The 72,089-nt window shown below is 39.3% G+C and overlaps 1 protein-coding gene, 1 long non-coding RNA gene and 1 other non-coding gene across 3 annotated transcripts; all 3 read left to right on the top strand.

Moving 5' to 3' along the window:
- The first annotated feature begins 676 nt into the window (after positions 1–676).
- On the top strand, positions 677–1,806 carry LOC123258211. Its single transcript, XR_006507996.1, has 2 exons — positions 677–1,444; positions 1,522–1,806. It is a non-coding gene; the product is annotated as an uncharacterized LOC123258211 (long non-coding RNA).
- Positions 1,807–30,122: 28,316 nt separating this feature from the next.
- LOC123258210 lies at positions 30,123–33,685 on the top strand. The gene is made up of 3 exons (XM_044718083.1): positions 30,123–32,433; positions 32,506–32,884; positions 33,304–33,685. Exons 1-3 carry the CDS (start codon positions 30,123–30,125, stop codon positions 33,683–33,685), a joined length of 3,072 nt encoding a protein of 1,023 aa, XP_044574018.1.
- A 15,663-nt stretch (positions 33,686–49,348) lies between these two features.
- Trnak-cuu lies at positions 49,349–49,428 on the top strand. Its single transcript has one exon. It is a non-coding gene; the product is annotated as a tRNA-Lys (tRNA).
- Positions 49,429–72,089: the final 22,661 nt, after the last annotated feature.

Raw genomic sequence — 72,089 nt, 5'->3', positions numbered from 1 at the left:
AAGGCATCATTATAGCCAGCACTATAACTGATTCAAGCAACACATTTGTCCGAATATTAAATACGACCGATAAAAATTAAATTATAAACATTTCCAAAATAAAGTACGAACCATTGGAAAATTATCAAATTGTAGTATGCATGGGTCATTATAGGAAGCATCCACTGTAGCAATACAATATTGTGCTACTGTGTTGTTATATAATCATAATGCCCCGGCCAAATAGCCAGCTATATACATATGCCTTAAAGCCTCACTCCTGGGAAGTGCATTGGTCAGCAAATTCCCATGAGTTGATAACGCATACAAATAAGCCATGCATACTTACACCCTTACGCTCGGGCCGCTACCAGCCTTATATACGAGCATAGAAATATATCTAATATATAAAATTCTCGTGTCACAGTTTTCGTTACCATACTCCTCCGAAACGGCTTGACCGATTTTGATGAAATTTTTTGTGCTTATCCGGTATCTATGAGAATCGGCCAACATCTATTTTTCATCCCGAATAATTGCCGGGAAAATCCTCAAACCGCATTTTTCTATTTCCCATACAAACGTTTTCTAAATAAAATGGAGGCTACAATAATAGTAGGCGCCGGTACGTGATTCATTGTTTGACAGCTTCTCATTATTCTCTGCTCAGTTAATTTTATGTGACAAACCGATATTGTGTTCACTGAAAAATTGTGAAAAATATTGGAAAAATTTTAATTTAAAACCATCAAATCAATCACGTGTATTGTGGAAATTATTTTTCAAATTCATTTGTCTTAAACCAGCAACAAGTGTTTTGTGATAGTGACACTTTATGAGCGGGAAATTTTCTCACTTTGATTAATTACAATTTACGATGCCGAGGAGAAGACGGCATGACTTAGGTCGTCGTAGTCAACTAAATGTGCGAAGAGCTACCTCACGTGCTAACCGCACTGATGACCAGAGACAGGCAGATCAAGAAAATAGTCGTATTGCTATGTCAGAATTGCGTTCTGTAGTGAGTGATAATGTAGGAGATAGGCTTAGAATGCAATGAGTTCGGGCACATCAAACACATCAACAGCAAGCTAGACATAATGAAATTGAGCGAATCCGCAGACGTAGTGCTCCTGTGATTCTTGAACGAGCTGCATTCCACTATGATCCGGCAATTGATTATTTTGCCGACAAATCTGTAAAAATTGGGGAAATGAAAACAATTTGTAAATATTGTAAGGCGTTAAAGAACACTGTTGAATCTACTGGATTATGTTGCGCTGAAGGCAAAGTAAAATTGCCACAATTGGTCCCACCCCCAGATCCTTTACGCTCTTTAGTTTCTGGGATTGGAAATGATTCTAAGCACTTCTTGACCAACATTCAGAAATATAACAACTGTTTCCAGATGACATCATTTGGTGCTACACATATTATACAAGACAATTTCATGCCCACTTTTAAGGTATTATATTAAACATATTCAAGTTTGTATTAAAATATATATATAGGAAATAATGGCCAAATTTTGAAAAATCACAGATACAAGGACAATTTTATTACTTACTGGGAACTCTGTTAGCACTACCTGATGCAGATCATCAATTTTTACAAATTTATTTTATGGGCAATTCAGATGAGGAAATTAATAATCGTTGTGCTCACAATCCAACAGTGAAGAGAACCATTGTCCAACAATTACAAATGTTTCTTCATCAGAATAACAATTTAGTAAACATGATCAAAATAGCATTGGATCGGATGCCATCTGATAGCCATAATACTGGAAGACTGGCTGTGAAAAGACTGATGAATAACGTCATTGAGGCGACAATCATAAAAGGAAAATACAAAGGAGAGGATGTCTTGATCCCGCGGATACCGATGATTCCGACGGATATACCATTCGATTTTAAACGCTTACAATTTTTAAATTTTTAAATACAAAAATTTTAAATTTTGTCACAAAAGAAGATTCTGAACGCAACAAAAAAAAAACAACAGCTGGCAGAACGAAGTCTGCCGGGTCAGCTAGTATATATATGAATATAGCCGCGACTGATCGCTGCCGAGCTTTTGTAGGCAGCGCAGCCGCGAGCAACAGAATATCAAATCACTCTAGATTTGACTTTTAAAGAATAAAGTCTAAATTAACAAAACACTAAGAAAACTCAATAAAGATTACAAAACAAAATAAACTACATGGTTTAAATCAAACAACATGGCGACCGTGACAGGACAATCGAACTCGATATCTCACGAGAGTATCGATATCACTGGAGGCCACCTCTAGAAACACAACATTTTCTGCGCCTCCCGACATCGACAGCCTCATCCGCAGCTAGCTACACTTTTGTTATTTTCATTAGTTCTAAGCAAATATATAGTGTATAAACGAACATTAAATTGGTGACCCAGACAAACAACGACAAACAACGACTCCACACAAGACGACGCCGACGTCTTTCACGATACCGTTAAAATTCCGCCCTTTTGGACCGAGCACCCAGAATTATGGCTGTCGCAAATCGAAGCCCAATTCGGTCTGGCAGGAATAACTGCAGACGACACGAAATTCAACACGATCCTGGCGACAATCGAAGCACCGGTACTGGCCCGAATTGCCGACGCCATCGTCAACCAACCAGTACGAAAACTTAAAGTCGTGCATTTTGGAACGCTTCTGCGAAAGCGAGCAGAAGAAAATCCAGAAGTTGATTTCGGAGACTGACCTTGGTGACAAGCGCCCCACACAACTGTTCAACGAGTTAAACGCACTCGCCACAAACAAAGTTGTCGAAACTTTCTTAAAAGCACTGTGGCTGCAGCGCCTACCAACACAAGTGCAAGCGATCTTGCAAGCATCGGACGCCTGCCTAGCAGATTTAGCTAAGTTGGCAGACAAAGTCATGGAAGTCGGCGATTTTCATCATATACGCACCGTTGACGCCAAATCGGCGCCACCCAGCAGCACCGTTTTCGACGAACGTCTAGACCGCATCGAGCAACAAATCAACGCACTGTTCAAAAACCTTTACCGCAAGAACAGTTCATCCACATCAACGGATCGCAACAGCGTCCCGACCTCAGGCTTGTGTTTGGCAACGCCGCCAAGAAATGTCGCCAACCGTGCTCGTTTTCATCCGAACCAAACAACTAAAACAGTCTTCGGATTCGGCGGACAAATTCGAAGAAGACCACAACACAATTGCCCGCTTCGCCATCAACGACAATTACTCCAAAACTCAATTTCTCATCGACACCGACGCCGACATTTCAGTGACAATTGCACAGTGCCGACATTTCCACCCTGCAGAATCGCAAAAACGCATAATATTTTCGCTGGATTGGGACAAAACTTTGTTTGGACCTTCGTATTAGACTTCTGCATGAATGCATCCAAAAGGACAAATGAATCACTTATTCTAAAAGTGGGTACACTATTTTTTGTGCACAGTATATTTGGGTGTGAGTGAATAGGGTAGTATTGTCTGTTTTGATTGACAGTAGTATCACTCATTCCATAGTTGTACAGCCTCAATGAGTACAGCAAAATTGGTGTGCAGTAGTCAACGCACTGTACAATGTTTTGGTGTGCAGTTGACTTACTGTACAGTGAGTGAAACTTCATGACTGGTATATACATACACACATATATGTATAGTTCTCATGTGTATGTATTTCCAATTAAAAAATTGATTTGTTTTTTCGTTTTAAATGTATTTATTATAAAATAAAAAATTTATAAATTATTTATATTTAAATTTAAACTAATTATAATAATTATTTTATGTTATAACATTATCTACATTTAAGTTATCAATATTAGAATGAAGGAACATTATTTTGTTTACCATGTCTTCAGTGGTGGCAATTTTGGACCGTTTTTCGCAAATCAAATTTTTGGCAACGGAAAATGCCTTTTCCGATGCTGCACTGCTTGCGGGAGCTGCTAGTATCTTTTAGCTAATTTGATAAAGCAGAGGAAAACGGTCTTTATTTATTGACCACCACTGCAGAACATCAAAATCTTGACTGTACGCTTTATTTACATTTTTATATGTTTGTAGTTCATCCTGAATGTTTGAGAAAATGTTGTGAGTTCATTGCACGAGCGTCGATCTCCTTAGAATCCATGTTTGTCCACTTATTAAAAATTACTGCACTCACCTGTACAGTTGTACACAGTTGACATACAAGATGTACAGTGTTAAAAATAAGCACAAATGTAGTAATCACTATCGAAAAGTACAATCAAATACTGTTCACAATCGAAGTGAGTACACTGAAAATGTTGTGCTTTCTTATTGTGACCTATAGAGTATACTGTACAATAAAGAATGAGAGCAGTGTTTTTGAATACACTACACTACTGTACAGATCTGTTCTGCCACAAATGAGTGCATTCATGCAGAAGTCTACTTCGTATTAGCTGACGTCAACTGCGCTATCATTGGAGCCGATTTTCTTCAACATTTCGACTTACTCGTCGATATGAAACGACGCAAACTCATCGATCGAGCTACGCTGCACGAATCAACATGTCACGCGCCTCAACGTAAAATCAACGCGATTTTATCCTACGACACGAGCAACCAATACGCTAGGATGCTTCACGAATACCGCGATCTCGCAACGATCAACTCGAACCGGCTGCCAGCAGAGTCCGAAGTAACGCACTTCATCTCGACCAACGGCCCGCCTACTCACGCCCGCGCCCGACGACTAGCGCCCGACAAACTCAAAGCCGCAAAAACTGACTTCTCCTACCTCATCGAAAAAGGAGTATGTCGCCCATCAAAAAGCCACTGGTCCAGTCCATTACACCTGGTAAAGAAAGCAAACGGAGAGTGGCGACCATGCGGCGACTACCGAGCACTAAAGAACGTAACAGTGCCGGATCGATACCCTATTCCGTACATACTGGATGTAACAAGCATCCTACATGGTAAAAAGATATTTTCAAAAATCGACCTGCAAAAAGCGTATCACCAGATCCCTGTCGAACCGCAAGATATTCCCAAAGCAATTATTACGCTTTTTGGGCTATTCAAATTCTTGTTCATGGCACTCGTCTTACGCAATGCAGCGCAAACTTTTCAGCGTCACATAAACAACGTAATGCAGGATCTCGGCTTTGTTTTCGCATACATCGACGACATTCTGATCGCTTCAGAATCCGAGGAGCAGCACGAGACGCACCTCCGTACGACCCTTGACCGCCTTCGAAAGGCACATCTCACCGTGAACTTCGAGAAGTGCCAATTCGGTAAATAACAACTCAAGTTCCTGGGACATGACATCAGCCAGCACGGTTTGAAACCATCCGAAGCCAAAGTGGAAGCCATCCGCCACTTTAAAAAACCGCTTATAACTAAAGATTTAAAAAAGTTTCTGGGTATGATCAACTTCTATTATCCTTCGTGCTGCTGATAACCAACACATACTCCAGACGCTAATCCAGGGCAATAAAAAGAACGACAAAACCCCGATACTCTGGTCTTCAGAAGCCCACCACGCCTTCTGAACGCCTGCAAGAACGAGCTTGCAAACGCTACATTGCTGAACTACATGGCACCTAACTCGCAATTAACACTAACCACCGATGCCTCCGATGACGCCATGGGTGCCGTGTTACATCAGATTGTCAACGAGCAGACTCAACCACTGGGTTTCTTCTCCAAGAAATTCAAGCTGACGCAAAAGAAGTGCAGTACCTACGATAGAGAACTGACTGCCATCTGTCAGGCCATTTTGCACTTCAAGTTCGCATTGGAGGGCAGAAACTTTATCATTTTCACCGACCACAAGCCGCTGATGTAAGCTTTCAATCAAAACAGCCAGAAAGCATCTCCGCGACGCGCGCACCAACTCGATTTCATCAGCCAATTCAGTACCGATATCCGACACATCACAGGAGAGGAAAACAACGTGGCTGATCTTCTCCCACGCATCGAAGCCATTAAACACATCGACTTCGACGAGATGGCACTGGAACAGGAAAACGACGACGAACTACAATCGCTACTCAATTCTGATCCAGAAAATACCATCTCACTAACCAAATTATCCCTTTCAGGGTCAAACAAGCAATTGTACTGTCACGTCGCCAATAACCAGATACGCCCGTTCGTGCCCAAGCCCTGCATTCGATGAGCCATCCAGGAGTTAAGGCGACGAATAAATTGGTCGGCAAACACTATGTTTGGCCCCACATGGCGAAGGATGTGGCCAAAATAGTACGCTCTTGCATCCCGTGTCAAAAAGCTAAATTCCAACGACACACAAAATCGCCCGTTTCGAACCCGTGTTATCATCGAACGGATATCGATACTGCCTCACGTGTATCGATCGCTTCTCAAGATGGCCCGCAGCAATCCCCTAAGTCGACATCACAGTACAATCTGTGGCCAACGCACTGATTTCGGGATGGTTCGCTCTGTACGGAATCCCTCTCCACATCACAACGGATTTAGGCCGACAACTTGAGTCCACACTATTCCAAGAGCTCGCCAAAATTTGCGCACGACGGCGTACCACCCACAAGCCAAAAGGATGTTCGAACGCTGGCACAGAACATCAAAAGCTGCCTTAAAATGCGCCGATCCTATTAACTGGAACAGTTCCCTGCACTTAATCCTCCTAGGCCTACGTACAACAGTTAAAAGCGACATCGGGCTGAGCACAGCTGAAATGGTTTATGGCACCGCTCTACGTGTCCCTGGCGGATTTTTTACACCAAACACACAAAAACATACCGAGTCTGAGCTTGCCGAGGCTCTTCAAAAAACCATATTTCAGCTACCAACCACTAAGCCAGGGCACCATCATACACCGCAGGAATTTGTGCCCCCGGATTTAAACCATTGTACCCACGTCTTCGTCAGAGTGGATCGAGTCAAAACCCCTCTGGGAGCAAACTACGAGGGTCCGTTCGAAGTGCTAGCAAAGCACGACCAGTACTTTACGCTCGAAGGACATACAAAAGACAACAAGGTGTCTATCGACAGACTTAAACCGGCAGATATCTTCCAAAACGAATCTCCTCCGACTCAAGAGAAAACGACAGCGCCAACTGCCCAGGCAACCGAGCAGTTATCAAGATCAGGACGACGAGTCAGATTCCCAGCAAAGTATCTTTCCTAACTGGAACTCTGGAAGGGGGGTACTGTGGCAAAGTGCTTACCATAGCACAATCGAACTCGATATCTCACGAGAGTATTGATATCGCTGGAGGTCATCCCTAGAAACACAACATTTTCGGCGCCTCACGACATCGACAGCCTCATCCGCTACGCTTTTGTTATTTTTCATTAGTTCTAAGCAAATATAAAGTGAATAAACGAACATTAAAAGGACATTGGGAAGGGCGATCTGGTCCTGGTCGCAGAGGATCACCAGCCGTCCCAACAATGGATCACCGCCAGCCGCGGACAGAAGAGTCAGGGTCGTCAGCAATTTTAGTAAAGCTTTACAGATTTTGAAGATGCTCCTATTTAATTGAAGAATATATTGTTTAAATAACTATAACAAATTCAATCAAATTATTTTGAGCTTCTCCTTAAATCCAAAATTAAAATATTTTATGATCTACTGTTTTGAATAAGAAAAAAGTGTTCCATAGGGAAAAGTTTTGGGGAAAAATCATAGATGCAGTAAAACAAATGTAGAAAATCGGAGATTTCAACTTTGGATAAGTATTCCAAAGATATGGTAGCTGCTAGATGCCATTTATTAATTTTAGATTGTGTTAAGCTTTTAATATTTTTTAAAGGTGGCCAAATAAATATACGTTTTTACGGTTCAATTTCAATGTTTTTAGTTGAGGGTTCAATCTAACCAACAAACTGGCAGCCGCTCAAATCAGTGCCAAAATACAAGTAAAGTAAAGCTTAGCAATAGAAACTCAAAACATGCATTTGTTTATATTTTCGTTGGCAAGAGGCGAGGCGGGGGAACGCACATAAATGTAAGATAAGCTAGTGTGCAGAAACTCTAGAAAAAGCTCCCAAAAAAGCATGCGCGACAAATACCAGTAAAGCGCATGCGAACGGGAGAGAAATAAACAAAAACAAAACTGCTGATAAACCCGCCGCTGTTCCTCCGTTTTACAATTTATAAATTATTTCAAATAGCTTCGCCTTTGGCTTCTTTGCTCACCAGTACACATATATTTTAAAAATGATATGTGCTAAAAACAATGATGGTCAACGCAATTAAATGAGCTACAACATTTAATATATGGTAAAATCAATACGAGGAAACTGTACGTGATGGAACCTATGTTTTTTCTGGACTTTGGTTCGGGGAAGCTTAATGTGGATGTTGGTTCAGATTCCATGTTTAGGGAAAAAGAATGAATTTTCGATTGAAAATATAACATCGATGAGAGATTGGGGGGAAAGCATTGTATTTTTATTCCAAAAAATTTACCATTTAATTTCCACGATTGAATCCTTATCATTTCACTAAATTCATATTATATGAAGAGGGGCCCGTGAACACCCACGTACCGGGGTCCGGTTCGGTTCTTGACGGTCCTGATCAGGATCACCGCCTGAGTCCATATAAGCATGTCCGTCTGTCTTTTTCCAAACAAAAAAGTCTTTCAGTCTTAAAGCTATCAACCTTAAACTTTGCACACATCTTTTGTTTGCAGGCAGTAAATAAGTAGGAACGCCCGGGATCGGTCGACTATATAATAGAACTGATTTATCGGAAATGCCATAGCTTTGGTGTTTTTTGTATAATTAATTATCAAAATACAGATAAGAAATACAATTAAAAGTAAATAAAACAAGAAAGGAAAACTAACTTCGGACAGAGTCGAAGTTGATATATCCTTGCAGTTAGGTAGCAGCTTATAATGTATAATATGTATATAGTTGATCTACCCTTGTGAGAATTTCAACATGGAATTAAGTTTCTTAAAAAATGTTGGAAACAGTTTCAATGTTGCGCCATTTCCGATCGCTTAGTTATATGGCAGCTATATGACATAGTCGGCCAATCCTTATGAAATGTGTCATATCCAATTATATTGGCAAAATATTAAAAAAAAAATTTTTCATAAATTTATCGAATTATAGCATGTGAAGTTACGTAAATTGATTGTTAAGTTACGCGTTATTAAGTTTAAAACTTTTTAAAATATCTATTATATCCAGACTTAACGTCAAAAATGGTAATAAAAAACTGAAAAAAAAGTTTTTTTAAGAAAAGAAGTTTTTCCAAAAATTGGCCCTAACAATCCTATTTATATTGCCGAAGAAAAAAAATTTTCTGTATGCATCCGATCTGAAAGAAATGTATAATTTTCGTATAAACATTTTCGAAAAGTCGTTTGGTTTGGAAGAAATTATGGTGAATATAAAAAAAATTTTTAATCACTAAGTTGAGGCTGATGTAGACATTTTAGTCCCAAGATAGAATATTTTTCTTTATTTGCACTCTACTCCTAAAGATTAGTACCTCAACCGACCCCATTCGACATTTCGTTATTCAAGAAAGTTAGTTATTCAAGAAATTCGATTTTTTCAGCTCTTTCCAAATGAAAGCAGTTTGTCCCTCTGTTTGTCTGGTTGGGTGTTTACACTATTTTTTTCTTGGCATTTCTGAAAAAAATTGGAGATGATACCTACTTAGCATACGCTTTGGAATGGCTGACAATTTAGAAATGCCTAATTAGGAGCGTCGAATTTTTTCCCTTTCTTATGCAGCGGAATAATGTAAGATTCCTTCCTAGGAAAGATATGACTCCTATAACATTCTGCGCTATGCACGGTGAAACAGGCGGCATAAAGAATTTCTAACGTTAATTTGCCCGAGTGACATGTCGAAAATACCCTCAGGGAAGTCTTGGTGCGAGTTAGGCTGTAAAGACGGTGAATTATCAACATTAGACCACATGAGTTCTAGGATATTAAAGTCACGCAGAGCTGGTCACCATCAGACAATCAGAAATTCAACTTAATCCTTGAGATTTTACCTCTTCAGAAGCGAATTTTGAGTCTACAAAAATGAACACTCCTCCTCCCCTTCGCAGAGTTCTATCGACTCTAAAAGTGGTGTACCTAAGGAATCTGTACCAAGTCTTATCTTTCTAACTTAAAAAGCACCAAAGTTATGCCAATTACGATCGTTCTATGGCAGCTATATGATATAGTCGGCCGATCCTTCTGAAATAAGATATTTTGACCAAAAATACTATGTGTGGAAAGTTCCAACCCTCTAACTTAAAAAACGCCACAGCTAAGACATTTCAGTTAACTTCAATCAGTTCAATCAATCAGTTCCGACTTATACCCTGCCTGAAAAAAAAGGATGTGTGAAAAGTTTCAACTCGATAGCTTTAAAACTGAGACCTTGTTTGCGTAGAAAAAGACAGACGGACAGATGGACATGCTTATATCAACTCAGGGGGTGATCCTGATCAAGAATATACATTCTTTATAGGGTCGCAGATGTCAAAACTATACTTCCCTCTGCAAGCGTATAAATATAGCAATGTTGTGCCACAGTCGGACGGTCCTTATAAAATTTTGTAGGTAAGATATTTTGACCAAATACAACATGTGGGGAATGTCCCAACCCTTTAACTTAAAAAATTAAAGTTATGGCATATATGATCAATCAGTTATATGGCAGCAATAGGATGTAGTTGACCGATACGGCCGTTCCCACTTATATACTGTAATCAAAAGAAGAATGAGTGCAAAGTTGTAACTCGATAGCTTTAAAACTGAGAGACTAGTTTCCGTAGAAACAGACGACGGACAGACTCAAGAGGTGATCCTAATCAAGAATATACCTAATAGGGTCGGAGATGTCTCCTTCACTTCGTTTTCACTAAAATTATAATACCCTCTGCAACGGTATAAAAAATACACTGTAAAGACATTTTTTTTTCAGAAAATATTTTTTTTTTTGTATTTGTTTTTTGTTTTGAAGATAGCCTTTGAGATGACGAAAGTTTTAATGTATCGCTTGTATCTGGCAAAATTCATTATTTCAAGATATAGTCCTACAAGGGGAGCTTCCAATTTTGTGCAGCCACCTGTGAAGCTCGGTTTTACGCACACACTCATATTTCTATAAATGGAAGTGTATATTTGATGGGGAATTTTTTGTTTGAGCTTGAGCATGTAAGTAGTGTATCTGGAAATACACTTAATGTATCCGCAAATACCCTCGATAACGAAACCTTCATAAAACCAGTATACCCTGTCATACCTATCAAATCATATATAAACAACATTCCAGAGCCTAATGTGGGACTAATTAGACTTCACACAAACCCTTTTCCATGGCGTTATCATTGGCATCCAGACATACAGTAGACGCAAACATCAAACCCCTTTTGCTCCAAATTCATAAAAAAGTGCCCATCCTGGGAACCTACATGTCAGCATAAAACTCTGACCAATCCAAACTATTCAACCAAAGTCCATCTATGCTGCCAGCGTCGCTAACACCGATAAAAGCTATAGTTATAAGAAACTTAAATTTGTAAAATCAGTTTATAATCAATAATCCAATAGGATACCTTTATTCTTGATATTTAAAATTAAAATTTATAAAAATAAAAATTTTAATTTTAAAATTCTCAAAAATCTTAAAAATCTTAATCTTAATTATAATGAATAAAAATATTAATTTTCATTTTTTTTATTTTAAATCGGGACCTTAAACATATAATTGGCGCAGCCGGTACGATATAATTATCCTCGCGTGTTAAAAGTATCGAACTAAATACACATCTTGATTGTCCTTGCCACAGTTAATTGACGGTCTTATGTTTATACGAGAGCTTATATACGAGAGATAACGAGAGATAAATTTGATTATTTTGTAATTCGGCATGTTGAAATAGATGAAGAAGGACAACTGATTGGTCAGACGATAGATCATCCAAAGGTTCGGCTCGAATGATGCTTCGTGGAATTTTTCTAGTGATCGCAAAGTCAATTAGGTCTGGCTTCTTCCGTGGGTCCGCTGGCCAGTATGCAGGCCTTCCCGGTGATAGAAAGTGTAGTTTATTTCCTGGCTGTATCAAAGCGTTGTACAGTTGTCTACCCTTTGGGTTGGTTAGGCGAGAACCCCAGTGTGGGTGCTTGACATTGTAGTCGCGGCCTGCTATAAAGCAATCGCCTAGTGAATCAAAGAATTGCATAAACTTCATATCAGATATGCAGAAACGTGGTGGGCAGTATAGTGCAGTTAGATTTAGATGACCTCCCACAGTCTGAATTCGTATTGAAGTTGACTGCAGGGAATTTGTAGCAACTCGTTGGAGGGAATGGTGTTTTATGCGCTGCTTTATGAGGATCCCAGTTCCTCCATGAGCCTTCCCATCTGGATGATTTGTTGCATGAAACATATAGCCCGTCAGATAGAAGTTGTTTTTGTTCGTTAGATGAGTTTCGGAGAGGAGCATAATATCGATATTATTATCATCAAGAAATGTTCATTTTTGCGCTTTGAAATGCCGTTAGCATTCCATAGACAGATTCTCAAATAAGCCATCTAATTGGATTTTTGTTTGACTAAAAGCTCCATTAATCGACTTTGGTTTCGCATGAGCTCTTGCATATTATTTTGCATTGTAACCATTAAACTTATAAGTGTGGATAACATTCCTTCGATACCCTTTACCCAGCGTTAGCATTTTTTTTCGGCTGGGGACTGAGCTTTCGTTTTACTTGGATATATCGGTCAATGCCCGTTTGGATTGTTGCTCGGGGGGGCTGAGAGACAGCTACCGATGTTGCTGTTGTGGTTGTACACGATATGGTAATCGATGTAATAGTGCTCGTTGTAGGCAAATATAACGGAGTTGATAGACCAGAGGGTGATAGTGCTGAGGAGGTGCACTGCGCACTCCAGGTTAATGCACTGCTTGTGCCTGGGAGAGCGGGAGAGCATGATATTGCACGCTCTTCGTTTGCGACGAATGAGAAATAGGCATTAGAAGACCGTCTACGCTCTGTTTCTGGGACAGAGAGCTTACTTTCGTTCATGTTGTTGGTTTATGTTTATGTTAGGTACTGCAGGCAGAGGGGCCGCTCTTATTTCTTTAAATGAATGTGTACAAGCTGTTGGTTTTATTTGTCGTGATAGCATTTCAATTTTTTAATTTAATAAATTTTGATTTTGTGTTAGTTATTGGACACTATAAGCTCGAGACTTATTTGTGTCCAAAACAACACCACTTCTTTACTTTTTCACTGAGTTTTCTGGTATTTGCTTAGCTGCTGGCGGAGCAGCACAGAAACAGTCCACTCTCTCTGACGATTGTGGAATAACCATGTTGAAAGATGAAGAACACATTTACGCATTTGAAACGGAATTAAAATCTAGTTATATTAGAGATCATCTGAACAGAGTAGAAAAATCAGCACTTCATTGACTAATGTCCACATATTTTGATATTCAGTATCATGAAGGTAACAGTTTGGCCTTCATAAATGAAATTAAACATAAAATAAAAACTAAACATGAAGATCCCATTTATAGAAGACCATATACTTATCCCTATATTTATGATAATGAAGTAGAAAACCACAAAGCAGATATAATTAAACCGAAAAGTCCTATAGTAATAGTACCCAAGAAATTGGATGGTTCGGGCATTCCAAAATTTCGTATGGCTATTGATAACAGAGGACTTAAAGAGATAACTATTGACTTTAAATTTCCCATCCCTAATATGGATGATATATTAGATAAGTTAGGGAAATGTCAATATTTTACAACTTTAGATCAGGCAAAGGGATTCCATCAAATTGAAATGGACCCAAGATCAATACAAAAAAACAGCATTTTCCACCAAGAAAGGAAATTAAGAATACACTAGAATGCCTTTCAGTCTAAAAAATACTCCTGCTACATTCCAGCGATGTATGAATAATATTCTTTATGATAGAATAGGAACTCATTGCATAGCATATTTAGATGATATTATTATATGTTCAACCTCCTTACAAGAACATATTCATCCCTTCAAAAAGTCTTCATCCGATTAAGAAAATCATATCTTAAACTTCAATTAGACAAATGCGAATTCAAGAAAAGAGAAACAAAATTTATAGGCCATATACTGAATGAATGAAAACAAACCCAAATAAAATTCAAGCTAATCACGATTTTAAAATTCCAAGTACTCCTAAACAAATTAAATCATTTATAGGTCCTTGCTGATTTTACCGAAAGTTTGTTAGATAATTTGCAAAAATTGCAAAAATTTGAAAAATTAAAAACACTAATAACTAATGATCCAAACATTTAAAATTAATTGCTGATGCTAGTAATTATGCTTAAGGATATTTCTTAGCTCAAGAAGGCACTTTGCTATGCAATTAAATGATCATGACGTGAATTATTCAACTATTGAAAAAGAGTATTAGCCGTACTAAGTATTTCCAACCCTATTTTTTGGAAGAAAATTTAAAATTACATCCGATCATAAGCCAAATATTAAAGAACCTAATATGCAATTGCAAAAATGGAAAATATATATTAGTCAATATGATTGTTGTATGAATTACATAAGAGGAAAGGACCTTATCTAGGCTACCTAAAAAAGAATCAAATAATCAACAACTTGAAGAAACATTTCAAAACGAAAATGATTTACAAAGTACAGGAGCTACTATACATAGCACCCAAGAAGACAATGGCATCTGTATTCAGATTACAATTAATATTTGAAAAGGGAAATGACGATAGTAATAAGAAGAAGATAGATCAGGATCCCGGATTAGTATGCAAATCATTACAAAATTGGTTAGAAAAAGAAAATATTTATATCGAAATTACTAGTAGCAAGAATGGTATAGCTGATATAGAAAGAGATCACAAAACAATTAATGAAAAATTACGAATCATAAATACATTTAATGATGCTGAAGACAAGCTTATGAATATCGAAAAACCTACAAGTTAACTGAAGTTAACCGCGCAACGACAATGTCCGATTACTTAAGAGCTCACTCTGGCCAAACTGCTGACACAGCGTCTGGCCGGATGCTCGTGCATGGCCGCTATGAAATACATTTTTGTTAGCTTTAAGTTTCAGTTTGTACTTGAGTCCCACACAATAAAGAGCTCCTATACCAAAACTCCGGCACAAGACATAAAATTCAATTCACTTGTAAAATTGGATACTCAGCCTCAAGGGCGGTAACAACGGAGTTAGTAACTCCCAACATAACTTCCAGCGAGAAGGAAGAACCCTAGGCAGGGATACCGCCAGGATATCATATCACCCTCTATTGAAGACATCCTCTCCAGCAACGGACATACGGACATATACCTACCCCTTAATTTAATTAATTGGCGCCCATCGTAAAATCATGTAAGTGAGAACTTTCACCCATAATTCCTTCACGTCGGCATTGGTTTTATGTTAAATAAAAAATAAAAAAAGTAGTGAAATTGTGTTACTATTGACAGTGTTACACTGACAGCTAAAAAACTGCAGCCCCTTTAACATTTTTTTACATTAATTAATTTCCATTAATTGGCTGACGGTTTAGCATTGTATTTTTATACAAATTTTTTTATAAACAATACAAATTTAATACAAATTTTTTATATGAACCATTTTTGGGATATTTACTTCCCAATATTGTAATAAATAAATAAACATTTTTATACACGCAAAAGTTGCAGAATAGAAAATTCTTAACCAAGACAAAAAAGTGACTAACTCAATTTATTGAATTTGATTGAAAACATCAATTTGATTGATCAATTTGATTGAAAACAAAAATAATTCATATAATTGTGTGCATTTAATTCAGCTTTTATATGTCTCTTTTGTTACACAACAATTCTTGGTATTAGCTGCACAGTCTTGGTTATTTATTCTCTCTTTCCGTTTTGTTTACCCACTCCATTTTTGGGAATACGAATACGGCCGCGCATGCAGTGTGTGGCACTTTGTTATTTTTATTTTTATGTTTGTGTCATAGCGGAGTCTCAGTCTCCGCATACCCCTCACCTTGCCTATACTTAGCAAAGCAATAGTGCAGTTCGACGAGCCGGCACACATAACTAAAACGACGGCTCAGCCCTCGCGAGCCCCCTCACTCTACCGATCACCTCTGTGGCCATGCAATTCGAGCATGAGTTTGTTTTTTTTTTCTCGGGTTTTATACATAACTACAGCTCCACATGAGCAATCTCTTCCGACGATACAAATTTTAGCGTAAGACAATTCTCCAGTGATTCTGAGTCCGAGTCCGAAAGACCGGCCAGATCTTCCACCCCAAAAAAGCGCAAACGCTAGAGCACTCATACACCCGAAAATGGCTTTCAGCATGGAACAAATTACAGCCACTCAACATGCCGTTCAAGAAGCCAGTATTGAGAGCCAACGTAGGGAAAATTAACTTCGCCTGGCTATACAACAGCTGACCGAACAGGTCAACGCAGTACAAATCTCTCCCGCACAAGCGGAAGCTCCCAAAATCAAAGCGTATGAACCCATAGAAATTAGGGACAACGTTAAATGTGACGAGCCCCTAGATGCCGTCAAGTGCCTGCCCGAATTTACGGGAGCGCAGGAAGCATACGTTTCAGGCGGCAAGCGGCAGTAGCCGCATATTATATCTTTAGGAACTACGTAAATAGCTCGCGCCATTATCAGGCCGGTATTATTATTAGGAGTAAAATAAGAGGCCCTGCCGATGCCGTGCTAACCTCGTTTGGCACTGTGCTGAATTTCGAAGCGATTATAAATCGACTCGACTTTACATACAGTGATAAGCGTCAGATTCATTTTATGAAGCAGGAGATGGGTACTCTCAGGCAGGGAAATATGACCCTACTGCAGTACTATGACGAGGTCAAGAAAAAACTGACCTTGCTCACCAACAAAGCCACAATGTCGTACGAAGCCTCGGCGGCAAAGGTTTTGTGTGACAAATTCCGGGACGACGCACTTCGAGTTTTTATCTCGGGACTTAAGCGTAGCCTTGCGGACGTCCTTTTTTCGGCAAAGCCGAAAGATATGCTGTCAGCCCTCGGTTTGGCACAAGAAATAGAATCTAATCACGAGAGGTACTCCTTCGCGGCTTCGTTTGCCAGAAGCCAGGAGGACAAGGATAAAAAACCATATCCAAAAGCACAAGAACACCGTCAGGCTTCTGCGCCGGTGAATGCCCAGACAAACACTGGCAAAAATCCGTACTACGCCAAGCAATACAAGGCACAAGTACACTCTGCCCTACACAGCGGAGGCACCCCTGAACCCATGGACATTGATCCATCACTTTCCAGGATGCTCAAGCCGTCTCTAGCCCCGGCAAACCAAAATACGAAGCCGGCAGAGTCCGATCGATCGGGCCCATACAAAAGGCAGAGGGTTAACCACGTCGGGCAGGGCTCAGGTGAATCCCGGGTGAACTATACCGCCGCAGCTTCAGACGCGGCTCAAGAAATTGACGACGACGCCATTAAGGAATATGATTCGGACGTCATTAATTTTTTAGGGAAAAGTCCCTGCTACCCGTCATTAGGCGACGAGTGTTGTGCCAAGGTTCATTACATGCCTGGCAAAAACAACATCGTTGCAGATGCCCTCTCATCAGGAGGAGCTCGCGGACGTGATAGTTCCTAAAGGCGTAAACGCCATCCATTGCGATTTGCACATGCTAGCAATGGTACAGGACAAATTGGTTCGGCAATTCCCGGCCACCAAATTTTGGCACTGCAAAATTTTTACAATTGACGAGAGGCGAGAGATTGTCACTGTCGAGCACAACAGAGCTCACAGGTCTACCCAAGAAAACGTGAAGCAGGTACTCTTCGAGTACTACTTCCCAAAAATGAACAAAATGGCGAACTTGCCCCAAGGCTAAATACGACACACTTCCAAAGAAATAGGAGCTTGGCGAAACATCAATCCCATCTCATGTAGGAAAAATGCTACACATATACATCTTCTCCACGGATAAATAGTATTTCCTTACGTGCATCGACAAAATCTCGAAATTTGCCGTCGTCCAACCGGTCCCCTCTAGATCCATAGAGGACCTCAAACCAGCGCTACTACAGCTGATGATCATTTTCCCCAAGGCAAAGGTCATAAGTTGCGACAACGAACCATCGTTGAACTCGCACACCATCGTGGCCATGCTGGAAAACCATTTCAGCGTTAGCTTTTCAAATGCTCCGCCCCTCCACAATGTCTCAAACGGACAGGTGGAACGCTTCCACAGCACTTTGGTAGAGCTTGCTAGATGCCTTAAAATCGACAAAGGCATTAGCGATACCGTAGAGCTAATCCTACTGGCTACAACCAAATACAACGAATCTATCCATTCGGTTATCGACAAGAGGCCGGCTGACGTGGTTCAGACTCAATCAAATGGGCCACAATACGAAATACAGGATAAGATAAAAATAGCCCAGGACAAGCTCCAAAACAGGGAAAACACTTTCCGACAAAATAGAGTGTTCGAGGTTGGCGATAAAGTCCTAGTGAAGTCCAACAAACGCCTGGAAAACAAACTCTCATCGTTGTATGAACAAAAAAACCGTTGAAGCGGACATGGGGACCACAGTCCTCAATAAGGGGAGGGTGGTCCACAAAGACAACCTTAGGTAGGCCGAGCGTGACTATATTATTCCTCGCCTGATAATTTTACCTTTGAAGAAGGTGCCACCGTCAACGAAACCCGATTGGAGTGGCCAGCGCGCCTTCCCTAAAAGTCACTATGGAAAGCAACGTTATCAGTCTTCCTTACCTTCACCGGCTGAGTGAACGCAACTTGGAACACATCAAGGAGTTCAGGGAGAAGATCAACCATCATCAAATATATCAGATGGTGTTGGTGGCAATATGCTGCGCTTTGATTTGCATCGGCTTGGCATATCGGCGGGTCACTCAGGCCCGAAGAACCGCGGCCCAACTAAAGGAGATGATCGCCCAAAAAGGGTCGGACGAGGGCGGCCTCATTCTTGAAGGGGGAGTAGTGAACTGAAGTTAACCGCGCAACGACAATGTCCGATTACTTAAGAGCTCGCTCTAGCGAAACTGCTAACACAGTAAAATTGGTTACTCAGCCTCAAGGGCGTTAACAACGGAGTTAGTAACTCCCAACATAACTTCCAGCGAGAAGGAAGAACCCTAGGCAACCGCCAGGGATATCATATCACCCTCTACTGAAGACATCCTCTCCAGCAACGGACATACGGACATATACCTACCCCTTAATTTAATTAATTGGCGCCCATCGTAAAATCATGTAAGTGAGAACTTTCACCCATAATTCCTTCACGTCGGCATTGGTTTTATGTTAAATAAAAAATAAAAAAAGTAGTGAAATTGTGTTACTATTGACAGTGTTACACTGACAGCTAAAAAACTGCAGCCCCTTTAACATTTTTTTACATTAATTAATTTCCATTAATTGGCTGACGGTTTAGCATTGTATTTTTATACAAATTTTTTTATAAACAATACAAATTTTATACAAATTTTTTATATGAACCATTTTTGGGATATTTACTTCCCAATATTGTAATAAATAAATAAACATTTTTATACACGCGAAAGTTGCAGAATAGAAAATTCTTAACCAAGACAAAAAAGTGACTAACTCAATTTATTGAATTTGATTGAAAACATCAATTTGATTGATCAATTTGATTGAAAACAAAAATAATTCATATAATTGTGTGCATTTAATTCAGCTTTTATATGTCTCTTTTGTTACACAACAATTCTTGGTATTAGCTGCACAGTCTTGGTTATTTATTCTCCCTTTCCGTTTTGTTTACCCACTCCATTTTTGGGAATACGAATACGGCCGCGCATGCAGTGTGTGGCACTTTGTTATTTTTATTTTTATGTTTGTGTCATAGCGGAGTCTCAGTCTCCGCATACCCCTCACCTTGCCTATACTTAGCAAAGCAATAGTGCAGTTCGACGAGCCGGCACACATAACTAAAACGACGGCTCAGCCCTCGCGAGCCCCCTCACTCTACCGATCACCTCTGTGGCCATGCAATTCGAGCATGAGTTTGTTTTTTTTTTCTCGGGTTTTATACATAACTACAGCTCCACATGAGCAATCTCTTCCGACGATATAGAAGCGTAAGACAATTCTCCAGTGATTCTGAGTCCGAGTCCGAAAGACCGGCCAGATCTTCCACCCCAAAAAGCGCAAACGCTAGAGCACTCATACACGCGAAAATGGCTTTCAGCATGGATCCAATTACAGCCACTCAACATGCCGTTCAAGAAGCCAGTATTGAGAGCCAACGTAGGGAAAATTAACTTCGCCTGGCTATGCAACAGCTGACCGAACAGGTCAACGCAGTACAAATCTCTCCCGCACAAGCGGAAGCTCCCAAAATCAAAGCGTATGAACCCATAGAAATTAGGGACAACGTTAAATGTGACGAGCCCCTAGATGCCGTCAAGTGCCTGCCCAAATTTACGGGAGCGCAGGAAGCATACGTTTCAGGCGGCAAGCGGCAGTAGCCGCATATTATATTTTTAGGAACTACGTAAATAGCTCGCGCCATTATCAGGCCGGTATTATTATTAGGAGTAAAATAAGAGGCCCTGCCGATGCCGTGCTAACCTCGTTTGGCACTGTGCTGAATTTCGAAGCGATTATAAATCGACTCGACTTTACATACAGTGATAAGCGTCAGATTCATTTTATGAAGCAGGAGATGGGTACTCTCAGGCAGGGAAATATGACCCTACTGCAGTACTATGACGAGGTCAAGAAAAAACTGACCTTGCTCACCAACAAAGCCACAATGTCGTACGAAGCCTCGGCGGCAAAGGTTTTGTGTGACAAATTCCGGGACGACGCACTTCGAGTTTTTATCTCGGGACTTAAGCGTAGCCTTGCGGACGTCCTTTTTTCGGCAAAGCCGAAAGATATGCCGTCAGCCCTCGGTTTGGCACAAGAAATAGAATCTAATCACGAGAGGTACTCCTTCGCGGCTTCGTTTGCCAGAAGCCAGGAGGACAAGGATAAAAAACCATATCCAAAAGCACAAGAACACCGTCAGGCTTCTGCGCCGGTGAATGCCCAGTCAAACCCTGGCAAAAATCCGTACTACGCCAAGCAATACAAGGCACAAGTGCACTCTGCCCTACACAGCGGAGGCACCCCTGAACCCATGGACATTGATCCATCACTTTCCAGGATGCTCAAGCCGTCTCTAGCCCCGGCAAACCAAAATACGAAGCCGGAAGAGTCCGATCGATCGGGCCCATACAAAAGGCAGAGGGTTAACCACGTCGGGCAGGGCTCAGGTGAATCCCGGGTGAACTATACCGCCGCAGCTTCAGACGCGGCTCAAGAAATTGACGACGACGCCATTAAGGAATATGATTCGGACGTCATTAATTTTTTAGGGAAAAGTCCCTGCTACCCGTCATTAGGCGACGAGTGTTGTGCCAAGGTTCATTACATGCCTGGCAAAAACAACATCGTTGCAGATGCCCTCTCATCAGGAGGAGCTCGCGGACGTGATAGTTCCTAAAGGCGTAAACGCCATCCATTGCGATTTGCACATGCTAGCAATGGTACAGGACAAATTGGTTCGGCAATTCCCGACCACCAAATTTTGGCACTGCAAAATTTTTACAATTGACGAGAGGCGAGAGATTGTCACTGTCGAGCACAACAGAGCTCACAGGTCTGCCCAAGAAAACGTGAAGCAGGTACTCTTCGAGTACTACTTCCCAAAAATGAACAAAATGGCGAACTTGCCCCAAGGCTAAATACGACACACTTCCAAAGAAATAGGAGCTTGGCGAAACATCAATCCCATCTCATGTAGGAAAAATGCTACACATATACATCTTCTCCACGGATAAATAGTACTTCCTTACGTGCATCGACAAATTCTCGAAATTTGCCGTCGTCCAACCGGTCCCCTCTAGATCCATAGAGGACCTCAAACCAGCGCTACTACAGCTGATGATCATTTTCCCCAAGGCAAAGGTCATAAGTTGCGACAACGAACCATCGTTGAACTCGCACACCATCGTGGCCATGCTGGAAAACCATTTCAGCGTTAGCTTTTCAAATGCTCCGCCCCTCCACAATGTCTCAAACGGACAGGTGGAACGCTTCCACAGCACTTTGGTAGAGCTTGCTAGATGCCTTAAAATCGACAAAGGCATTAGCGATACCGTAGAGCTAATCCTACTGGCTACAACCAAATACAACGAATCTATCCATTCGGTTATCGACAAGAGGCCGGCTGACGTGGTTCAGACTCAATCAAATGGGCCACAATACGAAATACAGGATTAGATAAAAATAGCCCAGGACAAGCTCCAAAACAGGGAAAACACTTTCCGACAAAATAGAGTGTTCGAGGTTGGCGATAAAGTCCTAGTGAAGTCCAACAAACGCCTGGAAAACAAACTCTCATCGTTGTATGAACAAAAAAACCGTTGAAGCGGACATGGGGACCACAGTCCTCAATAAGGGGAGGGTGGTCCACAAAGACAACCTTAGGTAGGCCGAGCGTGACTATATTATTCCTCGCCGGATAATTTTTAAATTTTTTACTATCCATTTTTTGCTTCCATTATTATTTTAATCACGCTTTGGTAGTGGGCTACCCAATTTCAACAAAACTTACAGCACATCCAAATTAAATTTAGAAAATTCGAAAAAACAAAAACACAAAAATAAATTTCAAAAACTTAAAAACGCCATTTTCCTCGTTATTCCAGTAATGTTGAAAATTCTGACTCTGATATTGAGAGTGATAATAATAGTACCATGGACAACGTTACCATTATTAACGGCTCAACAAATTAGTATTGTCCCAATTACTTCAATAAATGGCTATTTACTATTGAATACAGGAACTATAAAAATACCTCTTAATAACGAACCCCATATGATAGAAATAAATCAAACAAAACAAGAAAGGAAAGCTAACTTCGGGCGGAGCCGAAGTTTATATACCCTTGCATTTGAGTAGCAGTCCTTTAATTGGCGCCACGCATTTTATATTATTAGATACATAGCGGATCGTATATAGTTGGCCGATCCTTATGAAATTTGGCATATCGAATTATTTTGCCAAAAGAGGATTCCATTGATTCTTCCATCCTTCTAACTTGAAAAACAACGAAGTTATAGCGAGTTCCGATCAATCAGTTATATGGCAGCTATAGGATATAGTCGGCCGATCCTTATGAAATTCGACAAATCAGATTCTTTTTTCCAAAATAGAATCCCATCTTTCTAACTTAAAAAACAACAAAGTTATGCCAATTTCGATCGTTCTATGACAGCTATAGGATATAGTCGGCCGATCCTTATGAAATTTTGTACACAAGATATTTTGGTCAAATATAACATGTGTGGAAAGTCCCAACCCTCTAACTTAAAAAACACCAAAGTTATGGCATTTCCGATCAATCAGTTATATGGCAGCTATAGGATATAGTCGACCGATCTCGTTCCGACTTTTATACTGCCTGCAAAGGAAAAAAGGATGTGTGCAAAGTTTCAACTCGATAGCTCTAAAACTGAGAGACTAGTTTGCGTAGAAACAGACAGACGGTCAGACGGACATGCTTATATCGACTCAGGAGGTGATCCTGATCAAGAATATATATACTTTATAGGGTTGGAGATGTCTCCTTCACTGCGTTGCACACTTTTGACCAAAATTATAATACCCTCTGCAAGGGTATAAATATTAAACGGGTAAGATATTTAGAATTTATAAAATACTAGCTGACCCGGCAGACTTCGCACTGCCAGCTGTTGTTTTTTTATTCTTTTCTTAACAAAACTTCTTTTGTGACTTTTTCTTGAAACTTCTTTTGGGATAAAATTTAAAATTTTTCAAACTTAAAAATATTATCTGATACAGTAAAAACTGAATATAGCTAAAGTAAAGTTTAGTGGAGCTGACCAAATAAATTAAAATACAGTACTAATTACAATTTGTGACTCTGAAATTTTTTCGCGATCGCGATTCACTTTTGTTTAATTTCGAAACGCGACATTAGATCCCCCAAAGCGCACGCGACGAATAATTTGATTGGATTTGAACTTTGTGGAGCGGGAAAAAATTTAAAATAGACCCTTTTTTGTTAGAAACACACCTAAATTGCTTTAAATTATAATCACATTGACTGATTATAATTTAATATGAACTGTATTGAATAGCAATAGATAAATAATAATCATTTTTAATCCCAGAAACTAAAGAGCGTAAAGGAGCTGGTGGTGGGACCATTTGTGGCAATTTTATTTTGCCTTTAGCATAACATAATCCAGTAAATTCACCAGTGTACTTTAACGCCTTACAATATTTACAAAGTGTTTTCATTTCCGCAATTGTTACTGTTTTGTCGGCACAATAATCAATTGCCGGATCATAGTGGATTGCAGCTCGTTCAAGAATCACAGAAGCACTGCGTCTGCGGATTCGCTCATTTTCATTATGTCTAGCTTGCTGTTGTTGTGTTTGATGTATACGAACTCGTTGCATTCTAAGCTTATCTCCTACATTGTCACTCACTAAAGAACGCAATTCTGACATAGCAATACGACTATTTTCTTCTGTCTGTCTCTGGTCATCAGTGCGGCTAGCACGTGAGGTAGCTCTTCGCACATTTAATTGACTACGACGACCTAAGTCTTCTCCTCGGCATCGTATATTGTAATTAATCAAATTGAGAAAATTTCCCGCGAAATTTGAGAAGTAATAAAATTTCAAATAAAAATATTTTTCAATTTTTTCACAATTTTTCAGTGAACACAATATCGGTTTGTCACATAAAATTAACTGAGCAGAGAACAATGAGTAGCTGTCAAACAATGTATCACATACCGGCGCCTACTATTATTGTAGTCTCCATTTTGTTTAAAAAACGTTTGTATGGGAAATAGAAAAATGCTGTTTATGGATTTTCCCGGCAATCATTCCCGGTTGATCGTAGAAGGGTGAAAATTGTATGTTGTATGTTGTATCATAAAAAAAGAGAAATTAAAAATTTTGTCTAAAAAATAAAAATAAAAATTTAGGGGTGGACTACCCCTAACATTTAGGGGGATGAAAAATAGATGTTGGCCGATTCTCATAGATACCGGATAAGCACAACAAATTTCATCAAAATCGGTCAAGCCGTTTCGGAGGAGTATGGTAACGAAAACTGTGACACGAGAATTTTATATATTAGATGAAAATTTATATAAAACAATTCCAGATATAGCATTAGCACTACTTCAAAGAATATAAATGAATATAAATATATATATGTATATATATATACCAAATAAAATTAAATTAAAAACTTTAAAATGGAATCTGAACAAGCATCCACATCAGCTGCAGCAAGGCACATCCTGCCTGACAGCAATATGAATCATTTCTTCATTCAACTAAAACAAATTGATAAATTTGATGGTGATACAATGTATTTAGCACTATTTATAAAAAGTGTTGATAACTTGATTACCCAATACAAAAAAACATCGTCTACTCAGAATGAAATCATTCAAGGAGCTATCCTGAACCTCATCGTTGGGCCTGCACGTACAATTCTTCTTAGGAATTCAACCCAGGACTGGAATGAATTAAGAACCTTACTCATCAGCGAATTCAACTCATCAAAACCCCCACATCCCATGATCATGGATTTACATAAAATTAAATATCAAAATAGTTTACGTAAGTTTATTGATGAATTAGATAAACAGACAAGCAAAATTTGTAATAAGTGAAGTCTGGATAATAATGCAGCAAACACTGTTATATTTTCGAGAGTATTAGGTGATCATATAGTAGAAGTAATTCGAGAAAAATTACCATTACGAGTTTATATATCTATATGCAGATACGATATATCAACTCCAACTAAATTAACACAAGCTGCTCAGGCTGTAAGCCTTTATGATGATGATGATAAATATAATTTATCCCGAAGTGTTGAAAATCGATATAATATACCAATGGTCTCCGCATCTAATACTTCTAATACTAATAATTCTAATAATAATCAAAGGGACAGAAACCAAAATTCAAATCGAAATGTAGGAAACAATTGGAGTCAAAATTATAATAACCGTGGGACATAAACAAAGACAAAATACTTTTGATTCAAATATAAATTTTAATTCAAACTATAATAATAATTATAGATACTCTCAAAATCCTTTAGGTCAAAACTCTCCAAATTATAATCGATCTGTTAATGTTCCTCAAAAACTATCAGACCAACAGATAGAAGAATAGAAGAATAGACCAGAACCAACGGAAATAGATAAATATTTTCAGACACAAGCCTCGGAAGAAACACAACAGCAATAAAAATAAAAATTGATAATAGACCATGCATTTGCCTTAATGACACAGGTTTCAGTATAAGTTAAAAAAAAGAAAATTTTTTAAAATATCCAATTAAAGAGAATAATATAAAAGTTCAAACAGTAGGAAATTCAGTCACTTTGAATAAATCCATTGAATTCATAATTCCAAAATTATTTAAATCTAAACAAAAATTTTTTGTCAAAGAATGTTCCAATCATTACGATTTTCTTTTAGGACGTAATATTTTAAACCTTACATCAGCCCAAATAGATTTTGGATAGAATATTGTTAAACTTAATAATTACAAATTTCCAATAAAGGAACATAACAAAAATTATACAAACATGTTAGAAGATGAAGAACACATTTACGCATTGGAAACGGAATAAAAAACTAGTTATATTCGAGACGATCATCTCAATAGTGAGGAAAAATCGGCACTACATTCTCTAATGTCCAAATTCTTTGATAGCCTTGTGGTGATGGCCACGTTGCCTAATATCTTTGGTTCCATACGGTCCGTCAAGCTACACAAACTGAAGAAGTTCACTGGCGAAAAGGCTGACACGATGACCAAAAAAGATGCCATGTACTTCCCCCTGATAGCTTCGGCGGCACTGTTCGGTCTCTACCTGTTCTTCAAGGTCTTCCAGAACGTGCACATCAACTACCTGCCCTCACTAGGTACTTCTTCGTTCTGGGCGTGATTGCGCTGAAGAACTTGTTAAGCCCGGTGATGAAATCCCTAATGCCGGCAGCTGTGCCTAAGGTACCCTTCCACATACTCTTCACCAAGGGCGAGGGTAAACACAAGGAGTACATCATCAACTATCGATTCTCCACCCATGACATCGTATGCCTGGTGATCTCTTCCGTCATTGGTGTCTGGTACCTGCTGAAGAAGCACTGGATCGCCAACAACCTGTTCGGCTGGGCCTTCGCCTTCAATGGCGTGGAGATGCTGCATTTGAACAACTTTGTCACCGGTGTGATCCTGCTCAGCGGAATGTTCTTCTACGACATCTTCTGGGTATTCGGAACCAATGTGATGGTCACCGTGGCCAAGAGCTTCGAGGCGCCATCAAGCTAGTCTTTCCCCAGGATCTGATCGAGCACGGTCTGAATGCCTCTAACTTCGCCTCTAAATTCCGCTACTATTTTATCCACTGTGCTATATTGAATTTTGTACTGAAGTTATCCAGGGTGTCTGTGCTAATAATACACCCAGTCGAATTGACCAATATCTGTTGGTTCGCTCTCGTGTGTTTTGGGACAAATTAATCCAACATTTTTGCGTTTTAGGTAACAATCCAGTATTTTTCGGTAACAATTTTTTTTTTCTGCTTTTATATCCCAAAAAAGTGACCCATCGAAACCTTTTGCCTGGTGTCCAATCGTTAAACACCTCCTATCTGCCCAGTATAAACACCGCTAACCTACCCAGCTCCCTTAGCGGCCAATGAGTTGGGAGTATAGGGAAGTGAAACAGGAAATTGATAGCGACGATAACGACGAATTAGGGTTCCGCCCCGAAGTTAGGAACATACATCAACCAGAAATGAACGCGAACATGATCCAAGCGCTTGTCGCAAATGCGGTCAGCACCGCTCTCGCCGATCAGGAAGAGCATTTGAGAAGCCAATTCGCCGCAGAATTAGAAGCAGTTAGAACACAGGTTAGCGCGCTGATAGTGCAAGCGCTGCGGGTAGAAGTCTATAAAAGAGCAGTGCCGAACCCTGAAATAAAATGCGATGTCAAGTTAGACATAGTAAAATCTCTGCCGACGTTCAATGGAAGCCACGATGAGTTCGTTTCGTGGAGGCAGACTGCATTAGATGCATAAGAAGTATTAAAAAAATACGACGGCAGCGAAGCCCACAACGAGGCCGTTGTTATCATTAAAAAAAAAATTTGCGGTCCCGCTCGGTCGCTCCTCACGTCCTACAAAACCGTGATGAATTTCGATGCAATCCTGGACAGATTAGATTGCACATAGGCGGACAAAACGTCCCTAAGAGTGCTACGGAAAAATTTGGAAATGGTTCGGCAAGGAGATGCCGACCTTATGGCATACTATGACGAGGTCGAGAGGAAACTCACGCTCGTCACCAACAAAATAGTCATGTCACACAACTCGGACACGCAACCATCCTAAATAAGGAGGTTAGGGATCATGCATTCATTGGCATAAAAGACCACTCAGGTCACTCATGCTACCAGCTCAACCTAAAGACCTTCTGTCTGCACTAGCGTTAGTGCGAGAAGCCGAGAACAGCTCTCATACACCATAGAAACTACAGACAAACCTCTTAATTGCTTTAGAAACCAAATCATTTTGGAAGAAGCAAGCCAACCGCTTCGGCGGGATTTCATAATCTTCGAAAAAAATCTTTTTAACCTGCATTGACAAATTTTCGCTATCGTACAGCCCTTGGTTTTTAGGGCAATAATAGATGTACGAGCACCTATCCTCCAATTGGTAAATTTCTACCCTAACACCAAGACCATATTTTGCGATAATGAGGCCTCCTTTAACTCTGAAACGATCACATCATTGCTGACAAACCAGTACAGCATCGATGTCGTCAATGCGCCACCGCTACACAGTAGCTCCAATGGCCAAGTAGAGAGGTTTCACAGTACCCTGGCGGAAATTGCCAGATGCCTCAAAATTGATAAAAAAAAAATCGAGGATACTGTAGAACTAATATTGCGGTCTACGGTAAAATACAATAAGTCGGTACATTCGGTCACAGAATTTAGGCCGGTGGAGGTCATCTACGCCAGCAGCGATGAGATGAAGCTGGCAATTAAAGCCAAAATTGACAAGGCACAGCAGTCTAACTTAGACAGGGTTAATCCTTCGAGACAGAACCGAGTTTTCGAAGTCGGTGAAAGAGTACACCTGCGCAACAACAAGAGACTAGGGAACAAATTCACACCGCTTTATTCAGAAGAGCGTGTGGAAGCAGATCTGGGAACGTCTGTTCTCATTAAGGGGAAGGTGGTCCATAAGCACAACATCAGATAGGCCTGCCACATTCGCCCTTATATAAGGCTTCGCCAAAGGTTTGCCATTATACCATCATACTGCGGTCCACCGCAAGCGCGAGAATCACCGACTTCTCGCGTGCAAAATACATCCCAGGCACTCGACAAATCTTGCGCGATGATCCCGACGCGGATGATCTTAGTAGAATTAAAACCAATCAAGCATTGCTTATCGAGGCCAACAATAGACAGGTTTTTGTTAATACAGAGACACAGAAACACATTAATTTGTTCACAGACACAGTAAATTGGATCCTCAAGGAGAAAGGGACGGGCTTGTCGACTCAGGTCGTTTGTTCGAAACACTCCTTGCCAGAAATAGAATGCTAATATCCGAAATCCCGGGGAGAATGGGGGAGATTATATAAGGTAAAGTGTCTGATTGCACTCAACTTGGTGAATGCCAGCATGATCCTTATCACTGCTCTCCCCAAGCCGACGCACTACCTCCACGTGGTTCTCCCTGGATTGTCACTCAACACCCGTTGTTTGACAAACTAAAGCGCGCGACGAGAGTCCTAGCTCTTCAAACTAGGTTGTGGCGTAGGACTTGAAATCCACCCACGGAAAACAAATCTTCAGTGAATGTAGCAGATGAAGCCTCGGAACGGAACCAATCTAAAGTTGACGACCATGGCACACGTAAAAAGGACAATGATTTGAGAGTATGCACTTGGAATGTACGCACATTGTACAGACCAGGTGCTGCTCAACAGCTAGCAGATACCCTCAATAAATGTAGGGCTGACATCACTGCTATCCAGGAAATGCGATGGATAGGACAAGGTTGCCTTAGGAAGAAGAACTGCGACATTTACTACAGCTGCCATCCAGAACGGCATGAATTTGGCTGTGGCTTCGTTGTAGGCGCCAGACTGCGGCGCCGGGTCTCTCACTTTCTGCCAATAAACGAGAGACTTGCAACGATCCGAATTACTGCCAAATTCTTCAACATCAGCCTGATATGTGCGCATGCCCCAACCGAAGAAAAGGACGATGTCACCAAGGATGCTTTCTATGCGGAGCTCGACCGGGCTTACGGACGCTGTCCTTCCCATGACATTAAGATCCTCCTTGGGGATTTTAATGCCAAGGTAGGGCGAGAAGACATCTTTGGTGCCACCGTCGGGCAATTTAGTCTACACGAGACCACCTCGAGCAATGGTCTCAGATTAATAGGCTTTGCTGCAGCGCATAATATGGTAGTTCGTAGTACTGGGTTTCGTCATTTGGACATACACAAGGCATCATGGCTCTCTCCTGATCGACTGACCAGAAATCAGATCGATCATGTTGTGATCGATGCAAGGCATGCATCTAACGTACTCGACGTGCGATCCTGTCGGGGTCCCAACATCGACTCCGACCATTATCTTGTTGCAGCTAAGATTCGCACACGGCTATGTGTTGCGAAGGTTGCACGTCGAGGACTGTTGAGAAAGCTGGACATCGGGAAGCTGCAATCACAACGGACAAGGGATGCATTCTCCACTCAAGTCACAGGCCTACTGAGCCGAGCAACTCCAACACCTGAAGACATCAGCAATATGTGGGCACTCATATCCCACTCCCTGCGAACTTCTGCAGAAGAGGTCATCGGATTCCAACGTACCCCAAAGAGGAATCCATGGTACGACCAGGAGTGTCGCGACGCAACAGCTGCAAAAGACGCCGCCTACGGAAGAACACTGCAAGCTGGGGCCACAAGGGCTGTTGTCGAGGTCTACAGGTCAAGGAGGAGAGATGAGAAACGCCTCTTCAGACGCAAGAAGAGAGAACAGGAGAGGCGTGAGTGTGAGAGCATTGAGAGCAGCAGAGACCGGAATGAAGCTCGTAACTTCTACCAGAGGGTTAAGCGTCTGACCCAAGGTTTTAAGACTGGAGGAGTTGCGTGCAAGGACGATGACGGAAACCTAATCACAGATGCAGAGATTGTGCTGAGGTTATGGAGGGATCACTTCTCAAGTCTATTAGCTGGCTCTGGCCATGATGACTATGGAGAGTATGATCCACAAACCCCAATCTATGGTACTGATGTGGACGTACCGACCCCAAGCCATGCCGAAGTCAAGGATGCAACCCAACGACTTAAAAACAATAAAACCGCAGGTGCTGACGGCCTGCCGGCTGAATTGTTTAAGGCTGCTGGTGATATGTTGGTAGGGAGCATGCACAAACTAATCAGCAAGATATGGCTTACGGAGAGCATGCCCGACGATTGGAACCACAGCATGATCTGTCCTATCCTGAAGAAGGGTGATGCCACATTGCGCACCAATTACCGTGGCATTAGTCTTCTTCCAGTCGCATACAAGGTCCTTACGAGCGTACTGTGTGAAAACCTGAAACCCCATGCCGAAGCACTGATTGGACCTTATCAGTGCGGGTTCAGGCCTGGCAAATCCACTATTGACCAGATTTTCACCTTGCGCCAAATCCTGGAGAAGTCCTACGAAAATCAGATCGACACATATCACCTCTTCGTCGATTACAAGGCAGCATTCGATAGTCCCCGGCGAGATCGCCTATATGCCGCCATGTCTGAGCTTGGTATACCAGCAAAGCTAATACGGCTTTGCATGATGACATTGAGCAACACCATCAGCTCTGTCAGGGTAGGAAATGACCAATCTGAAACCTTTTATACCAAGTGTGGTCTCAGACAAGGCGACTCGCTGTCTTGTATGCTCTTCAACATTCTAATGGAGAGTATTATAAGGAAGGCTGGTGTGCATCGGACGGGCACTATTCTAACAAACAGATGTGTCCAACTCCTTGGCTACGCTGATGATATTGATATCATTGGCCGAACCAAGCGTGATGTTACAGCAGCCTTCGGGGCTATTGAAAAAGAGTCAGCTAAAGTAGGACTGGCAGTTAACATGGATAAGACAAAGTTTATGGTGTGCTCTAGCAGGGAATCGCGGCGTCTTGATTCCCAGCTATCTGCAGGAAGCCATAGCTTTGAGTCCGTGAAGGAATTCATTTACCTTGGATCTGCAATATCTAGCACAAATGATGTCAGCCTGGAGATTAAGCGGAGAATCACACTTGCCAACAGGTGCTACTTTGGGCTCAGTAGGCACTTTAACAGTAGAGCTCTCTCTCGACCGACAAAAATAACACTCTACAGGACGCTCATTCTTCCAGTACTCTTATATGGTGCGGAGTGCTGGACAGTGGTGCAATCCGATGCAGCTGCTCTTGGAGTGTTCGAGAGAAAGATTCTCCGCAAAATCTTTGGTCCAATCTGCGTTGGCGATGCTTATCGCACCAGATGGAACCACGAGCTGTATGAGCTGTACGGGGATGTTGATATAGTAAGCCGAGTCAAAATTCAAAGACTCCGCTGGCTGGGTCACATCGCCCGTATGGAAGAAGACGCTCCGGCTCGTAAGGTATTTGATGCGGTAATCGTCGGAAAACGGAGGAGAGGACGACCCCGGATACGTTGGCAGGACCAGGTGATGGAAGCCCTGTCTACATCTGGTGTTACCAACTGGCGAGCGCGGGCCCAGGACAGGAAAGCGTGGAGGCAGATTGTGCAACAGGCTGTGACCCGATAGGGTTGTGATGGCCATTTATTATTATTATATCCGAAATCCCAAATCGTATGCTCACTATTACACTCGCCAAAAACAACATCATAAACCCTATTATTTTCAACCGTAATGACCTAAAGGCTATTTTTGACGAACAGCTCACAGAGGTCCCCATAGTTAGCCTAATGGATGTATCTAAGATTAAAATTTTCCAATCTAATGTCATTAAACATGTCATAGTTCAGTATCCTAGAGTTAAGCTTATTTGTAAGAAAGTCCTGCTTTTCTTGTCGCACACTGCCATACTATGCTACAAACAGAAAACAACATCGTGGCGGAATGTTATGATGGAATCCTAGCAGTCGCTGATTGCGCTTCTACCAACTTGCCCACATTTTTCAAAAAGGCGTCCCACGACATGTAGGCGGGGCGGCTACAAGCTGGACGGGGCCCAGCAATTTGGAACCCCTTACAATTGCGGTCGACGGAATAATAATCGTCAACGAAAATTAACGAGGATTACTATCGATGACGGTCCCACAACATCTATAATAGGGTACCACCTTAGTACTTTCGAGAGGAAGGCGATGAGCAACGACTCCGTGTATCTGAACCTCAACTACGCTGTGAATAAGAGCCCGGGTATTGCGGCCTCCGCTCTAATTAACATCATGGGACACGATCACATACTAAGTTTGCCACTACTACAGCGGTTGAACGAGCATAACCTGCGTTTGATGCAGGAGCTCAGAGATGACTTGTCGGCCGGAGGATTCCCGAAGATTTGATTCGCTGAGAGAGTCGCCGTTAGCCTCGCACTATGCGGCTGAATCCTGCTCCTACAACACTGCAGGCGCAAACGGGAGACGTCCCAGTTACAAAGGTCCATGGACGAATTGGCTGTCACCGAGGACGGCGTCCAATTTAAGGGGGGAGCGTAGGCAACTTCCAGCGTAGGCTGAGCAGGCCAATTCTTATCCAATAATTCTTAATAAGTCGATTCTTAAGTCTAGTTTTAAATTGGATTTGGAATAAAGAGCACTAGCTCGATTATGAAACACCGGCTTTAGCCGTCACATTTATTAAATTTGGTTATAGTGCCTTAAGGGCCGTGACAACGGAGAAAAGTATCTCCCACCGTAAACTTCCGAAGAAGGAAGCAAGTCGAAGCGACCACTCGATTCTCCAGTGGCTGCCAACCTTGGTGGTCACCACTACCCGAACCTTGGGAGCCTTGGGAGCTATAGCGACGAGGGCCACCAGCGGCAGAAAGCGCTGACCACCAGCGCTGACCAGCGCTTCTCTACCTGGTACTCCTCTGCTGGTGGCCCTCATCCGCGGGGAGCCAAAGGTGCTTTTTGCCTACGAAGACCACCCTGAAGAGAAACCCGAAAAGGAGAAGAAGAAGGAAAAAGAAGAGGGATCCAGCTCGTCCAGCAGCAAAAAAAACGAATCAAATAAGGCTGTTGGCACCTAGTGCCAAGACCTACTACCTAATCAAGATGCATCAGCAGGTCACGATATACAAGCATCAGACCTACTAGCCTATTAATAATGTAAGCATAAGCCAACCTACTAACCTACTAAACCAACCTACTAAACCTACTAACTCGGCACTAGTCGATGGCCCTGGAAGCAGAATCAGCGTGATCAGCGGGAAGAATGACCGACTGACCGAGGCAAGCCGAAACCAGCCAGCGAAGCCGAAATGCGTGTGGAAAGCAGTACGTGAACAAACAACCCCTGAGTCAGCAGACTCAGAGGTGGGTGACCCTGGCATTAACCTTAGTTTTAGCACGTCCAGAACTTTGACCTTTCTTAGATTTAATGATGTATAATTTAGCATCATATATAAGAGTTATTCTTCTGAAATAAAGACAGTTCCGAAATCAGAGTCAATCGTCTCGTTACTCAGTGTCCCAGCATACCAGTCTACTTCTAGTGTTGCTCCCGTGAAACGGACCACAAGTAGACCCCAGGTCACCTTATTACTTCGCGTGTTGCTCCCGTGAAACGGACCACGAGTTGATCCCGCGGCATACCAGTCTACTTCGAGTGTTGCTCCCGTGAAACGGACCGCCAGTAGACCCCGCGTTACCTAACTACTCCAAGTGTTGCTCCCGTGAAACGGACCACGAGGAAACCCCGCGGCATACCAGTCTAGCTCGAGTGTTGCTCCCGTGAAACGGACCACCAGCAGACCCCGCGCTCTCTAACCTACTTCGAGTGTTGCTCCCGTGAAACGGACTGCCAGTAGGACCGGCCGATAAGGAATCAGCCGAACCACCATACCACCGGTACTTGAGGAAAACTACCCCAGGACTTCAAGCACATCAACTCCAGCCTGATTACCGCAAGCGTCTGGCCAGCCCGAGCAGTCCCTTGCGGAATCCAGGTAAATTTAGTCAAGACTATTTACGGTCTTTGACTACGACTCCGGGACCTACCGTTACTCCCGTGAGTTCAAGTTTGACGTAGTTGCCGCATAACGCTCTACGGTCGAACAAAGGCCAAGTAGGCCTTGGACTCTCTACCGATCAACATCTAAATTCTTTCCATCCAACCTGTCTTCTCCAGCTAGCCAAGAATCCTTTTTGTTATCACTTCTACTCCTCTTTCTGTCCCTCATTCTCCGTACCTCCGTACACCAACATACACTGCTATAAAAGACGAATCGCTTTTTTTGAGTTATTTACGTTCCTTGGCCAGACACAACAAAAACCTTATTTAGTTATTCCTTTAGGATACAACTGTAGAAAATTAATTTGTCAACTTTTTTTACACGATTTAAAGAAATTAATTGCTTAGACACCTATTAATTAATAATTAATTATGTAACTCCCATGTTTGGGAGGCGTACATTTAAGAATGATGTTTAAATATAATTGCTACTAAAGGAATTAAAACAAACCCAAATAGAAATCAAGCTATTCACGATTTTAAAATTCCAAGTACTCCTAAACAAATTAAATCATTTATTGGTCTTCGTGGATTTTACCGAAAGTTTGTTAGAGAATTTGCAAAAATTGCTAAACCAATGACCCAGTGTCTTAAGAAGGGTTCAAAAATAAATGTCAAAGATAATAATTACGTGGAAGCATTTGAAAAATTAAAAACACTAATAACAAATGATCCAATCCTTAGATATCCAGATTTTGAAAAAACATTCGAATTAACTGCTGATGCTAGTAATTATGCTTTAGGAGCGGTCTTAGTTCAAGAAGGTAGTCCAGTTTGCTATGGAAGTAGAACATTAAATGATCATGGAATTAATTATTCAACTATCGAAAAAGAGTTATTAGCCGTAGTCTGGGCAACTAAGTACTTCCGACCCTATCTATTTGGAAGAAAATTTGAAATTACATCCGATCATAAACCACTAGTTTGGTTACACAATATTAAAGAACCTAATATGAAATTGCAAAAATGGAAAATATATCTTGGTCAATATGATTGTGGTATGAATTACATTAAATGAAAGGAAAATGATGTAGCAGACGCCTTATCTAGGCTACCTAAAAAAGAATCAAAGTAATGAACAACTAGAAGAAACATTTCAAAACGAAGATGATTTAAAAAGTACAGGAGCTACTATACATAGCGCCCAAGAAGACAATGGCAATTGTATTCAGATTACAGAGCGTCCAATTAATGTTTTCAGTCACCAATTAATATTTTAAAAGGGAAATGAAGATAGTCATGAATTAGTCCGGTATTTTAATAAAACAATTAATACAATAAAATATAGAAACATGACGGAACGTACAGCAAAAGACATTATTCTTAAATTTGTATGTGAACACAATTTTGTAATGTAGATAAATAATGACGAGGATTTCGCAATATTTCAAAGGGCTTTCATGGAATTAATTAAACCAATTTTGGGAACAATATTAATGAAAACATCAGTAATACTTCCTAATATATCTACCTACGCAGATTTTCACGAGAAAGTAACACAGGCCGACAATTTCCAACTTTTTTTTTCCTCCACGCATAATTTTACCTGCTCCATAATCTTTAGGCTCCCCTGAACCAAAGTCCAGAACAAACATAGGTTCTATCACCCACCGTTTCCGCGGTACACCTAAGAGAAGAAATTGATCAAATTTTACCATATATTGAATTATGTAGGCCGTTTAATGGCTATGACCATCATTATTTCCAGTACATTTCATTTTTGAAATGTATGTATACCAACTAAAATTAAAAAATGGTATCTAGCAGTTACCATATCTTTGGAATACTCATCCAAAGTTGAAATCTCAGATTTTCTACGTTAAGTTTTGGTCTTCTATGATTTTTCCCCAAACATTTTTCTATGGAAGATTTTTATTTTCTTATTGAAATCAGTAGATCATACCATGTTTTAATTTTGGATTTAAGGAAAAACTCGAAATAATTTTATTGAATTTAATATAGGTGGTTCAACAATATTTTCTTCAATTAAATTGGAGTTTTTAATCTCATATTTTCAAAAAGTCATGGCTATCTACAACTGTTTCTATATTCAAAACGTATCTATTGCAGGTTCAGCTTGTTTAGTAAAGCTTTACAGAAGTTGTAGATAGCCATGACTTTTTGAAAATATGAGATTAAAAACTCCAATTTAATTGAAGAAAATATTGTTGAACCACCTATATTAAATTCAATAAAATTATTTCGAGTTTTTCCTTAAATCCAAAATTAAAACATGGTATGATCTATTAATTTCAATAAGAAAATAAAAATCTTCCATAGAAAAATGTTTGGGGAAAAATCATAGAAGACCAAAACTTAACGTAGAAAATCTTTCATTTCAACTTTGGATGAGTATTCCAAAGATATGGTAACTGCTAGATACCATTTTTTAATTTTAGTTGGTACACATACATTTCAAAAATGAAATGTACTGGAAACAATGATGGTCGTAGCCATTTCACGGCCTACATAATTCAATATATGGTAAAATTTGATCAATTTCTTCTCTTAGGTGTACCGCGGAAACGGTGGGTGATAGAACCTATGTTTGTTCTGGACTTTGGTTCAGGGGAGCCTAAAGGTTATGGAGCAGGTAAAATTGTGCGTGGAGATTTTTTGCTGTTGGCCTGTGTAATTAATATTCATGAGAAAACTATTCATCAAGGTTTTTAAAAAAACATACGACGATTTTAAAGCTAAATAAATTTTAAATACTATTTCCAGATGCACAACAATTAACCCAAAATATAATTAATAAATGTGATATTTGTAATTTATGCAAGGCAGAACATACAAAAGTAGCGTTAACATTTGAAAAAACCCCTGAAAGTAAAAATATCCGTGAGAAATATGTAATTGACTATTATTTTATTGATCAAAGAAAATTTTTAACTTGTATTGATATCTATTCAAAATTTGTTTCAATTATAGAAACTCATACCACAGATTGGATCGAAAGTAAAAAAGCATTACTAACAAGAAAGGAAAGCTAACTTCGGGCGGAGTCGAAGTTGATATACCCTTGCAGTTCAGTCGCAGTCCGCTAGGTGGCGCCACGCATCTTACATTATTAGATATATAGAAGATCGTATATAGTCGGCCGATCCTTATCAAATTTGGCAAATCAGATTATTTTGTCCAAAATAGAATCTGTACCAAGTCCCATCTTTCTAACTTAAAAAACACCAAAGTTATGCCAATTCCGATCGTTCTATGACAGCTATAGGATATAGTCGCTCGATCCTTATGAAATTTTGTACTTAAGATATGTTGATCAAATATAACATGTGTGGAAAGTCCCGACCCTCTATCTTAAAAAACAACGAAGTTATGGCATTTCCGATCAATCAGTTATATGGCAGCTATAGGATATAGTCGACCGATCCCGGCCGTTCCGACTTATATACTGCCTGCAAAGGAAAGAAGGGTGTGTGCAAAGTTTCAACTCGATAGCTTTAAAACTGAGAGACTAGTTTGCGTAGAAACAGACAGACAGACAGACAGACGGACAGACGGACAGACGGACATGCTCATATCGACTCAGGAGGTGATCCTGATCAAGAATATATATACTTTATAGGGTCGGAGATGTCTCCTTCACTGCGTTGCACACTTTTGACCAAAATTATAATACCCTCTGCAAGGGTATAAAAATATTTAATATGTTAGGTAAACCAAAAATAATAAAAATGGATCAAGATCCCGGATTAGTATGCAAATCATTACAAAATTGGTTAGAAAAAGGAAATATTGAGATCGAAATTACTAGTAGCAAGAATGGTATAGCTGATATAGAAAGAGTTCACAAAACAATTAATGAAAAATTACGAATCATAAATACACTTAATGATGCTGTGGACAAACTCATGAATATCGATAAAGCTACATATGTTTATAATCATAAAATAACACATTACCCCTGCTGAAATATTTATTTTCGGTATGGAACCTAATAAAAATGTCCAAAAAATAAAAGAATCAAAAATTGATAAAATTAATGAAAAACGGGAAGAATATGAGGTAGATTTAAATTATGCAAAAGTTGAAAAAGATATGAAACGTAACCCGAAACTTGTTAATCCATTTAAGAAAACAGGAAAGATTATACAAAAAGATGAAAAACACTGGCGGGGAATAATAGGGGTCACAAAGTTATAAAACACAAAAACAAATTTAAAAAACTTAAAAAACGCAATTTTTCTCGTTATTTATTTCCATTTAAGAAAACAGGAAAGATTATACAAAAAGATGAAAAACACTGGCGGGGAATAATAGGGGTCACAAAGTAATAAAACACAAAAACAAATTTAAAAAACTTAAAAAACGCAATTTTTTTCGTTATTCCAGAAATGTTGAAAATTCTGACTGTTGGGACTTGTGCCAGCATCAAAAATCATAATTATTTCTATTTCTATTCTCTCAGTGTAACCAGCCGCAGCGGTCCACTAATTGCCCGTTATCAGCTGCTCCATATTCTTTGTTTCTCCCAGATTCGCATGCGCTTTGTTGTTCTTTTGTAGCGCATGCAGTTTGGGAGCTTTGGTGGAGCTTCTGCGCAAGCTCTTAGGTTTTAGCTCTTGTATATTCGGTTTTGTGGGGATCGGCCGCTGCAGTTGTTTTGGGGTTAAATTGACCCAATAAAATTATTGAAACTGAATTGAGGATTCGTTATTAATTCGGTCGCTATCAAAACGCTGATAGCTCAACATTGGTGACCCCGACGTGATTGCGCTCTAATTGATTTGTGATCATTAAAGTGCTTAAAGGAAACCTTGCAAAGGAAAACTTGTTGCTGTTGTTTCCATTGCATTGCACCTTGCACAAAAACAAATTGCATAATGGAGTCTGGAGATGTAGCTAGTGCCTTGGTTCCTGCAAGCAGGGAAAGGCTTTTGCGGCGAAGAGCAGAGGTGACCTACCAGGAGATGGAAGCCCTGCATAACAAGGTCAAGGCTGCAGTTCAGAAGGAAGATTTGACCATCATGGTACTGGAGCCGTTGGAAATTGCGTTGCGCAAGAAATTCACCGCACTCCAAGATGAGTTAGAGCGATTGAGCTCAGTTGAAGTTGGGAGTGAATTATGCTGGAAGTTCTCCCAGCTTGCCGCTGATGTGCGCTTTGACATTCAGGTGGGAATGGCAAAGCACTCCATGAGGGTACCTGCACACTCCACTCGTCTCGACGGCACCAATGGTCCCACTGCTTCGTCAATAGCAGAACCAACCATAGCGGTGGTGAAGGTGCAGGATGGTCCGTTGGAAAATCGTCGCTCATGCAGTCAGGATTACCCGCTGGACCGCGACATCCAATCGGGTTCTCGGGATTTGAAGTTGGAACAAGCCTTGAACAACGATCACGATAGCCAGGACGTGGGCCATTGCGTCTCATCAGTGGCCCTGCTATCCACCGCTCCCCCCGTGGTCGCTATTTCAACGTCGCATCTGGCAGTTGTCTGCGATGGATTTTCTGAAGCTGCTATACTTAATCCCTCATCTGGCCCGGGATTTGGATTATTGTCACCGTTGCCGATTAAGTCAGCGCCCAGGTCTGACTCCATTCTGGACTCTAGCCTGCACCCTTCCAATGGGGGGAGGTCGCCCGCATCGCTGCTGCCGCCGTCTGCAGCTGCCAAGGTGGCTAAGGCCAAGGTGGCCAAGGCCAAAGATATGGTAACTGCTAGATACCAATTTTTAATTTTAGTTGGTACACATACATTTAAAAAATGATATATACTAGAAACAATGATAGTCATCGCCATTACATGGCATACATAATTCTATATATGGTAAAATTTGATCGATTTGTTCTCTTAGGTGTACCGCGGAAACTGTGGGTGATAGAACCTATGTTTGTTCTGGACTTTGGTTTAGGGGAGCCTAAAGTTTATGGAGCTGGTAAAATTATGCGTGGAGACTTTTTGCTGTTGGCCTGTGTAATCAGTATCACCCCCTATCACCCTCACTTATCACCTTACTTATCCCTATATTTATGACAATGAAGTAGAAAAACAAATAGCAGATATGATTAAACAAGGTATTGTTCGCAAATCTAAATCGTCTTATTGTAGCCCTATAGTAATAGTACCCAAGAAAATGGATGCATCGGGCATTCCAAAATTTCGTATGGCTATTGATTACAGAAGACTTAACGAGATAACTATTGACTATAAATTTCCCATCCCCAATATGGATGAAATACTAGATAAGTTAGGAAAATGTCAATATTTTACAACGTTAGATCTGGAAAAGGGATTCCATCAAATTGAAATGGACCCAAGACCAATTCAAACAAGAAAGAAAAGCTAACTTCGAGCGGAGCCGAAGTTGATATACCCTTGCAGTTCAGTCGCAGTCCGCTAGGTGGCGCCACGCATCTTATATTATTATATATATAGCGGATAGCATATAGTCGGCCGATCCTTATGAAATTTGGCAAATCAGATTATTTTGTCCAAAATAGAATCTGTACCAAGTCCAATCTTTCTAACTTAAAAAACACCAAAGTTATGCCCATTTCGATCGTTCTATGACAGCTATAGGATATAGTCGGCCGATCCTTATGAAATTTTGTACACAAGATATGTTATATGATAATATAACATGTGTGGAAAGCCTCAACTCTCTAACTTAAAAAACACCAAAGTTATGGCATTTCCGATCAATCAGTTATATGGCAGCTATAGGATATAGTTGACCGATCCAGGCCGTTCCGACTTATATACTACCTGCAAGGAAAAGAAGGATGTGTGCAAAGGGTCGGAGATTGTTCCTTCACTGCGTTGCACACTTTTGACCAAAATTATAATACCCTCTGCAAGGGTATAAAAACAGCATTTTCCACCAAGAAAGGACACTATGAATATACTAGAATGCCTTTCGGTCTAAAAAATGCTCCTGCTACATTCCAGCGATTTATGAATAATATTCTTCATGATATAAATAATAAATATTGCCTAGTATATTTAGATGATATTATTATATTTTCAACCTCCTTACAAGAAAATATTCAGTCCCTTCAAAAAGTCTTCGTCCGATTAAGAAAATCCAATCTTAAACTTAAATTAGATAAATGCGAATTCATGAAAAGAGAAACAGAATTTTTAGGCCATATAATTACTACTGAAGGAATTAAAACAAACCCAAATAAAATTCAAGCTATTCACGATTTTAAAATTCCAAGTACTCCTAAACAAATTAAATCATTTATTGGTCTTTGTGGATTTTACCGAAAGTTTGTTAGAGAATTTGCAAAAATTGCTAAACCAATGACCCAGTGCCTTAAGAAGGGTTCAAAAATAAATGTCAAAGATAATATTTACGTTGAAGCATTTGAAAAATTAAAAACACTAATTACAAATGATTCAATCCTTAGATATCCAGATTTTGAAAAAACATTTGAATTGATGCTAGTAATTATGCTTTAGGAGCTGTCCTAGCTCAAGAAGGTAGACCAGTTTGCTAAGCAAGTAGAACATTAAATGATCATGAAAAAAATTATTCAACTATCGAAAAAGAGTTATTAGCCGTAGTCTGGGCAACTAAGTACTTCCGACCCTATCTATTTGGAAGAAAATTTGAAATTACATCCGATCATAAACCACTAGTTTGGTTACACAATATTAAAGAACCTAATATGAAATTGCAAAAATGGAAAATATATCTTGGTCAATATGATTGTGGTATGAATTACATTAAATGAAAGGAAAATGATGTAGCAGACGCCTTATCTAGGCTACCTAAAAAAGAATCAAAGTAATGAACAACTAGAAGAAACATTTCAAAACGAAGATGATTTAAAAAGTACAGGAGCTACTATACATAGCGCCCAAGAAGACAATGGCAATTGTATTCAGATTACAGAGCGTCCAATTAATGTTTTCAGTCACCAATTAATATTTTAAAAGGGAAATGAAGATAGTCATGAATTAGTCCGGTATTTTAATAAAACAATTAATACAATAAAATATAGTAACATGACGGAACGTACAGCAAAAGACATTATTCTTAAATTTGTATGTGGACCCAATTTTGTAATGTAGATAACTAATGACGAGGATTTCGCAATATTTCAAAGGGCTTTCATGGAATTAATTAAACCAATTTTGGGAACAAAATTAATGAAAACATCAGTAATACTTCCTAATATATCTACCTACGCAGATTTTCACGAGAAAGTAATTAATATTCATGAGAAACCTATTCATCAAGGTTTTTAAAAAAACATACGACGATTTTAAAGCTAAATAAATTTTAAATACTATTTCCAGATGCACAACAATTAACCCAAAATATAATTAATAAATGTGATATTTGTAATTTATGCAAGGCAGAACATACAAAAGTAGCGTTAACATTTGAAAAAACCCCTGAAAGTAAAAATATCCGTGAGAAATATGTAATTGACTATTATTTTATTGATCAAAGAAAATTTTTAACTTGTATTGATATCTATTCAAAATTTGTTTCAATTATAGAAACTCATACCACAGATTGGATCGAAAGTAAAAAAGCATTACTAACAAGAAAGGAAAGCTAACTTCGGGCGGAGTCGAAGTTGATATACCCTTGCAGTTCAGTCGCAGTCCGCTAGGTGGCGCCACGCATCTTACATTATTAGATATATAGAAGATCGTATATAGTCGGCCGATCCTTATCAAATTTGGCAAATCAGATTATTTTGTCCAAAATAGAATCTGTACCAAGTCCCATCTTTCTAACTTAAAAAACACCAAAGTTATGCCAATTCCGATCGTTCTATGACAGCTATAGGATATAGTCGCTCGATCCTTATGAAATTTTGTACTTAAGATATGTTGATCAAATATAACATGTGTGGAAAGTCCCGACCCTCTATCTTAAAAAACAACGAAGTTATGGCATTTCCGATCAATCAGTTATATGGCAGCTATAGGATATAGTCGACCGATCCCGGCCGTTCCGACTTATATACTGCCTGCAAAGGAAAGAAGGGTGTGTGCAAAGTTTCAACTCGATAGCTTTAAAACTGAGAGACTAGTTTGCGTAGAAACAGACAGACAGACAGACAGACGGACAGACGGACAGACGGACATGCTCATATCGACTCAGGAGGTGATCCTGATCAAGAATATATATACTTTATAGGGTCGGAGATGTCTCCTTCACTGCGTTGCACACTTTTGACCAAAATTATAATACCCTCTGCAAGGGTATAAAAATATTTAATATGTTAGGTAAACCAAAAATAATAAAAATGGATCAAGATCCCGGATTAGTATGCAAATCATTACAAAATTGGTTAGAAAAAGGAAATATTGAGATCGAAATTACTAGTAGCAAGAATGGTATAGCTGATATAGAAAGAGTTCACAAAACAATTAATGAAAAATTACGAATCATAAATACACTTAATGATGCTGTGGACAAACTCATGAATATCGATAAAGCTACATATGTTTATAATCATAAAATAACACATTACCCCTGCTGAAATATTTATTTTCGGTATGGAACCTAATAAAAATGTCCAAAAAATAAAAGAATCAAAAATTGATAAAATTAATGAAAAACGGGAAGAATATGAGGTAGATTTAAATTATGCAAAAGTTGAAAAAGATATGAAACGTAACCCGAAACTTGTTAATCCATTTAAGAAAACAGGAAAGATTATACAAAAAGATGAAAAACACTGGCGGGGAATAATAGGGGTCACAAAGTTATAAAACACAAAAACAAATTTAAAAAACTTAAAAAACGCAATTTTTCTCGTTATTTATTTCCATTTAAGAAAACAGGAAAGATTATACAAAAAGATGAAAAACACTGGCGGGGAATAATAGGGGTCACAAAGTTATAAAACACAAAAACAAATTTAAAAAACTTAAAAAACGCAATTTTTCTCGTTATTCCAGAAATGTTGAAAATTCTGACTGTTGGGACTTGTGCCAGCATCAAAAATCATAATTATTTCTATTTCTATTCTCTCAGTGTAACCAGCCGCAGCGGTCCACTAATTGCCCGTTATCAGCTGCTCCATATTCTTTGTTTCTCCCAGATTCGCATGCGCTTTGTTGTTCTTTTGTAGCGCATGCAGTTTGGGAGCTTTGGTGGAGCTTCTGCGCAAGCTCTTAGGTTTTAGCTCTTGTATATTCGGTTTTGTGGGGATCGGCCGCTGCAGTTGTTTTGGGGTTAAATTGACCCAATAAAATTATTGAAACTGAATTGAGGATTCGTTATTAATTCGGTCGCTATCAAAACGCTGATAGCTCAACATTGGTGACCCCGACGTGATCGCGCTCTAATTGATTTGTGATCATTAAAGTGCTTAAAGGAAACCTTGCAAAGGAAAACTTGTTGCTGTTGTTTCCATTGCATTGCACCTTGCACAAAAACAAATTGCATAATGGAGTCTGGAGATGTAGCTAGTGCCTCGGTTCCTGCAAGCAGGGAAAGGCTTTTGCGGCGAAGAGCAGAGGTGACCTACCAGGAGATGGAAGCCCTGCATAACAAGGTCAAGGCTGCAGTTCAGAAGGAAGATTTGACCATCATGGTACTGGAGCCGTTGGAAATTGCGTTGCGCAAGAAATTCACCGCACTCCAGGATGAGTTAGAGCGATTGAGCTCAGTTGAAGTTGGGAGTGAATTATGCTGGAAGTTCTCCCAGCTTGCCGCTGATGTGCGCTTTGACATTCAGGTGGGAATGGCAAAGCACTCCATGAGGGTACCTGCACACTCCACTCGTCTCGACGGCACCAATGGTCCCACTGCTTCGTCAATAGCAGAACCAACCATAGCGGTGGTGAAGGTGCAGGATGGTCCGTTGGAAAATCGTCGCTCATGCAGTCAGGATTACCCGCTGGACCGCGACATCCAATCGGGTTCTCGGGATTTGAAGTTGGAACAAACCTTGAACAACGATCACGATAGCCAGGACGTGGGCCATTGCGTCTCATCAGTGCCCCTGCTATCCACCGCTCCCCACGTGGTCGCTATTTCAACGTCGCATCTGGCAGTTGTCTGCGATGGATTTTCTGAAGCTGCTATACTTAATCCCTCATCTGGCCCGGGATTTGGATTATTGTCACCGTTGCCGATTAAGTCAGCGCCCAGGTCTGACTCCATTCTGGACTCTAGCCTGCACCTTTCCAATGGGGGGAGGTCGCCCGCATCGCTGCTGCCGCCGTCTGCAGCTGCCAAGGTGGCTGCTGCTCCAGCCGTGAAGGCTCCCGATCCTGCAATCGAAAGGTGCGCCTACGCGCAATTTCGGAAAGAAGTTTCCTTCCACTTTCGCCACTCTATTGACGCCTGGCTCGAGCGCTCTCTGGATCTGGATGGACACGGCAGCCTGCAACTGAGAATTATGGACCTTGAGATCATCAGCAATATTATGTGATGAAGCTGTCCCATGCCCCTAAGGATTTTTGTTGAAAGATGGAATTCAACGGGGGAAGGATGTTGGGACTTGTGCCAGCATCAAAAATCATAATTATTTCTATTTCTATTCTCTCAGTGTAACCAGCCGCAGCGGTCCACTAATTGCCCGTTATCAGCTGCTCCATATTCTTTGTTTCTCCCAGATTCGCATGCGCTTTGTTGTTCTTTTGTAGCGCATGCAGTTTGGGAGCGTGGCGCCACGCATCTTAAATTATTAGATATGTAGCGGATCGTATATAGTCGGCCGATCCTTATGAAATTTGGCATATTGAATTATTTTTCCCAAAATATAATCTGTACCAAATCCCATCTTTCTAACTTAAAAAACACCAAAGTTATGCCAATTTCGATCGTTCTATGACAGCTATAAGATATAGTCGGCCGATCCTTATGAAATTTTGTACACTAGATATTTTGGTCAAATATAACATGTGTGGAAAGTCCCAATCCTCTAACTTAAAAAACACCAAAGTTATGGCATTTCCGATCAATCAGTTATATGGCAGCTATAGGATATAGTCGACCGATCCCGGCCGTTCCGACATATATACTGCCTGTAAAGGAAAGAAGGGTGTGTGCAAAGTTTCAACTCGATAGCTTTAAAACTGAGAGACTAGTTTGCGTAGAAACAGACAGACGGGCAGACAGACAGACGGACATGCTCATATCGACTCAGGAGGTGATCCTGATCAAGAATATATTTACTTTATAGGGTCGGAGATGTCTCCTTCACTGCGTTGCACACTTTTGACCAAAATTATAATACCCTCTGCAAGGGTATAAAAAGAGTTAGAAATAAAATTAAATAATAAAAAGAAAATATGATAGAAAATTCAGAATTTAATGAAATCATTGGTATAATAAATAAACATACAGAAGTCATAAATAAATTAATACGGGAAGAAGAGGAAAATGAGGCCTTGCTCCTTTTTAGATACTCTTTACACATTTTTCTAGAATACATTGAAGATTTACAAATGGGGATTCAGTTAACAAGAATTGGAATATTTAATCCTAAAGTATTAAAACATGAAGAGTTAGATGACATTAATGAAGAAAAATTATTATCAATAAAGACTTCAGCTTGGATATGCAGTCAACCCAAAAATACTTTTTTTTAGCCCATATACCAACATCTTTTAATGAAACTCAAAAATACAGAATAATTAAATATCCGGATAATTTAGGCCGCCAAATTGACATAAATAATAAATTTGAATATTTTATGAATAATAATAAAAGTGTTTGTTATTTGGAAAATTCTGCAAATCCTTTAGTGGATGGATCTAAAATATTTAGTAACTGACCAATGTATTTCAAAGATCCTTACAAATCAATTAGCAATTTGTCAACACACTTTTATTTCAGAAAAAGAATTTATAAAATGCATTGAACCAAATATTGTAATAACATATAATTTAAGAAAAACGCAAATTAACCAAAATTGTGAATTATTTAATAAAACAATTGAAAGAAATAATATTATACAATTAAGCCAATGTACACTTGAAATAAGAAATATCAACTTTACTACTTCAAAGAATATAAATTAATATAAAATAATATTGTCAAGTACCAATGTAACTCTACATGAACCAACACCAATTTTAAAACTTAAAGAATGGAATGTATTTATAAGCCAAATACTTATAGTTGTAAGCATAACAATTTATATAGTATTCACTTATAAGCGTTTAGCCAACCACAAGGAAATTGTTGTCGAATTCAACAAGGATGTTGAAATTTCTAAAATAGTGGTAAGTTGTGTATCCGCAAATACACTTAATGTATCTGCAAATACCCTAGATAACGAATCCTCCATAAAACCAGTATACCCTGCCATACCTATCAAATCATATATAAACAACATTCCAGAGCCTACTGTGGGAATAATTCAAATAGGCTAGACACAAACCCTTTCCAATAGCATTATCATTGGCATCCAGACATAAACATAGACATAAACCATTCACACGCCTTTATCGACGACAGTAGACGTAAACATCAAACCCCTTTTGCTCCAAATTCATAAACAAGTGCCCATCCTGGGAACCTACATGTCAGCATAAAACTCTGACCAATCAAAACTTTTCAACCAAAGTCCATCTATGCTGCCAGCGTCGCTGTCACCGATAAAAGCTATAGTTATAAGAAAATTGAATTTGTAAAATCAGTTTATAATCAACGATCAATCCAATAGGATATCTTTATAACTCATTCTTGAAATTTAATAATAAAATTTAAAAAAATAAAAATCCTAATTTTTATTTTAAATCGGGAATTAAAACATTTAATTTACATATATTCAAAAAAAAAAGTTGCTCGCGACGGTTGTGGTAGTGAATTCACAAATAACAAGAAAGGAAAGCTAATTTCGGGCGGAGCCGAAGTTTATATACCCTTGCAGTTGAGTCGCAGTCCTCTAGGTGGCGCCACGCATCTTATATTATCAGATATATAGCGGATCGTATATAGTTGGCCGATCCTTATGAAATTTGGCATATCGAATTATTTTGACAAAAGAGGAATCCATTGAAACTCCCATCCTTCTAACTTGAAAAACAACGAAGTTATAGCATAGCCCGGCTAGCTCAGTCGGTAGAGCATGAGACTCTTAATCTCAGGGTCGTGGGTTCAAGCCCCACGTTGGTAATTCTGTAACGGTTTGACACATGTCCTGAAGGTACTTCGATCTACTAACAGGCTCCAGCCGTGCTCAGGGAAAGTGGGAGTTGTTCTTGTACCTTCAGTAGGGACATGTGCCAAACCGTTACAGAATTATGGCGTCCAACGTGGGGCAACGACGCGGCTTTAATTATCCTTTAAGGATATTCGAAAAATATAAAGTTGCAATGCCCGATTTCCTTTAACCTTTTCTTACCCCGAATAGTTTTTTTTTTGTTTCTCTTCATTCAAAGTCAATTCTTTAATTTCCTTTTTTGTTTGATTAGTTTTTTTTAATTGAGATTGTTCATGCTCCTAAGCTGGGAGTGTGTCCCTCTTAAAGGAAGGTAATCAAACAAACTTCTATAGTATTTTGTTTGGATATTTTGTTTTTTTTGATTGAGATTGCTCAGGCTTCGCAAGTATGGAGTCTGTTCCTCTTCAAAAAACAAGCGAAACTCCAGTAGTAATTGTTCATTCCGGTTTTATTTTCATACTTCTACTTGAATTGAGATTTTTTTTGTTTTCGCAAGCTGGAAGCCGATTACGCTTCAAGGAAGAAATTCATTAAAATTTTATTAGAATCTTTTGGTCATTTTTGGATTGAGATGGTACAAGCTTTGGACGAACGGAGCTTTTCCCTCTCCAAATAAGACATTTGAAATTAAATAAATAATTTTGGTTCCTTGAGAGAAGAATAAAATATAAAAAATAGGCTTTTAACTAATGGCGAGAGTTCTGAAGGATAAGTCCCAATTCGAATTTATAAATAATAATTTGATAACGAAAATTGATAATTCACCTTTATCGATCAACAGTACCCATACATATATAATTTCTTTACGTAACAAAACATCCATTACCCCACTAAAATTATTAGGCAAATTTAAACAATTGTAATAATCATTCAATATCATGGCGGTTAGACGAAGTCTTGAAAATATCCCTACATTGTCACAGCCCAGGGAGTCTCATACTTGCAACATTTGCAATTAAGCTAATGAGGAAGCAGAATGGACTATAACCACATGTAGGCATCAATTCAATTTGAGGTGTCTCACAACTTGGCTTGAAACCAACGCCACTTGTCCACTCTGCAGAAGGGAATGTAGTAGAAGCGAATTAGGGAATCCTGAAGCAGGTGAGGCCCGACAGTTGATCGAGGTAGTGCCAGCGACTGGCAATAGTCCGCGTACAGGCACCATTCCGCGTACACGGCCTCAGACCAGGCAGGGCTCTCTTAATGATCGAATTGCCACCACCATTCCCAGGGTAACTCAGAATACCAAGCAGAATCCCGAAAGGGCGAACCATACGCGAAGTTCTTCGGCTGGCAACGGAGTCTCAGAAGAGCAGGTACACAAAATAATAGCAGGGGCCTTAGAAAATCAGATGTCGAGCTTGGCAGCGTCAATCTCTAATCAAATTAGTGCCACAATGGCAAATTTAAATTTGGGTCCAAGTCGTAGAGGATCACGGGGCGAAGTTCCACTCGAATGGGATAATGAGGTACCCAGGTTTGTGTCTAGGGGTATCCCACCTCGCGATAATTTCCGAGAAAACGTTCCGTCAAGAAATCGTTTAAGCAATCACTCAGTAGACAGACCAGATAGAGTATCTAGTGTAATTTGAAATTACTAATTTCAAACTGGAACCTCAAATTTAGCGGATCCAATGGGGAAATCCCTATCGAGGATTTTATATATCGAGTGAATATTTTAACCACTCAGTGTCTAGATGGAAATTATGATTTGCTGTTTCAATTTGCAAACTTATTATTTACGGGTCCGGCATTGAAGTTTTATTGGCGAGTGCATCGGTCTCCCGATCTCAAAAATTGGTTTTGTTTGTGTGACCGACTTAAGGAAAGATATCAAGATCAACGATCAGATCGCGATATCAAAGAATCTCTACGATGTCGGAAGCAGGGAAACACCGAAACCTTTGATGACTTCCTAGATTCGATGTTAGGGATCGTGGACGCTTTAAGAGATCCGTTGTCTGACACCGAAATAACGGAAGAGGTCCGACATAATCTTAGGGCGGAATTGAAACACGAGTTGTTGCATGTTCCAACACCAACCTTGGCTGGGTTGCGCACTGAATGCCACAGGCATGAAGAGTTCTTCAAAGGATTTCGGAATAGAGCCGTCCCGCGAACAAATACTCGACCTTCGCTTAACGAAATTCAATTCATTAACCAGACGGAGGAGGATTTTGATGGCGACCAGGAATCAAATGAAGTTTGTGCCATTCGTTCGACGGACAAAATCAAATGTTGGAACTGTGACGAAATAGGCGAATACACGAAACTGTGACGAATACATCGTTATCGAGATTGTTTAAAAAATCGTCGTATATTTTGTTATGGGTGTGGGCCGATTAACACTTATAAGCCCAATTGTTCGAAATGTCATCCCGGGTCGGGAAACCGATCTCGGGATATTCGCCAAAACCATTAAGCGAATATCCTTTTCAATCTCGGAACCAATCAAATCAGAACTCGATAAAGACGAACCTAACGTAAACCCTATCAAATTTACTCCCTATCATATACGTTTAGACAAACTACTATCGGACGGTGAAAATAAGGACAGTTTAACAGCCTCAAGAGTCGTAGCGCTGAGCGCATTCAAAATTATTTTAGAAACGTTCGGGAGCTAAAGAAAGTCGTAATTTCATCACTCTTACACAAGCATAACGACATTCGTCCCTTTTCACAAATACAAATATTAGGTCAACCATATTTAGCTCTGCTGGATAGCGGAGCCAACAAAAGTGTAATAGGTGGTGCTTTAGCAAAACGCATACTGTCGGAGAAAAATAATTTTAAGTCCCGAAAGGGGATGGTAAAAACCGCCGATGGGCAAATGCAGAATATCGCTGAAGTGATCACCGTATCATTGACGTTTAACACCAAGCATGACAACATAGAGTTTCTAATAGTACCGTCAATAAATCAGGATGTTATTTGCGGCATGGATTTCTGGAAGAAATTCGGAATTTCCTTATCTTTAGTGGGAAATATAAGTGAGATAAACCAAACGGAAGGCGAAACGGAAAAAGACCAAATTCATCTTTCTCCTTCGGAGAAGCGTCGTTTAAAATCGGTAATAAATTCTTTTCCGTCCTTTGAGGTAGACGGGTTAGGGAAAACTTCTCTGGTAGAACATTCTATCGACACAGGGGAGCCCAAAACTATCAAACAGAGATTTTATCCTTTATCCCCTGCCAGGGAAAAACTATTATGTGAAGAAATTGATAGAATGATCGCACAAGATGTAATTGAAGAAGCACCTTCATCAGCGTGGTCATCACCAGTAACGCTGTTAGTAAAACCAAACAAGGTTCGATTCTGTCTAGACGCAAGGAAACTAAATTCAGTCACCATAAAAGATGCTTATCCGATGCCTATATTAGAAGGGTTGTTGAGTCGATTGCCACCCGTGCACTGTATTTCGAAAATTGATATCAAAGATGCCTTTTGGCAAATCGAGTTAGATTCTCAATCAAGGGCGAAAACAGCGTTCACAGTCCCCAGTCGACCGTTGTATCAATTCAAACGTATGCCATTTGGATTGTCCAATGCGCCGCAGATTCTTTGTCGACTAATGGATATGGTGATTCCATATAATATGAAATCTCATGTTCTGGTTTCCTTGACGACTTATTAGTTCTTCAACATCTTCAACATCTATCTTCAACATTTGAGAATCATCTGAAACACTTAGCCGAAGTAGCTGTCCAACTTCGAAAGGCGGGGTTGACCATAAATGTCGCGAAAAGTCAATTTGGCTTGAAACAAGTACAGTACTTGGGTTTTATAGTAGGAGAAGGAACGTTGCAAACCAACTCTGAGAAGGTTAGAGCAGTAGCCGAATCTCCCGTTCCCAGTACTCAGAAACAGCTAAGGCGGTTTTTGGGAATGACTGGTTGGTACCAGCGGTTCTTATCCCAATACTCCACCGTAATATTTCCACTAACGGAGCTCTTAGGAAAGAAGGCGTTCGAATGGAATGAGCAAGCTCAATCCGCATTTGAAGAAATAAAAGAGAGACTATGTTCAGCACCTCTATTAATGCACCCCAACTATGAAAAGCCTTTCATTGTCTAATATGACGCATCTTTTCATGGAGCTTACGGTGTTTACGGCCAGTTTACGGTGGTTAATGAAACAGACCGATCTTAGTGGTAGATTGGCCCGATGGGCACTCAGATTACAACGATACACCTTTTCAATTCAACATCGAAAGGGATCGCAGAATATAGTTCCCGATGCGCTTTCTCGTTCTTTCGAAGAACCGGATGCGGTAAATGCTATTGAGTTAGAGCTTTCACCAACAATTGATTTAACGTCAAGTGCCTTTCAATCCGAAGAATACACGGCACTAACAGACAAGTTTATCGAAGCCGGATTACCCGATTTCCAGGTTATCGACAATTTCCTTTACCATCGAAATTGCTTTTCCACAACTGGAAATAGAGATGAGGTATGGAAATTGTACGTTCCAACCGCCCTGCGAGAGGATGTTATCCGCTCTAGCCATGATCAGCCTTCTTCGGCACATGGGGGCGTAGAAAAATGTTTGGAACGTATCCGACGAAATTTTTTTTGGCCAGGAATGGCTTCAAACATTCGGCAATATATTGCAAAATGTGAATTGTGTAGGACGTCAAAGTATCCAAATCATAGCCAAAGACCACCTATGGGAAGCCAGATCATCATCGAACGACCTTTTCAAAGATTGTATATTGATTTTATAGGGCCTTTTCCACGATCGAAAAAAGGCAATATAGGTATTTTCATCATTTTAGATCACTTCTCCAAGTTTACTTTTCTAAAGCCTGTTCGGAAGTTTTCATCCCAGATCATTATCGACTTCTTAAGGGATGAGATCTTTGCGTGTTTTGGAGTTCCCGAATCCATTGTAAGTGACAATGGATCGCAATTTAAAAGTCATGAGTTTGCAGCATTTTTTACTAAGTATGGTATTAAGCATATCTGCACTGCGTCGTACGCCCCTCAAGCTAATGCCGCCGAACGAGTTAATCGCTCCATTAATGCTCCGAACCTATGTACTTCATAATCAGAGAGAGTGGGATATCATTCTGCCCAGTATAAACTGCGCGTTGAGAAACTCCATACATCAATCAGTCGGAGCTGATCCTTACCGTATTGTGTTTGGTCAGTACATGATAACGCATGGAAAGGATTACACGTTGCTTAGGAAGTTAGATAGAAAGAGAAGACGAATTTACAAACATTCGTGCTGATATTGAGAAATACTTAAAAGGGCATTCTCGAAAAATAGAAGGACGTACGATCTGAGAGTAAGACCAAAATCTTTTGAAGTAGGGGAAGATATTATTAAACGAAATTTTCAGCTTAGTAATTTGGCATCGAATTTTAATGTTAAATTGGGGCCAATCGGCATCAAAGCCAGGATAAAACAGAAAGTTGGCTCTGCCATTTATAGATTGGAAGACCTTAAGGGGAAGGAGCTAGGCAATTTTCATGCTAAGGATATCTGGAAGGCCTAATTCCAACTCGCCGACCTTTTTCAGCTTTTATTTAGGCATGACTACCAAAATAAAACCTGTGATGTGGGGGTCGCTCGTTGGATCAAAACCAAAACAAAAAAAAAATAAATAAAAGTAATTTGAAAATTAAAAAAAAAAAAAAATTGAAAACAAAAATAGTAAACAAAAAAAAAAAGGTCTAATTTACCCCTTGAACCCAATGCAGCTAATTAAAAATATCGATAGGCTCAGCTGACCCCAATTCACATTCACCCCCCACCACAGCTGCTCCCCTTTTTGGGAATTCACCCACCCACGTAGGCACCTGTCAAAAAGTGACAACCAAAAGATGCATTTCCTGTCTGCCACCTGATTTCACTTTTATTCTGAATCTCGCTACGGGCAGACCTGTGCATCTGTGCATAAAAATTATTAAACCAGTGACCCAACCTCGTGGAGAAGAAAATTAGTGTGTGATTTTTATAAGAATAGAGGTGAGAAAATATTAAGCTCCATACCATTCCCCGCATTGGCTTAGTGTTTATTTTCCCGTTTAGCGGATTTTTGTTGCTGGATGACCCTCGATGCCCGTGGATTTGGAGGCACCACCTGGCCCAACCCCGGCATCCATCCATCATAAGCACCAGCATCACCACCAAGCTTCAGGGATTATTCTAACGACCCGTCGCCGAAATTCCTCCGGCAACATCAACCCCTCTGCCTGTGGAGTCTTGGATTTTTTTATGTATTTTTGTTATATAAAAAAATTACAAATAACACGTAACTACATTATTAAATATCCCCGCGAGAGGGGACAAAAATCCAGCAATTTCAAATACCCTTCAAACTTCAAAATTCAAAATCAAAATTTCAATTTTCAAAACATATAGTTTACCAAATGAAAAAGAAAAAAAAAGGGAAAACCTAAAAATCCATAATTATCAATTTTTATATCATTTTCTGAAAAGTCTTGAATTATTATTTCAAAGCAATCCCATTTAAAAAAAAATTTACTTTTAAGCCCCAAACCTGAATTATTATCTTTAATTATCTTTAATTATCTTTAATTATTATTATCTTTACTATTGAATTGTTCTAAATACCAGCATATTAATATTAATTACCATCGAAAATATCTTTTTATGGTTAATGCAAATCTCCTTATGTTAATTTATTTTATAAGAGATTTTCCTGAATTATAACGTTAACTAAAATGAATTTATATTAGACCTTTTGTTTGGGCACCGGAAGTATTCTCGCCACCCATGCAGTTAAACAACAGTTAGCCACCTCAAACATCTTAGCCAAGGAATTTGTTTTGTCCCAGGTATTTGTGCAAAAAATTGAAAGTTGAGATAAGACAAATTAAAATCCATCTTGTGCTGGAATATTGCTCCCTCCTTTCAATTCTTGGCGCATACGTACGTAGAAAAAATAGTAGAGCAAAAATAAATAACAACATATATAAAAGTTCTAAAAATTGAATTATAAATATATGTGCTAACCTACATGTACTGCCTGTGGACAAAACAAACCAGAATGTATATATATTATTAGCAATCACTGTCGCCCCCTACCCCTCGTTCTCGATTGTACAAATCTTCCAAATAAATACTAAAGTGCAGCCAAAAATTATTTTATTTATTACAGATAAAATAAAGGTGCATATATATTTGGTATACATACATACAAATAGATGAAGCGATAATATTCTCGTTTTCGTTTCCCACCGTTAAACCACCGTATGTATATGCACTTTTTGGCGCGTATAGTTTAACGGAACGCCAAGTGACGCGCTCTCCTACAATTTGGTTGTGCATATTGGTTTCGGTGTCATTGGCGACCAACTATTTTTTTTTTGATAATCTGTGCCTCGACTATCAAATAATTCGTTTATCAATTAATTAATCAATTTAGATTTTTTTATACCCTTGCAAAGGGTATTATAATTTTGGTCAAAAGTGTGCAACGCAGTGAACAATCTCCGACCCTATAAAGTATATATATTCTTGATCAGGATCACCTCCTGAGTCGATATAATCATGTCCGTCTGTCCGTCTGTCTGTCTGTCCGTCTGTCTGTCGGTTTCTACGCAAACTAGTCTCTCAGTTTTGGAGCTATCGAGTTGAAACTTTGCACACATATTTCCTTTGCAGGTAGTATATAAGTCGGAACGGCCGGGATCGGTCAACTATATCCTATAGCTGCCATATAACTGATTGATCGGAAATGCCATAACTTTGGTGTTTTTTAAGTTAGAGAGTTGAGACTTTCCACACATGTTATATTTGACCAAAATATATTTGTGTGCAAAATTTCATAAGGATCGGCCGACTATATCCTATAGCTGTCATAGAACGATCGAAATTGGCATAACTTTGGTATGCTATCCGCTATATATCTAATAATATAAGATGCGTGGCGCCACCTAGCGGACTGCGACTCAACTGCAAGGGTATATAAACTTAAGCTCCGCCCGAAGTTAGCTTTCCTTTCTTGTTTTTGGTTAAATTTAATAAATTATTTATTATATTTAAATAAGATTAATTAATTATTTCGTTTTCGCATTTTCTTGACATCAAATTAAAATCTATTTAATTTAATTCAACAACAAGAAAAATCTTTAATAAAATTTATTTAACAAAATTTAAATAAAATATTAAATCTTAAATTTGCATTGTTTTCGTTTTTGTATTGAAAAAATAAATTATTTATAATGGAAAGTTCTAAACAAAAACTTAATTCCACGACTCTTATTGACTTAAAAAAAAGATTAAATGTCAAAGTTAAAAGCATTCGCCGGTTGGAGGAACGTTTGGAAGATGGATCACTTCCTCTTAACAAAACCGAGCTAGAATGCAGGCTTCAGGTTTGAGATGAGGCAATTTCTAAAGCAAATGAGTTACAAGACCAGATCGAGCAAATAGATGAATTGGATGATTTCGGAGCCGAGTTGGAAGAATTAGAAATAACTACCTAGGTAAGAATTATGTCCTTATGTGATGCCTTGAATTCAGCTGAAAACTCCCGTTCAGCTACTGCAAGTTCTGCAGCCCCAACTCGAGCTCGACTTCCTAGTTTAGCATTGCCAAAATTCAGTGGAAATGATTCGGATTTCAAAAATTTTATAAGTCTTTTCGAGACATTAGTTGACAAAGATGTGAACATTCCAGTTATCGAGAAATTTAATCATTTAATTTCTTGCCTCTCTGGTGAAGCCTTAGGAACTGTCAAGGCACTCCAGGTCTCCGAGAGTAATTACGCCAAAGCTATCGCTAGTCTAAAAAGAGTTTATGATAACGAATGTCTCATCTTTGCAAACTAAATACGTCAACTGTTCAGCCTTCCGAAAATTTCACAGCCGTCTGCGTCGTCGTTGAGGGGTCTCATCGACACTGTGTCATCAATTTATGGATCACTATTATCCTTAGGAGATGATACTAAAATTGCAAACTCAATGATTATTCATTTAGTTTTGAGTAGAGTGGATCCAGTGACCAAGCAAAAATGGGAAGAGTCACTGGATTATGAGGAATTGCCGCTGTGGTCCGATTTCGAAAAAATACTAAATAGTAGATACCAGCATCTGTCCGCTGAAGAAACTGGCAAACCAAAACAAGAAAGAACTGGGTTCAGCAAGCAACTGAATAGAACTTCGTTGGCTTGTTCTTCTACCAACGCCAAACCAGCTTGCAGTTATTGTAACGCTAACAACCATTTTTTGGCCCAGTGCAGTCCGTTCGCTCGCCTTGCTGTAATGCAAAGGTTTGAGTTTGTTAAGTCAGCCTCCCTATGTTTGAATTGTCTGAGAAAAGGTCACACGGTAGCGAATTGTAAATCGACCAGGTGTCAAATCTGTTCAAGATCGCACCATAAACTTCTGCACCGATTTACAGTGACCGAAAATAACTTAGCATTACCACCACCCACACAAAATCCTCCTCCAGCGTTAACGAATGATAGCCCTTCTACTTCACATGCTTTGCATGCGTCGTCTGTAGAAAGGCTTTTGTTAGCAACGTCGATCGTAAGCGTTCAAACAAAAAATGGTGAGCACATATTGGCCCGAGCATTTCTTGACTCAGGGTCACAAATGAATTTTATTACAGAAGATCTTGCTCAACGCTTACAGATCCGTAGGGAGGAATCGTGCATCAACTTGCCAAGAATTGGACAAACTAATTCACAAGTCAAGAAAAAGATACACACCGTGGTGAAGTCGAGAGTCAATAGTGAGTTTCCGTTCGACTTTTGGGTTTTGAAAACAATTTCAGGCTATCACCCTGAGCAGTCATTCAACGTGAAAGATTGGACCCTACCAAACAACTTGCCATTAGCAGACCCATATTTTTACAAACCTCAGCGGATAGATATGCTAATTGGATCTGAGTCATTTTTCGAACTGTTGTCCGTTGGCCAAATAAAGCAAGATCCGAACCATCCCATTCTTCAAAAAACTCTCCTTGGGTGGATAGTATCGGGAAAACATCTGGCAAATTCCTCAACTCCTCAACAGCCGGTCTCTAGTCTGAAATGCCAAGAAGAAATATTAGAGTCAATAGACAAAAACTTGAAAAAATTCTGGTCGTTGGAAGAAGTTCCATCTTCTAAAAAGATGTTGTCGCCAGAACAAGAGCTATGTGAGAAAAATTATCGGAAGACTACAAGAATACTGCCTTCAGGTCGATTCGAAGTTAAACTTCCATTTAAGTCGGATCCAAGCGTTTTGGGCAATTCATTCGAGATAGCCAAACGCCAATTTCTGTCGCTCGAGAGAAGATTATCTCGAGATCCGAACTTAAAGAAAATGTATTTGGATTTTATGGAAGAATACGAATCTCTATGCCATAAGTCCCCTGCAAGCAATGACGTTCTTGCTTCTCCACACTACGTCATACCCCACCAGTGTGTCTTGCGGCCGCAAAGTACAACGACCAAACTTCGAGTCGTTTTCGATGCGTCCTGCAAGACATCCACACAGAAGTGTTTAAACGAGTTGTTGATGGTGGGTCCAACAATTCAGGAAGAGCTTTACTCAACTCTTCTTAGATTTCGGCTAAACAAATTCGCTCTGGTAGCCGACATAAAAAAGATGTATCGTCAAGTGATGGTAAATGAAGCAGATCGACGATACCAGTTGATAGTGTGGAGAAAAGACCCGTCTGAGTCCTTAAAATTGTGCAAGCTCAACACCGTTTCTTATGGCACTGCACCAGCCCCATTCCTGGCCATAAGGTGTTTGAAGAGGTTGAGTGAATCCGCGAAAAATACATTCCCTCGAGCTGCTAAAGTTATTGGGTCTGACTTTTACGTCGACGACATGTTAACGGGTTGCGTGGAGGAGCTAAAGACAATTAAGTCTGAAGTAACTCAGGTTCTTCAAAACGCTGGGTTTGAATTGAGTAAGTGGTTTTCAAACTCGCCTGAAGTTACTGCATCCGAGAGCACGGTTAAGCCAATAACACTTTCGGACTCAGAGCTGACAAAAACACTAGGAATTGTTTGGGTTCCTAAAGATGACGAGTTTAAATTCGAAATTGATATGTCAGTCATGGGTCAAAGGGCGACTAAGCGGAATATTCTTTCGGTGTCATCAAAGCTTTTCGACCCCCTTGGCTTATTAAGCCCGATCCTTATCAAAGGAAAGATCCTGTTGCAGGAACTTTGGCTTAATAAGCTAGATTGGGATGAGTCGATTCCACTGCACTTGGAAACCGTGGGAACAAAATTCAGCTTGCCTTGTCACAGTTAGAAACTTTCTCAATACCGAGATTTGTGATGAGTGAGCCAATGTCACCAATTGAAATTCATGCCTTCTCTGACGCATCGATGAGAGCCTATGGAGCCTGCGTATATATCCGTTGCAAATCTGCAGAAGGTAATAAAGTCTCATTATTGACTGCAAAGTCGAAAGTATGTGCCGCTCACCTTCTCGCGGACCTCTGTCGAAAATCCGTCACCAGAGATCTTGCAGATGGAAACAAAGAAGAATGCAGTCGGACTGACTGCAATGGTCTCTACCTCATATTTGTTGGAAGTGATAGAAGGATTTTCCTCTCACTTAAAACTGCTGCGTGTGTTCGTTTACTTGGTCCGCTTTATAAAGAAGTGTAAAAAATTAGTAGTTACTTCTGATAATGTACCTTCACCTGTCGAATATGAAGAAGCTTTTAATAAAATTGTCCAGATAGTCCAAGAGCACGAGTATCAGGTGGAAATTAAAAATATTCGAAAAAATCTTATTGTTAGCCCAAGCCTACAGAAGTTAAGCCCGTTTGTCCATGAAACCTCTCAGGCTGGGCTTACCTTTTCGTTGTTGCGGGTCGGGGGGCGACTAGCTAATGCTTCTATTTCGTACGATTCCAAGTTTCCAGTATTGTTGATGAAGCGCTCTCAATTTGTTCAGAGCTACGTCCGATACTTGCACGAGTCGAATTTTCATGTGGGTCCACGAGCACTGGTGAGTCTCTTGCGACAGCGCGTTTGGATAGTAAACGAACAGGAAGTCTGCAGTCAGATAGTGCGGTCATGCATACGCTGTTTTAAATGCAAGCCTCATCTGATGACTCAAATCATGGGAGATTTACCCGTAGATCGAGTTCGAGCTCTCCGCCCCATTCTCCATATGTGGCGTGGATTTCTGTGGCCCTATTGAAACGACGTTGAAAATTCGTGGTAGACCACCCTAAAAGTCTTACATTGCCCTTTTTGTTTGTTTTGCGTCCAAGGCAGTATATTTAGAAGTAGTTTCCGATTTTTCAACTGATTCCTTGGCCTGATATTGGCCTTCCAAAGGTTCGTTGGGCGCCGAGGATGTCCGCAGATCGTGCACTGCGACAACGCGACGAACTTCGTCGGAGCGAGTCGCCACTTCGCGGCACTGCGGCAGCGAATCAAGGACGAGGCGGACGAGCTGCGGCAATATGCATCAAGAAAAGGATGCGTATTTGCATTCATACCGCCGCGGGCTCCGCACATGGGCGGACTATGGGAGGCAGGTGTGAAGTCTGCAAAGCACCTACTCCTACGAGCGGTGGGCAGCGCGAAGTTGACCGCAGAGGAGCTGCAGACCGCCCTCGTTGGAGTCGAGGCCGTCCTAGGCGCCCTCAGTCAGGTCCCAAGCGACGGCGAGGCGTTGACTCCCGGGCTTTCCTATTGACAGGCGGGCCGCTCGGCGACTAGTGCAGGAGCAGTCTTCAGGAGAGCAGTCCACAAGCTGGCGAGGTTGCCAGTAGTTGCAGCCTGATGGAGGCCTTCAACGGGGCCGGTGTAGAATTAATGTAGAATATTCAGTTTGAATTTTATTGAAGTCTAGTATAAGTTAGTATAGGGCGGAGCGGGAGCGCAAGAAAAGCTCACTTGCGCTCTCTCGTGAATTCACCCCGCTCCGCCGCAATAGATAAGCTAGGGTTAAGTTTTTTTGATAGAAATATAATCGAATTTATAAAGTTGAACCGAGTGCACGTATTTCTTGTAGTTGCTATATTTAAATTTTACAGCCACCCTTTTGTCTTTCGGTTTTTCGCGACGAGATAAACTTATCTCAGTTTAGACTTCTCATTTCATACAACGAAAATGGACGCAAAAATTTCTTCTCCCTGCATGCCTAAAAAGTTACAAAAATCAAAAATTTTAGCTGGCTTCAAAACAAAGTCGAATGCACACATGAAACCGTGTATGTGAATGTGTGAGCGCTCATACATATAAAGATCAGTTTAACCGCGAAAGAACCTTCTTGATGATGAGCTTCTCTGCGACTGAACAACCAAAAACGTTCAGAGAGAATTTGAGCGTAAGAATGAGAGTAAGATTCTGTCTGGGGCCTCCGGAGGCCTGTCGAAAGAAATTTTTGCGTCCATTTTCGTTGTGTGAAATGAGAAGTCTATATGTTGTATGGTTAGTGATTATACACAGCTTTATGCAATTATTTGCTTTAAACTTATAACTTATATGCGTCGGATTTTATAATAAAAATCTGTTTCCACATGTAACAGGATACTAAAAACATAATATTTTAGTACCGTATATACTGTCGAATTTTTGCGCCTATTCGTAAATCGACTTTGTGAAAAAAGTTAAAACGCTGTCAAAGTTTAAACTGGAGAAGGTTTTACTATTTCCACATGTTTTAACCGAGCTCTTTCCCCAAAACTTACATTTTAGAAACCTACATTTCAGAAACTTATCTACGGAAACTAGAAGATTTATTTTCCCCTAATCACAAATTAACGTTCTGACCATTTTTCTTGACGCGATTGTGTCTATGGAATCTATTTGATATTCACATAAAACTGAATACAATTTCAAATATAATTTTCCTGCATAGGGGGTATTTTCTTTTTACAGCTTTCAATGCATACTTTGATCGGATTTTAAGCATAGCTTGCAAATAACTGTAAACCGATTCGTGCGGTCTCAAAATAAGTGTTTGTCACTGAGACTTTGGGCAAAAAGTGTGAGAGCAACCGATTGAGTTGCTTGTATAAAAATTTTGCTCGCGCTCAGTCAAAGCACACTTTTTTCTGTTTTCGTTTGGTCTGCTCATTTTAGGACCGTTTGCTTGCGTTCGACGATTCAAAAAGTCTTTTGTGCATGCATGTGTGTATGTGAAGTTTCGTGGGGTCAACCTGTCAATTTGCTTTGCAAATCTCTCGTGTGAACAGTGATTCATCAATTTTTTATATTTAACAAAATGGACAACAAATCGGTGTGCAAAGTGTGCGGAGTTAAATTAGCAGGTTTTCACTCTACAAATTTAAAACGCCATTTGACATCGAATCATAGTGAAATATTTAAAGACTGCGACAGCGAAGAATTCACCGAAACTAAAAAAAAAACTATTAATTATACCCTTGCAGAGGGTATTATAATTTTAGTCAAAAGTGTGCAACGCAGTGACGGAGACATCTCCGACCCTATAAAGTATATATATTCTTGATCAGGATCACCTCCTGAGTCGATATAAGCATGTCCGCCTGTCCGTCTGTCTGTCGGTTTCTACGCAAACTAGTCTCTCAGTTTTAGAGCTATCGAGTTGAAACTTTGCACACATCCTTCTTTTCCTTGCAGGTAGTACATAAGTCGGATCGGCCGGGATCGGTCGACTATATCCTATAGCTGCCATATAACTGATTGATCGGAAATGCCATAACTTGTAACGTTGTTTTTTAAGATAGAGGGTTAGGACTTTCCACACATGTTATATTAGACCAACACATCCTATGTACAAAATTTCATAAGGATCGGCCGACTATATCCTATAGCTGTCATACAACGATCGGAATTAGCATAACTTTCGTGTTTTTTAAGTTAGAAAGATGGGACTTGGTACAGATTCTATTTAGGACAAAATAATCTGATTTGCCAAATTTCATAAGGATCGGCCGACTATATACGATCCGCTATGTATCTAATAATATAAGATGCGTGGCGCCACATGGCGGACTGCGGCTCAACTGCAGGGGTTTATAAACTTCGGCTCCGCCCGAAGTTAGCTTTCCTTTCTTGTTTTTTAATTAAAGTAATCAATATATTAGTTTGAAATTGGAAAAATTCACGTTTAAATTTTAAACGTAAGAAGTTTTTTCGTGAAAATTGAATGTACCATGTACCACTGTGCAGCGAAACGAAAACAAATTTTTGAAAAGATTTTTTGCGCTGACTTTTTCAGTCAATCGGTCTTTTACTGAGTCTCTCTCCGCGAGCGTCACTGAAATCTCTCATTGAGCGATGCTCGGTAAACGAGGATTTCATGATTGGCTCATCGTAATTAGTTCAACAAAACACCGAATCAAAACGAAACAAAGTCTACTGCTCAGAGAGAATCCGAAACGGCAAGCTTTTTTCGGTTGCTCTCGCGAACAGAGCGTTAGCAAAAAAACGGTTAACAGTTATGATTTTAAGGCCTTGTGACTTCTCACAAGCGGCTTGTAGCCAAGTAGGATGATGAACTACTGCCATTTTTAAAACAGTGTTGCTATCTTCAGTGTTGTTAACATCTATCTTGTTTCGAACTTCCATTAAGTGTGTAAATACTTTTTGTTTATATTTATATTTAATTATTTGGTAAGGTTAAATTTTACACATGTAAATTTTACACATATAGAAATTGAATATTTTTGTTAGCCAATTTTAGGATCGGATATTAAAACTTCAAGATACTCAAAGATGTAGTGGTTTTGGGTTATAGTAGGTAAGCTACTATACAATTATAACAGCAATATACAATTATTTACATTTTATTTTGAACAAAAAGTGAGATTGGAAAATAAATTTTTATTTAAATTAGAACAAAATTTCCATTTCTTTAAGGTATTATTTTTAGGGAACAATGTTCAGTGGATTTTTGTTTTATTGTATGATAAAGGTGATAAGTCAGTTTTCAAGCAATCGAGTTCTGTAAGTTCACAAAATTTTTTTTAAGTACAGTTTTTAAATTTATAAACTTTCTCAACTTACAATAGACCTGTCTAAACAATGTTTTGTAAAGAGACAAAAAGAAACATTTTATTGTTTATAAACAAGATATAACTAATCAAATAACCTGCTTTACACTTTTTAGATTTTTTTCTCTGGCACAGTAATGTTTTAAAATTTGTAATACACTTTATTTCATATTTAAATATAAGACAGAAGGTAAACAGTGGAGTCCCTTCACTGGGAATTCATAGCTATAAGTCGAGTTTTATCTTTTTAACTGTATCGCAGCTTCTATTTGACAATAATTTCGGCCCATTGTTCAGGTCGAAATTAATTTTTGTTATCGCTAACAAGGGCAGGATAGTTTGAGACTTAAACAAGAAAGGAAAGCTAACTTCGGGCGGAGCCGAAGTTGATATACCCTTGCAGCTCAGTCGCAGTCCGCTAGGTGGCGCCACGTATCTTATATTATTAGATAAGTCCCAACCCTCTAACTTAAAAAACACCAAAGTTATGGCATTTCCGATCAATCAGTTATATGGCAGCTATAGGATATAGTCGACCGATCCCGGCCCTTCCGACTTATATACTGCCTGCAAAGGATAGAAGGATGTGTGCAAAGTTTCAACTCGATAGCTCAAAAACTGAGAGACTAGTTTGCGTAGAAACAGACAGACGGACATGCTCATATCGACTCAGGAGGTGATCCTGATCAAGAATATATATACTTTATAGGGTCGGAGATGTCTCCTTCACTGCGTTGCACACTTTTGACCAAAATTATAATACCCTCTGCAAGGGTATAAAAATTTTTGTATATAATAGAATCAGGAATATCCTGTGAAAGTTTCATGCCGATCGGACTAAAACTCGCTGAGATACCGATTTTCTAGTTACTTTCTATCTATATAACTTCAATTGCTGTTGTAACTTTAGACGCGTTTTTCTTAAAACAACTTTTTCAAGTCGGTGCGTCACGTAACTCAAAAAGTAATGCTCCGATCTAAATAAAATTTGTCACACATCTTTTATACATTAAATACTTGCGGATTAACAATCGCATTTATTTAAAAAATTTATTTTTATTATTTTTTATTTTACCATTTATTAGGGTATTATAAGGGTATTATAATTTTGGTCAAAAGTGTGCAACGCAGTGAAGGAGATATCTCCGACCCTATAAAGTATATATAGTCGAGCCTGAGTCGATATGAGCATGTCCGTCTGTCTGTCTGTCTGTTTCTACGCAAACTAGTCTCTCAGTTTTAAAGCTATCGAGTTGAAACTTTGCACATACCCTTCTTTAATTTGCAGGCAGTATAAAAGTCGGAACGGCCAAGATCGGTCAACTATATCCTATTGCTGCTATATAACTGATTGATCGGAAATGCCATAACTTTGGTGTTTTTTAAGTTAGAGGGTTAGGAGTTTCTGCACATGTTATATTTGACCAAAATATCTTATGTACAAAATTTCATAGGGATCTGCCGACTATATCCTATAGCTGTCGTAGAACGATCGAAATTGGCAAAACTTTGGTGTTTTTTAAGTAAGAAAGATGGGATTTGGTACAGATTCTATTTTGGGAAAAACAAGAACAATCTGATTTGTCGAATTTTTAAGGATCGGCCAACTATATCCTATAGCTGCCATATAACTGATTGATCGGAAATGCTATAACTTCGTTGTTTTTCAAGTTAGAAGGATGGAAGTTTCAATGGATTCCTCTTTTGGCAATATAATTCGATATGCCAAATTTCATAAGGATCGCAAAAATCTTTTTTTAGCCAGCCTCGGAAACCATCCTGCCCCCTTTATTTTATTTTTGTCAAAAAACCGTTGTTCAAATTAAAAAAAAATTTGCTGTTTAAAAAGAAAAGATTGCGTTCGTTTTCAAATAGTCACCATAAAGTTTCATCATTTAAAACAACATTCTCAACCGTGTGAAAAAAGTTCAAAAGTGGGAAAAATGTCTTTAATGCGGTTTAGATGCGTCCCAACCCATTTTTTTTTTTTCACAGAGCGTTTTAACTGGGAAAACCCTTAAAAATTTGTAAATCTTTTTAAGATTTTAAGATAAGTCCCTCGAAGCTGAGAGGGACTAGATTCCACCCGAAAATAGCTAATCACTTAGTGAAGAGTATTCCCAATAGAATAATTAGTATGATTAATGCTAATTAAAATTGGTAATAATATATATATCACTGTGGACGGAAGTCCACGAGGTGACGACCTGCATGCCTAGGCGTGCGCGAGGAAACTCTATATATAGCCGAAGAATTAAAAATTTTCTGTAGGCAACCGATCTAAATGAATGATATACCAATCGAAAGGTATTGTTTCAATTAGATAATTTTTGTCGAAACATATTCCAAAAGTTATTTGGTTTGGGAGAAATTAGGGTGAAAGTAAAAAAATTTTTATCACTAAAGTGGATGGTGGACACATTTTAGTCCCCAGATAGAATATAAATATTTATATATTCGCATTCTAGAGCTAAATACGCGTCGATTGGTACCTCAATCGACACGATCCGACATTTCATTCAGAAGTTATTCGAAAAATTCGATTTTTTCTTCTTCTTCAAAATGAAGCCAGTTGTCGGTTTGTCGGTTTGTCTGTTTGCACTATTTTTTTCTTAAAAATCCTGAAAAAAATTGGAAAATGTTTATTACTATCATATGAGCAACTATTGTTCTACAACTTTTTGAAATAAGCTTTTTGCTCTAAGCTTACGTCAAAAAATTAAAAAAACGTTGTTAATGAAAAAATTCATAACTTTATAATTAAGAAATATCTTAAAAAGAGCTTTACACCGTTGAAATGGTTTTTTAAATATCAATTTCACTTTCTTTGAGACCAAACGTCTATATAGTACACAAAAAAAAATAAACTAAAAATAAACTTTTTTTTAAAGAAAAAAAATTATTTTTCAAAATTTGGTCGACTAATCCTTTTTATATTGCACGTGGAGATAGCTTTTGAGATGACGCAACTTTTGATATATCGCTCATATCTGGCAAAACCCGTTAACTCAAGATATAGTCCTCTAAGTGCAGCTACCCATTTTGTACAGCCTCCTGTGAAGCTTGCATTTACTTATACATGTGTGTGTATTTGATTGGCAACTTCGCTTTTTGTAGTCTGCATATATTTGGTCAATACCCTAAAAAAATGGAGTATATATTTTCAGATTTTAGTTTATTTATTTAAAAATAAAATCCAAATAAAAAAGGGCTTAAAAAGTAAAACGTAAACATTATTGACTCAACTTGGACTCGAACCCGGGCCCTCCGTGTTAGGAACCACGACGCTCTCCACTAGGCTAACCTCGAACTTTGTTGCTTGATGGCAACTTTTGATGTAATTCTGCTTTGTGTTTCAGTGTCTCATGTCTTAATGAGAAGACTCAGAAGATTGGTACTTCAACCGACCTGGTCCGACATTTCTTTCAGAAGTTATTCAAGAAATTCGATTTTTACAGTTTTTTTAAAATGAAGCCAGTCTATATTTTTTTCTTTGCAATACTGAATAAAATTGGAGATTTTTGTTAATGTCATATGACTCATATGATATGAGCAATTATTGTTCTACAACTTTTTGAAAAAGCTGTAAAAATCTAATTTCTTGAATAACTTCTGAAAGAAATGTCGGACGCGTCGGTTGAGGTACCAATCTTGAGGTCCCAAAGAAAAACAAGAAAAGAAAGCTAACTTCGGGCGAAGCCGAAGTTGATATACCCTCGCAGTTGTGCCATTTCCGATCGTTCAGTTATATGGCGGCTATTGGATATAGTTGGCCAAGCCCTATGAAATTTGGCCAATAAGATTATTTTGCCCAAAATGGAATCTGTACCAAGTCCCATCTTTCTAACTTAAAAAACACCAAAGTTATGCCAATTCCGATCGTTCTATGACAGCTATAGGATATAGTCGGCCCATCCTTATGAAAGTTTGTACATAAGATATTTTCAAATATTTCAAAAATAAAATTCAAATAAACAAGAAAGGAAAGCTAACTTCGAGCGGAGCCGAAGTTGATATACCCTTGCAGTTCAGTCGCAGTCCGCTAGGTGGCGCCACGCATCTTATATTATTACATATATAGAAAATCGTATATAGTCGGCCGATCCTTATGAAATTTGGCAAATCGATTTATTTTGCCAAAATAGTAATCTGTACCAAGTCCCATCTTTCTAACTTAAAAAACACCAAAGTTATGCCAATTCCGATCGTTGTATGACAGCTATAGGATATAGTTGGCCGATCCTTATGAAATTTTGTACATAAGATATGTTGGTCAAATATAACATGTGTAGAAAGTCCCAACCTAAAAAAACTTAACTCTATCTTAAAAAACAACGAAGTTATGGCATTTCCGATCAATCAGTTATATGGCAGCTATAGGATATAGTCGACCGATCCCGGCCGTTCCGACTTATGTACTACCTGCAAGAAAAAGAAGGATGTGTGCAAAGTTTCAACTCGATAGCTCTAAAACTGAGAGACTAGTTTGCGTAGAAACGGACAGACGGACAGACGGACATGCTCATATCGACTCAGGAGGTGATCCTGATCAAGAATATATATACTTTATAGGGTCGGAGATGTCTCCTTCACTGCGTTGCACACTTTTGACCAAAATTATAATACCCTCTGCAAGGGTATAAAAACGGATTCAAAAATAAAACATAAAAAAGGACCCAGCTAAAATTAGAACTCAGGCCCTCCCGTGTTAGAAACCACAACGCCCTCCACTCGGCTAATCTCTAACTTTGTTGCTTGATGGCAAATTTTGATGTAATTCTGCTTTATGTTTCAGTGTCTCGTGTCTTAATGAGAAGAATGCAAAATTTTATGAGTAGAACGCTTTATATGCATATGCCCCCACTGAGCATATAATGCATATAAATAAATGCAGCCACCACCGTTTTGGGCCAAATCATGGATTAAAAGCTAAAAAAAATAAAAACCAGGCAAACCAACTCCGCCAATACTTTTCTAATATTTATTATTTTATATCGCACACCCAAAATAAATTGTTACATTCAACAATTGGTTTAACTAGAAAAACTGGAAAAACGAAATTTCCAGTTTTTTTTAATTTTTTATCTTTGCGCATTTATTTTAGATATACATAATACATGTTTATTATATGATTGATCGGATATGCCATAACTTTTTTTTCTTTTGTAAGTTAGATGGATTAGACTTAGTCTGTAATGCAATCTGTAGCATTTTGGGAAATCGTATCCGATTTGCAAAATTTTATTAGGATAATTGGCTTAACTTTGTTGTTTTTGAAGCTAGAATGATGGGACTATCTATGATTTCCGTTTTGGGCAATCTAATCCTATGTTTCATAAGAATCGGCCAACTATATCCTATACTTGCCATATAACTGAACGATCGGAAATGGCACAACCTTTCTATTTTTAAAGATGCTTGGGGCTGTTTCCAATATTTTTATTAGAAATTTTGTTGATGGTGAAATTCTCATAAGGATCGGACAACTATATAGGATCCGATATATATAATAATAACATAAGCTTCTGCTTAACTGCAAGGGTCTATCAACTTCGGCTTCGCTTGAAGTTAGCTTTCCTTTCTTGTTTTTTATACCCTTGCAGAGGGTATTATAATTTTGGTCAAAAGTGTGCAACGCAGTGAAGGAGACATCTCCGACCCTATAAAGTATATATATTCTTGATCAGGATCACCTCCTGAGTCGATATGAGCATGTCCGTCTGTCCGTCTGTCTGTCTGTCTGTCGGTTTCTACGCAATCTAGTCTCTCAGTTTTGGAGCTATCGAGTTGAAACTTTGGACACATCCTTTTTTTCCTTGCAGGTATATAAGTCGGAACGGCCGGGATCGGTCGACTATATCCTATAGCTGCCATATAACTGATTGATTGGAAATGCCATAACTTTGGTGTTTTTTAAGTTAGAGGGTTGGGACTTTCCATGTTATGTTTGACCAAAATATCTTATGTACAAAATTTCATAAGAATCGGCCGACTATATCCTATAGCTGTCATAGAACGATCGGAATTGGCATAACTTTGGTGTTTTTTAAGTTAGAAAGATGGGACTTGGTACATATTACTTTTTGGGCAAAATAATTCGATATGCCAAATTTCATAAGGATCGGCCGACTATATAAGATCCGCTATATATCTAATAATATAAGATGCGTGGCGCCACCTAGCGGACTGCGACTGCACTGCAAGGGTATATCAACTTCGACTCCGCCCGAAGTTAGCTTTCCTTTCTTGTTTTTTAATAATTTATTATATAGTGGAACTCTCATAAGGATAGGCCTCTCATCTGTTAATTTGTTAAAATAATTTGGTTTCCCACAACTACGAAACAATTTTGGATTTTAAATACATTTTTGGGCAAATTTTTAATTAAAATTTTTAAACTAACCAAATTCCAAAAACCTTTGTAAATTAAAAATACGTATAACTTCAGAGCCACTGAAGCTATTGAAAAATTCTTTACGTCTTTGGAAAGCTTTTTAATGTGACGAAAATATGCTATATGCACGTGCAAGAAAAACAAAAAAAAATCAGTCACGTGCCGAACAAGAATATATTTTCGAACATATTTTCGTCACTAAAATTGATATCAGATATTTTGGGTTTCGCATGCAGGTTCGTCACCGGTACTTTACCTCGTCAAGAGGTTTTTTTATATGATATATATATGTGTATTT

This window comes from Drosophila ananassae, assembly GCF_017639315.1.
Source record: "Drosophila ananassae strain 14024-0371.13 chromosome Y unlocalized genomic scaffold, ASM1763931v2 tig00000106, whole genome shotgun sequence".
In the NCBI taxonomy this organism is placed as follows: Eukaryota; Metazoa; Arthropoda; class Insecta; order Diptera; family Drosophilidae; genus Drosophila; species Drosophila ananassae.
Note: the sequence above shows the minus strand (reverse complement) of the source record. Positions and strands in the feature narration are given on the sequence as shown.

Coding starts and splice junctions, on each gene's coding strand:
- LOC123258210 (XM_044718083.1), top strand. CDS start 30,123: ATGCGATGGATAGGACAAGGTTGCCTTAGGAAGAAGAACTGCGACATT. Junction 32,434..32,505: donor CAGGTGCTACTTTGGGCTCA/GTAGGCACTTTA, acceptor TCATTCTTCCAG/TACTCTTATATGGTGCGGAG. Junction 32,885..33,303: donor CGGGCCCAGGACAGGAAAGC/GTGGAGGCAGAT, acceptor TTTTTCAAAAAG/GCGTCCCACGACATGTAGGC.